Source organism: Lycium barbarum, chromosome 6 (assembly GCF_019175385.1).
Source record: "Lycium barbarum isolate Lr01 chromosome 6, ASM1917538v2, whole genome shotgun sequence".
Taxonomy (NCBI): Eukaryota; Viridiplantae; Streptophyta; class Magnoliopsida; order Solanales; family Solanaceae; genus Lycium; species Lycium barbarum.
The window spans coordinates 106,549,219-106,618,632 of record NC_083342.1 but is presented as its reverse complement, the minus strand read 5'-3'; the positions used below and the strand labels follow the sequence as shown (position 1 = coordinate 106,618,632).

Below are 69,414 nucleotides of genomic sequence, written 5' to 3'. Positions count from 1 at the left end.
TTAAAGATTAATATTAAGGCCCCGTTTATCCATAAAAAAAAATCACTTTTTTTTTTTTGAATTTTAGAGTTAGAGTTGAAGTTGTGTTTGGTCATAGTTTTTGAAATTGTAGTTTTTAGTGAAATGTAATTGTAAAAAGGTGAAAAAAGTGATTTTTTTTTTAAAAACAAGTTTTTTGAGTTTTGGGTATTTCAGAATACAACTTCAAGTTGTATTCGAAATTTTCATGGCGAAACACTGATCCCGGAAAAAAGTGAAAAAAATTCCGAAATAAAATGAATAATTTTTATGGCCAAACGGGGGCTAAAATTAAAGAGGAAAAAAAAGTTTTTGGAGCCTGTTTGGAGTGGCTTATTTTAGGTGTTTTTAAGCCACTAGCTATAAGTACTTTTTTAGTATTTGTATAAGATAAAAAAAAAGTGTTTTTATTAACAAAAATAGGTTGAAAGTTGTAAGTTAGGATTTTTAACTTCTGACTTTTGGCTTATAAACCATAAGTTCTAAGCCCATCCAAATAGGCTCTTGGGATACATTGTCAATATATTGTAAACAGTCTTCTACTTGTACCTTGTCGAGAGGGTGAAGACATGGGGTACGTTTGTTTACAAGGTACAAATTGTTTCATATTGTTAAGCAGGTCGTATATAGTTTAGAAAAAACATAAAATTATAATAAACATTAAAGAGTTTAAGTTACATTGTCAGTATAGTATTTTTACCCTATATCGGTTAAGTAAAACGAAAAGTTAATTGGTTGTTTTGTAATTATTTATAATATTTATTTATTTAAAAAAATATCAATTAAAAAGTAAAAAATTATTTAATTTATTCATAAACGTATATCTTGCAAAAGTGCTCCACAATTGAGTTAACTAAATGCAAAGCATTACTTTTCAAAAATACTTTTTAATAATTTATTTTGAGAACAATGCTTCTCAAAATAACTGAATTTTAGAAAACTAATTTAAAAGGAAATGACGTTACTACTTTGTTATCTACTGGAATACAAATTTCTTCTAAGGAATGAATTTTCGATTCTGCTATTTTATTAGACTTTATCTTTTAAATCTCCTATATATTTTTTAACTGTGACAAAATTATGTGAGATTACCCAAAGTCATTCTACAGTTTCTACCCTCCTAGTATAACTCTGATACCTATACAACCATAAGTAATAATTAGAGAAGGGAAAAAGGTTCAATATATCTCTGAATGGTCTCTTGTGTTTTGTTAAAATTTTGAGCTGAAATGGTTATGTTGAATGTTGAATGTTTATTATACCTAAATGGGTTTATGCATTTTTTGAAATTCTAATGAAATCCACCTAAATAATAGTGTATGTTGATGTTAACTTTATGCCCTTTAAAATGGTAGTGAATTCTTGGTTAAGTTAACTTTTTTCTACGTGTTTGTGAAATTTCCATCTTGTTGTGTTGGACTAAAGTGTTACTTGAATCAATAGTGTATGTTATTTTGTGTTTTCTTGAATGTACACAGTTTGCCTAGTTGAGCATTAGTTAAAAAAATGGAGTCTTTTTTTTTTTGTGTACGTGTGTGTATATCTTGACTTTTAAGAATATCGTTAGTATTAATTTATTGCATTAGACCATCTTAGATAATCTGTATTCTATAATAATTCTTACTTTGTTCATACCCAATGGGGAGAGTGGAGCTGACAAAATTGAAACAACAAAAAAAATACTTGGCTGCCCTTGGAGGTGGTAGTGGAATAGAGGATGAGATTCTAAAAACAAATCCGATTTTTGAAGCCTTTAGTTATGCTAAAACGTTAAGGAAATGACAACTCAAGTCGGATTTGTAAGTAGTTTTCTTTTAACCGGAACTGGTCTAACAACATTAATTTGACACGAACTACTTTGTTTCTAGTTTGTATATAGAAATGAAATGATAGAAGCAAATTGAACAACTACAATTACAACTGCATTCAAATTGAACAAAACTACTAACACAAACAACTACAATTTGACACGGTTTTTACAATTGCATTCAAAGCAACTACTAACACAAACATATCTTTAACGAGATTACAACTACCACGTTGAAATTGAAAAGGAAAACGATATCTAATTTGATCACCCAAGATGTGATGAATCTAACAAAACAACACCATGACATAGCTATCACAATCCACAATTTCAGCACTCTTTTCGTCAATTTTTTCATCCTATCATGACATCCGCCAAAGGCTTATTAACAACTTCATTATCGACAACAATCTCTTCATTATCGACAACAATCTCTTCATTATTGACACCAAACTCCTCACTCTTAGAGACACTAATTTCATCTCATCACCACATTATTCTTCACTATCAGATGCCAACAACTTTTCAAGATCAGTCTCCAAAGCTTTCTTTTCACGTTTAAGACTATCATTTTCCTTCTTCAAATTGTGGACGAGATCAGCAACTATAGGATGGAGCAGCTTATCAATCCATTTCCAAAAACCACGTTTAAAATCCTGCATAAAAAAATCAGCAATGGCAAAATATTAGAAATTGATGGAATTGTGTAATATAACATACATTAGGTCTAGCACACTTATAAAAGCATCTCCTAGCATTCACATGAGTGAAAGCCGTGAAAATCCTGGCTACAATAGCACAGTTACAATTCATCCTCAATTCATTAGACGCACTCGAATTCTGGCTCATTTTTTTTTTAAAACTGAATTGTGGAAAATGATAAGCACTTGAAAAGGAAATCAGTGGGGGTAATTTTGGTGGAGAGAGAAGATAAGCTTGGCACTGGAAAAGAGTTTTAAGGAATGGTGGAGTTATAAGTTTAGGGCTTCATCGATGAGTTAAAAGGGGAAGGGGTTAATAGGGGTTTACCAGATGGGTTGGGTTTTAATTGCCATGTGCAACTAAAAAATAAAAATAAAAATAAAATGATTAGATAAAATTCAGTCACACACTTAAAGTCCATGAGGGTATCTTTGTGTCAAAACTTGGACGGTAGGGCTATAGGTGAGCCAAAGTTTTAGCGAGGGGTATATCTAGACATTTTCACAAAGTTCAAGGTATATTTGACCCTTTTCGCATTAAAGAAAATAAAGGAACGAAGCGAAGAAACAAAGGAAGACCACAAGATCCAAGAGAAGACACCAAAATCGTGAGACTACAATGAATGGACTAAAATTGCAGGACTTAATAAATTGAAAAGGCAAACATCACTTTAAACATATCCAGACATTTCAAGGGTCTTACGTCGTTTAATCTGAAAAAGCGGGACTACAGTAATTCGAATGTCATACAAAGTTTAATTTTAGTTCCAAAATTCAAACACTGCAATAATTTAACAATATGTTAGCAAATATTACTTAAACATATATAGACATATTAAAATAAATGTGTGTTGTTTGTATATTTGTGGTTATCTTGTATATTTTGATTGTCTCTTTGTGTATATCTTGTTGGAATAAAGTGTCTCAACGGTTAGTTAAGCAAGAATTGTCGTGTAACGACCCGCTTGGTCATTATGCGTGCATTCATCATTCTTACCTTGCTAGTACTTTCTCGAGGTTAGGAATGAGTGCACCTAAATAAATTGGGGTGTATTTTACATTATGTTTTGTGACTTATAAGTAACTCTGTGGAGTGTTTTTTAACTTGGTTGTTTGTTGGCTTGTGTGCACAAGGCCTTAGAGTAATTTTTAAAGATTAAGTGTAAAAAGTGAAAAAAATTCGTGCTCACTGCCCAAAATCTATCGCTGCAGCGGAAGGATTTCTGCTGCCCAAAATCCACCTCTGCAGTGAGGAAAGGTCCCGCTGCAGCGAAGGGTTAGTTTTCCAAAAGGTCATTGTAGCGAAGGGGATGCTTACTTCAATGGACCTTGGTAAGTTAGAAACTCGATTTAAATACCTTATTTCGACTCCACTCCTCACATAATCCCAAAAGCAGTTCCCAAGAGCATAGAGACGACTTTCTAAGGCTGTGGCACTATTCTCCATCAAAGGTAATCCTTAATCATTAACGTTCGACGTGTAATGTTCATAGTTGATTCTTGTTTCAATTAAAAGACCTTTAATGGGAATTGAAGGGTAGAACACAAATACCAAGGAAACCCTAGAATATTAATGGGTATTGTTTATTGTTGTTTATTGATTGTTTAATCATCTAAGAGTAGATATTATCGCTTCATAGCATGAGAACTTGTTATTCAATGATGGAAATTGATTGTTGAGACCTAGGGTTCCAATAAAAATGGAAACTTTGGCTAAAAACATAACTGTAGGGTTGAAATGATTAGAGAACCCATTAATTGATTAAATATGATGCTTGAGACTAGCATTAGGATGATTATGACCCTAAGGATAATTAACCCATTTGATTAAGGGTAGAATTGGTAGGATTGTCATCCCTAATTTGTTATTGTTAAGTTGACGATCCTTTACTTACTTAGAATTGTAATTCTAGACTTTGAACGTTTCGAAGCGTAGAGGAAAGGAAAAGTTATTGCGGAGTGAGTGCATTGTTCCAGTTCGGCTTCGAGCTAGGTTACGGTTTACTTGAGTTAGGCTTTGGTTAGTTGATTGTATATGTCGTAGAATCTATGGGAGTAAGCATGTCTAGGACTTCAGACATGGAGTTTGGGTGATTGTTGTTAGTTGTATGATTAAATTGTGTGAAGTGTTTCCCCATTGTTGAGGTTGATAAAATTGAATTGTATTCTTGAGACCGTGTAAGGAAGACGTTCATATATACCATTCAAAGACTGATTGAGATAGCTTCATATTATATTATCATTGAGCAGACTATTTGTGGGTCTTATTGTGACTTGTGTTAGTTGATTATACTTCATTGATGTGGACTTGATACGTGTTATTGAGTCATTCCTTGTGATTTGATTATGAGATGTTTTTGATGATGATTGAGATGGAACATATATATCTTGTAAGGCATATTTGACACGGGTGACAATGTAGCCTAGTGTAAGCTCATGGTCCAAGGTTCGTTCCGAAATGAGTAGTACATGAACACCATGGGTCCCCTGCAGGTCGTGACTATTTAGGGAAAACATTACCATTTAGCATGTGTATACAGACATGTGACGGAGTTGGAACTTCATTGTTTATTTTATTTATGTTGGCTTGAGCATTGGTGTTTCATCGTTGATAATTGGTGACTTATTCTGAAAGTGGATTATTTGAGGAAATTATTTGTGTTACATGTTTTTTGTGTCCGTCTGCCTATTTCATTTATTTTATATATGTATGCATGATCCTAATCTTAGTCGGCCTGTGATACCTACCAGTACGTGTTGTTGTACTGAGCTACACTTGTTGTACTTTCTTTGTGAGTGCAGATTTTGAGTCGGAGACGTCTTCCAAACGTCGCATTTAGTTAAGGTTGTTCGTATCAAGATCCTAGGTGAGCTCTTATCTGTACCATGCCGCCTGAAGATCTTTTTTTTTTATTTCATATGTCTATTTTCATCCGAGACATTATGTTATTTTTATACAGTACTTCTTCTTTAGACATTGTTGGTTAGAGTCCTTGTAAGATGACTTTCAGATTTTGGGAGTAATAGCTAGACTTCACTTACTATTTAGTTTATTTTATTGTCAGACATTTTATGTTATTATTTATTAGCAGTGTTTATTAATTGGTTTAAGAAATTGACATTTGTTTGATAATGGGTTAAGGGATTGGTTCACCCACTATAGGACTAGTGTGGGTGCCACTCACGTCTGTTTGGGACGTGCCATTGTGAAACTTCAAAGTTCAACTTCGTGCCTTTTTACCAAGTGTCTAAGCAACCAATCGGTACCCCTTACTATACGGTGCGCAGGAATTGGAGATATATTCAACCATAATGTTGACATTTAACATATTCCTCGTCTACTCGCTCAAAATGCATTCACACCGCACTTGAAGTTGATCTTCGAACTCGAGGAGAAAGTTGAGGTGAAGGATTATCCAAGGAAGTTGAAAGTAGAAATGTACACTGGTTGAACAGCAAATCTAGACAAAGAGAGAATTGTGGAAGAATTGTGTGAAAATGAAGAAGAATGGAGGCGTATTTATAGTTTGGAAATAGGGCCAAAGTATAGTTTATTCATAAACTAAGGAGTTCAAATAAAATTATAATTTTTAAAATTTACAACGGCTAGCTTTTTGAATTGGACAACGACTATTTGTTAAAGATTTGACTATAGTTTATTCATAAACTAAGGAGTTCAAATAAAATTATAATTTTTAAAATTTACAACGGCTAGCTTTTTGAATTGGACAAAGACTATTTGTTAAAGATTTGACAATTTTATTATTAGATGTAAATGTTAACTTTATTATTATTAGTAAATGTAAATGTCTATTTTAGTATTAGATTTTTTTTTAAATAAAAAATAAAAACCTGATCCGGCCCAGTTAGCCCGCAATATACCCCCTATCTGGATGGGGACTGGGTCGGACACCCTTTCCCCTCCCCAAGCCCGGCCCCCAACTCGGCCCAAAACAGACCCGATATGACCCACATTTAAATGGTCGGCCCGACCCTTTTGGCAGGCTTAATAGGAGATGAAGAAAATTAAAAGAAATATTTATTAAAATTAAAAGATATAGTCTTGGAAGATCAATCCACTACAAAAGTGTGGGACTATTTGGTATGAAAAGCTTATTTGAAAATTTTGAAGTTAAAAAATTAGAAGTGACTATACAGGATTTAATGAGTATTTTTTTTAAGAGATAAGACAAATAAAACAAAAAGTCAATAGTCTAGAGCTAGAGTCCCAGCCAATAAGTTGGGGCATTTAAGTATAAGTGACCTTTAAATTTTAAAATTAAGGGGAAGTGATTCAAGTTTTAATTATTGAGTAAAGGTGATGATTTTTATTAGTGATTAAGGGATTTTGAGCTTGCACAACAGTTTTGTTTTTGATACTTTGACCCTCAACTTTATTTTTAACACTTTGCCCTCAAGTTTTATTTTTAACACTTTGTCCCTCGCCCCCACCCCCTCCCTGCTCCCACCCCCACCCCACCCCTGCCCCCCACCTACCACTAAAAAAAATGTTTTTTTGAAAAAGATTTTGAAAAGTTTTTATTTTTATTTTTTTGCACCAACCCCACCCCAGCCCCCAGCCCCCGACCATGCCCCCTCTCTCGCCCTCCACCCCCACCAAAAAAATGTTTTTTTTTTGTTTTTTTGCACCACCCCCACCCCCACCCCTGTCCCCAACCCCAACCCCCGACCACGCCCCCTCACTAGCCCCCCACCCCCACGCCCCACCAGAAAAAATATTTTTTTTAAAAACATTTTTAAAAGTTTTTCTTTTCGCACAATCCCCACCCCCTGCCCCAGCCCCCAACCACACCCCCTATGGCCCCCACCCCTACCCCCACCAATTTTTTTTTAAAAGTATTTTTTTGCACCACCCCACCCCCTGCCCCCAGCCTCCACCACGCCCCCTCCCTAGCCCCCACCACGCCCCCCTCCCTAGCCCCCACTCCCACCCGTACCAAATATTTTTTTTTTAATATTCTTAAAGTTTTTTTTTTGCACCACCCACCCCCCACCCTCCAAAAAAAAATTAATTTTATTTTTTTAAAAAAGTTTTGAAAAGTTTTGTTTTTGGTTTTTGGCACCATCCCCCTCCCCCTACCTCCCAAAAAAATTAATTTTATCTTTTAAAAAAAGTTTTGAAAAGTTTTTGTTTTTGGATTTTTTACACCACCCCCACCCCACCCAAAAAAATAATAATTGAAAAGAACTTTTTTTTTTCTGTGGTTTCTTACTCCACCACCCTACAAAAAATATTGTTCTAAAAAAAAAGTTTTGAATTTTTTTTGCACCACCCCACCAAAAAATAAAATCTTGAAAAGAAGTTTTGAATTAGAGAGAGAGATACCTCCTCCATATGTTGATCCTAGTAAACCTGTAAAAAGGTGGATAAAGAGAAGGCGTGGAATCGGGGAATCATTGCGAACGAGAAAAAACAAATGCTCCTTATGCAAAATAGTTGGCACAAAAAACAACATGTCCAAACCGAAATGCTCCATAGTTGTTAATTGCACTGTGTTGTAATAATAGTTATTTGTTGGAACTTTATGACGTTCTTTTTTAGAATGACAATTTCTGTTTTTGGTGTTTGTGAACTTGGTTTCTATGATATGTTGATCGTGTTCAAGCACAAATGTGTGTATTCTTGTTAATAAATTGATGAACAATTTCCAACAACTAATGAATCTGTTGCAACAGATGTGTAACTTGTTGTGTTTTATCCAACAAGTAATAAGACTTATTGCAGCAACTAGTATCTTGTTGGGTTTTATTCAACTGCTAAAAGATTTTTAACAAGTAAGCAATCTGTTGCAACAACAGACAGGCCTTATTGCAGCAACTAAGTTGCATTTTGGGGTTTTTCCAACAAGTGGAGTGACTTGTTTCAGAAAATGGGTAACTTGTTGTGTCTATCCAACAAGAGTAAGGACTTGTTTAACAACTATGTCACTTGCTGCAACAGATACTACAGTTGTTGCAACAGATACTACACTTGCTGCAACAGATACTACACTTGCTGCAACAGATATTACAGTAGTTGCAACAGATACTACTTGATTCACCCATATTTAGTGATCAACAAAGGGAAATCAATGATATTTAGTCATAAACAAAGGAAATCAACGATATGTAGTGATCAGTTTATAATACTTAATCAATTTGATGGTATTTTGAGTCAGGAAAGATGATCTACTAAGTCAGTATGCACTGAATCCAATGATCATTAGAGTGAATTGATATCAACTACTTGATTCACCCATATTTAGTGATAAACAAATGAAATCAATGATATTTAGTGATTAATATATAATACTTAATCAATTTAATGGTATTTTGAGTCAGGAAAAATGATCTACTAAGTCAGTATGGACTGTGAACTACTTGATTCACCCATAGTTAATGATAAACAAAGGAAATCATTGATATTTAGTCATAAACAAATGAAATCAACGATATTTAGTGATCAGTGTATATATTTAATCAAATTGATGTATTTTGAGTCAGGAAATATGATATACTAAGTCAGTATGCACTAAATTGAGTTATCATTAGAGTGAATTGATGTGAACTAATTAATTCACGCATATTTAGTGATAAACAAAGGAAATCAATGATATATAGTGACCAATGTATAATACTTGTGAAGGAATTACCAAAGTTATGCCGGACCCGACATACTTGTGTCAAGTCTGCCCATAAGACATAAATATGTCGGGTCCGACATAACTTTGGCAATTCCTTCACAATTGTATACCGGTGGGGCATAGCGAAATTTAAACTCTGCCTTATAATTTTTTTTTTTTTTAAATTTTGACTATGTAGGGTTTGAAACTGAAACGTATGAGTTTTAGCTAAAGAGCAAAATTTAAATATTTTAAATATGAGAGGCAAAATTTAAAGACTACAATTACCTGTTGAAGACAAGAATATTTGATTATATTAATTCTCCTTTGTGTTTGTTGCCCCACGCAAAACCGAAATTCTTAATAATTATAATGTTGACCAAGTCGTTCATATTATTAGTTATTTAAATAAATAATATTATCAATTCAAAACAATTTTATCTAATCAATTTATACTTAAGTGAATTGAGACACAACATTCAAAATTACCGAATATTATTTGCAAGGACTTAAACTTACATTACAAACGTTGAAAATTTAATATTTTTTTACATTTACAGTTTTACACTATGAAAGAAAAAGGTTTAGCAAATATATTTTCAAGAGTCTCTAGTGCCTTGTTAAACCCTTTCCATAACCAGTGTCTTCTTTAAACCCTTTTGTTAGTATTTTCTCAACCCCTTCTTCTTCGCCGCTTCTCTGTGCTTTTTTGGTTTTCCAGTTAGAAACGCAATAAACCTAATTCCTCTTTCACTGAGTTTTACTGTTCTGCCAATGGCTATGGATGGAGAACAGTCCCACAAATCTCATAGGTCCCGTCAATCTGGTCCTACAGCCAAGAAAAAATCAAAGTCTGATAAGAAAAAGAAAGGTCTTTCCCACGAAAACAATAAGCAGCATAATCCTAAGGTAACCCTATTTTTTTTTTTTTTTTTGTTCTTATATTGTTATGTGTCTGGTTTGTCTACTGGTTTATACTGACGCTTTGACAGATTTATGTGTTAATTTAACTGCATAGGTAGATTGGTACAAGTTCAAAAGTTTTAGTCTTGCTAAATGAACTGTAATTGCTGGTGACTTATAGTGTATGAGCCTGTTTGGACTGGCTTATTTTTAGGTGCTTTTAAGCCAAATTAGTTTTTAAACAATTTTGTAGTGTTTGGGGTTAGATAAAAAAGTGCTTTTAAGCACTTGTTTTTAAGTCCAAATAACAAAAGTAAGCCAAAAGTCATAAGCCCACCCAAACAGGCTCTAAATGCTGTAAATAAGAAACCTAATTATGAACGTTAATCAAAGGATAATTTGTCAATATTGCTCTTTTGCTTCCTCCCAATTTCTTCTTAAGACTAAAGATGGTCAATGTTGGGATTTGATTATAGTTGAAGAACTCATTAAAGACAAGGGTAATTTTGGAAAAAATTAATTGATACATCTTTGGACTTTGAAAATTTCGTTCATTTTGGACCATAGAAAAGTGTCGGAAATTCATTTATATTGGAATGGAGGGAGTAGTAATTTCGAATGACTTACTTATATACTGTGAATGTGTAGGCATTTGCATTTAATTCCACGGTGAAAGCAAAGAAATTGCAAGCACGAGCTACAGAGAAGGAGCAGAAGAGGCTTCATGTCCCGACAATTGATCGGTCTACTGGAGAACCAGCTCCATATGTAATTGTAGTGCAAGGACCTCCCAAGGTTGATATCACATGTTTTTTCATTTACAGCTTTGGTTAGACGTCATTCGTTGGGTTTTAGATTTGATGTTCTTATGGTTTATGCTATTATATTTAGGTTGGGAAGTCTCTGCTAATTAAGTCTCTTGTAAAGCACTATACAAAGCAAAATTTACCTGAAGTTCGAGGTCCCATCACTATAGTGTCAGGTATGGATTGGCTTCTGACATTGTTCCTTTTTTGATTAGCTTAGTCCAGACATGAATAATTGGAAATATTAGAAAGAAAGAATGGATGCACCTAATCACATCTGAGATACTATGTTTCTGCTGTTATAAAAAAAACTGTTTATTGCAATATTTTAGTAACTAGTGTTGTCAAAGCTGCACTTAAGCCTGGGAGCAAGGCATTTTGCAGGCTGGACGCTTTGCCTTGCTTATGTGCCGTTTCAGTGGAAGCACTAGGAGGCGATTTGAAAAAAAATCTAGGTTAAGTTGTGAGACTCATGAGTTTTGCCTAGACGTCGACTCTAAATCATAAGGTGGCTGGATCATTTTAGTGTGAACTGTTAAGGAAACTCTTACAGATGGATGTGCTAGTCATTAGGAATTGGAAATTAGATTTTTCTTATAAGAGAACTACTATTTGAATTGCGAACTCAAAACTGAACGAAATAGATTGGAACGAACTACTATGGTCTCTATCCTCCCATATGTTTAACTTAATATGTAGTGTTTTAATTACTCTATCTATGGTTAGTCTTGAATATGTCTTATTTCCATCAATTTTGCATCTTTTTTCACCAAGTGTGTATTTTAGTTGAGCCTTGTTTTTAAAGACCGTAAAACAGGTTTTGGTGTTTTTCTACGCTTTTCGGCTTGGACAATATTGGCAATCATGTTATTTTTTTCTTTTGACGTCCCAAAATAAGGTGTCAGCTTAATCAGTTAGCAGAGTATATATGCAGCACTGCCATAGCCGTAGTCTATTGTGTTTACGTGGATCTGTTGTATTGAAAAATTATTGTTAATTCATTTGTGACACTGTAGGTAAGCGGAGACGTTTGCAGTTTATAGAGTGTCCGAATGATATCAATGGAATGATTGATGTGGCAAAGTTTGCCGATTTGGCATTGCTTCTCATTGACGGTAGCTATGGCTTTGAAATGGTGCGCTTTTGTTTCTTAAGGAAAAAAAAAAAGAAGACTCGATAAGCGTAACATTGTTCTAGTAATTTCTTATTGAATATGTAGCAACTCCTCTAGTCTATGGATGGGTTATTCCTAGTGAGTTAGGTGAGATTGATTATATGCTGATACTATTTATCATTAATGTAAGTAATTGATTCCTCCGTCTTTCAAATTTATCCTCTCTGTCCCATTTTATTATCCTCTTTGTCCCATTTTATTCGACACATTTTCTCTCATGACATGCAAAAATTATTAATACTTCTAGAAAGCATAATACTTTATTACTCTAGGCATCCTTTATGAGCTTCAAGAATTTAAATCTAAACCATGATATTCTCAATACACAATGATATCTAATCACTTTCAACATCTATTTTCAATGTTATCTTCTAACACTATCACTTTAATATGCAAGTCAAGCTAATTATTTAATTGTGTGTTTGATCAAAATGTCTCACAGAATAGCAGAGGGAGTATCAGTCTGATTCCTTGCACAAACTTAATTGGTTATATTAAAATTGACATTTGTTGCATGCTTCCATCTTGGTTACCAAGGGAATGTAGTTTACGAGGGTGTTATATTCTTTCTCCAGTACCTTTCACATTTACTGATTGGTGATTGGTGCCAACTTACTGCCTCTAGGAAAAATGAGTTCTCTCAGCTGATAATTTTTTTTATAAGTAGACCTGTGATTGATTTAATTGCTTTTGCAGGAGACCTTTGAATTCCTTAATATATTGCAAAATCATGGATTCCCTAAAGTTATGGGCGTTCTTACACATCTTGACCAGTTCAAGGATGTTAAGAAGCTTAGAAAGACGAAGCAACGGTTAAAGCATAGATTTTGGACTGAGATATATGATGGAGCTAAATTATTCTATTTGTCTGGTCTTATCCATGGGAAGTAAGTCCCTGGCTTTCCATATAGCATGCAGCGGTGATTTAATGGAATATTTCTATTTAATTTCTAAATCAATAAATTTTGGTAATGAGTAGGTACTCTAAACGTGAAGTGCATAATCTTGCGCGGTTTATCTCTGTCATGAAGTTTCCTCCTTTATCCTGGCGCATGTCCCACCCTTACATTGTTGTAGATCGTTTTGAAGATGTCACTCCTCCTGAAAAAGTGCGCATGGACAACAAATGTGACAGAAATGTCATTTTGTATGGTTATCTTCGTGGATGTAATATGATGAAAGGAGCAAAGGTTTGTTTCTTTTACTTTTCGTTCATTTGTCAGTGAATAACCTTTAGTGCTACTTCATGTGAAATAAGATTGTGATTTAACTATGAACTGGCCGTTTAAAGGCATAGAAGCAAAGGTTCATGCACCCATTAAGGTCATTTGCAAGTAATATAGTTTCTGAGAGATGGCATAGCAATATGCCTAAAGTGTTATGAATGTTGGTTGGCTGTATCGGGCTACAAATATATGAACTTTAAGAGTGACAATACCGCAGAGCTGGTTCAAAGACTTGGAGGAAAATCATCAAGCTTAACGTTCAAATGCATATTATGTATCTAATGGATAATATAGAATTTTTTTGCTATAGTTTTAGAAATTTTTAGAACCATTCCAGCCTGTATGTTATCATTGTCAAGTTTTTTTTTTTTTTTTTTTAAGAACCATCCCAGCCTGTATAGTCTGGATTATATTGGAATGGAAGGGGTAGAAGGTGCTTGAAGACAAGATTACACTAGTACAGATTTTGAAGTATAGATGCTTAGGACCTTTGGCTTTTTGGTGTAAACTTGACATCATGTATAAGGAGGAAAAAATGAGAGACTCTATCAATCTTTTGTAGATTTTGTACAAGGAACCTTTTGTAGCATCCAGCACTAGCTTAGTGCTTGGCATTTCTCTTTTGAATAAGATCTGATTCACTTGTCAACAAAAAGAGTTTGTGAATTATATTGGTAGATGTACTAGTGAAAGGGAAAAAGCTATGGCCCTTTCATAACAAAGTAGAGAAGACCGGAAAAAATGGAAGCCTTTGGGATAAAAACTCAATGAGTTGTTAATGACTCATGTGAAGATAGTGACATTTTATTTATATCTAGTTATTTTAATATGTCGTTTCAGCTAGTGATTTAACAGTTTATTTCTCCCTTGTCCATATTCTAAAGCCGCTTCACAATATAGGTGCATATTGCTGGTGTTGGTGATCATAGTTTGGCTGGTATAACAGCATTACCTGATCCGTGCCCTCTACCATCTGCTGCCAAGAAGAAGGGACTAAGGGACAAGGAAAAGCTGTTTTATGCCCCCATGTCTGGATTGGGCGATCTGCTCTACGATAAGGATGCTGTGTATATAAACATAAATGATCACTTTGTCCAGTTCTCTAAGGTTGATGAAGCAGCTGCCGTTAGGGCTCGCAAAGGTACAATATGTCCACTATGTTTATAAGAATCCCAATTTTTTTAATCGAAGAATTCCAAATTTTCTTAGCTTATGGGGAATTCACATTCCCTAGTTAGTTCAGCAAGATAAGCAACATGCTACTGGCTGTCTTCTGGTATCCGGAATTTAAGTTTTACTTGTGTCTTGGTGGTTTGATTGATACCTTTGTGTATACTATATCATTTGGGAAAAGAGTTATGGTTGGCTGATTACTATTCTTTTTTAGCAGATCTCATCATGTAAGATCGTGTAAGTTGGGGTTTAAATAGAAACCCAGTTTTTAGCCTGTTTTCTTGATGAATCTTGGCTCTTCTGAACACCTATTTCGTTATAGCTTTTTTGTTGTTTGAGTAAGTTTTTATTCATAAACAGCACTGACTGATATAGCTTTTAGATTTTCTGCTATTACCAAATTAATAGGCCTTGAATGTCGTTGCCTTCCTTTGCTTGCTCTGGATTCCTTCCGTTCCAATCAGTTATCATAATTTTCGGGTGAACTCTACTCATTATTGGTCAAGCGACTCAAATAAGAAGAAATTTTGATTATAAAGTCTACTCTTGTGGTGGTGTGTCTGTGTCGTCCATTTCCTCCACGTTCTTTGTCTGTCTCTCTCATTCTCCCCTGCTCATGTGTATCATATCAGATCACACAATGGACAATGAAGAACTCTTGACTAGAGCTAAGCTGCATCACTGATCAAATGTTAACGTGCGGAGGGGTGTCCTATTTTCTTAGACGGTGTTACCGTGTTAGAAGTTGTTGAGAATTCCTATATGTAGTAAAATCCAAATACGCCTTTTTACCATTGGTTAGATATCGTTAGGACAGGAATGGTTGTTGATAACCTTATGATCCTTTCAAAAACATGCAGAAAAATGAGAAAAATGGAGTTTTTGAAAAGAAAAATACTATGCAATACGCTTGTTGCCTTGAAGAATATACGCTTGGATGATTTTAAAATATTCGGATATGTACATCCATTTTAGAAAGCTCACAAAAATCCTAATCAAGCCGAATAAGTCTTAATTATTGGCATGCACTTGGATACAGAAATCCATTTTATCATTTAGATGAAAAAATTCTCACCTGTGTCACACGTGGATTTGCGGCTAGTTTTCTTCATGATTCTGGAATAAGGAAAATATTGGATGTTGAGATCACTTTTTCCTACATGCTATATGTTTTTGTTTATCTTTTGGGTTACACCTTTTGGCAAGTCATTTTCGACTAACCAGTATTATCTCCTTGGTCAGGGAAGGGCAATGATGTTGGAGAGGCTTTAGTTAAATCACTTCAGAACACAAAATATTCAATTGATGAGAAGTTAGAAAATAGTTTTATTTCCCTTTTTGGGAAAAAACATAATCCATCCTCAGCAAATCCTGCTAAAGCTGATCAAACTTATGGTTTGGAGCCTGCGGAGCGAGAACAGTCTGGGTTAGAACTCAACAGCGATGGATCAGATAAAGACAGTGATGCTGAAGATTTGAATGAGTCGGAACCACTACAGTTAGACCGAACTCATCCTAGGGATTCAAAGAAGAACACCTCTGATGAAAGTTCTGAGGAAGAAGATACTATTGGATCAAAGAAGCACCCAGGATCTAGTAATAGTTTCAGGGAACATGTTGATTTCCATGATGGAAGGATGAGAAGAAAAGCTATCTTTGATAATGATAATGATTTTGATGAAAAGGTAAGCGTATGACATTCATGATCTTCCCTTAGTGCCTCATCTTGTCTATGAGGTGTTTCTGTATTGCGGATAAAAAACAAGTAGACAGCTATCTGTACCAGATATTAAGGAGGAAAGCTTATGCCTCCTTTTTCTGGTTTGGAGAAACCTGATAAACCTGTTTCCTTCCACCTCTTTAAGAGCCCTGAGAAGTGTGCCAGTTTTTTTGGGGAACAGAGGTTCTTTTCGTGAAGAACAGTGTTTTCTAAAACTCGTTAATTACCCTTTCCCATCATTGATATAAACCTTAGGAGCATATTATTGTTCACGTGTTAATTCAGATTAATTTTTTTAAGTTGGTATGTCTTCACTTGTTGATATGCTCTGAACTTAATTTTTGAAGCAAGTTACTCTCTCGTATACCTGGTTCACCGTGTGGTGGAAATGGAGTTTGAAATGCGTAATATGGTGTATTTATACTATATCATTTGATCCAGGATTATAGTGAAGAAGATGGCGAAGAGGATGCACAGGATGAGGAAGCACAAGATGCTGATTTTGAGGACACTGATGAGGAAAATGATTTCGATGCAGATGGTAGGTTTTTTATCTTTATTAGTACAGGCATCATCCTCTGGGTACTTTGATCTCCATTTAGTATTTCATCATCCTCTTGGCGTTGGAGTAAACGAAGTTCCTAACTTGCTGTAAAGTAGCTTGCTTTCTTTCCAACCCCTTTCTAGTTACTCCAAATCTTTCATTTCTTACTGGATCCTTTTTGTTATTCTTTTAGTAGGAGAGGATACGGGCAATGCTTCAAGATGGAAAGAGTTCCTGTTAGAAAGGACACGTGAGCGCCAAAATGTTAATCTTATGCAGCTTGTATACGGGGAATCTGAATCCAAGTCAACTACTAAAGCTGACTTGCAGCAGCATGGCACTGAAAACGATGAAAGTGATACCGAGTTCTTTGTGCCAAAAGGGGAAGGAACTAAGGTTTGTCCTTATACAGCTCATCAAAAAATAACCCTTTTGATGGTTTGCTTTTGGCCCATGTGATATCCAGCTAAGCACATTGCGTGTCCATTTATATGTGTTATGGGAATCATTGTCTATAATAATTAGTATTACGATTTCAGAGTATCCATCAGCGACAGTCTAAAAGATAAGGAGAGGGATTACTCAATCACGTGGCTACCATGTCTTTCATCCAGTATTTTGAGGGTAGCTTGATTTAGAAAATGCTGTAATATCTTTAAATTTTGTCATTCCTACTTTGTAACCCTAAAGTGTATGCATTAGAAGTATCAAAATGACTTAATTGTAGAAGAAGATGTGGTAGTCATGTGGAGGGACCAAACTAAGCATATCAAAAGGTTGAAAGTTGTTATTTGAATAGAATAAAGCTATATTTATCAATAGTTGAGGGCCAAACAAGATGCAATCTTCTCAATGCAATTAAATATAGCTCTTCTGCTGCTGTAGTCATTTTTTATTTTATCACTACCATTTTGGTAGGAGTTGAAATGACTTGTCTAATTATTGCATTTCTTTATGCAGAAACCAGAAGAGCGGATGGATGATGATAATATTGATGCCGAGGACTGCTCCAAATTTGTAAATTTTGCTAGTCAAATTGACTGGAAGAATCAAGAATCAATTGAAAGTATCCGTATCCGTTTTGTCAGCAAAGGCTGGTCCAAAGCGGCTCGTGGAGGTGGCTCAAGAGATGTCGATGGCAATGATGATGTTGGGGAGGAGGGCGAAGATCTGTTTGGTGATTTTGAAGACTTGGAATCAGGTCAGAAATATGAGAGCCATGAGATAGGTGATGCTGGAACTGATGATATGATCCGCAAGGATGATGAATCAGCAGCTGAGGAGCGGAGGCTAAGGAAATTGGCACTTCGAGCAAAATTTGATTCTCAATATCCTTTTATTACCTCATTTTTCTTTCCTCTTCCTTCCACTCCACCCTTCATCTTTCATTCATTTATCAAATAACTTCTGCTCTCTAACTATGATCTGTTTTAGGAACAGTTGTGATCTGTGATTTTCTGCTTTGTCCTTGCAATTTGTTTATGACCTTAACTTCTATGTACATATGGTGGGTCTGATTCCTCCAATGAGGATGAGGCTATCAAACCAGACACAAAGTCTCATCGGGGTCAAGCTGATGGAAGTGGGTACTATGATAAGGTGAGCTTTTGGTCAATTACAGCCAACCACAAAGTGGGGATGCATTTACTTTAAAGCTAATCATGCCTTATTTCACAGTTGAAGGAAGAGGTAGAGCTTCAGAAACAAGTTAATTTAGCAGCACTAAATGAACTTGATGAGGACACTCGGATAGAGATAGAAGGTTTCAGAACAGGAACTTATGTTAGACTAGAAGTTCATGGCGTCCCTTCTGAAATGGTTGAATATTTTGATCCTTGCCATCCGATTCTTGTTGGAGGTCTAGCACTTGGAGAAGAAAATGTTGGATACATGCAGGTAAAAGCTCCTCTTTGGTTATGTCCATTCGTTTCTTTTTTCCTCTTAGCGTTTATTTACCCCATAAAATGGCTATTCAATCTCATCCAATTGTTGTTTCTCTGAACAGATGAAAGAACTAGTATTCACCTCTTTAGAAGTTTGTATCTCCTCAACAATATAGCTATGAGTAAAACTTGAACATTTTATTGTAAGCTTTCAGTTATGAACAGGTTTTATGGATGGATTATTAATATCCAGTCAGAGTGGCCATTACATAGTTATGGCATTATGAACGCTAAAAGACACAACAGACTGCTCAGATAGGGTCATAAGAGAGAAGTTTAACCTGAATTTTTTTTTTGAGAGCCTATCATCTTTGTCTACAGAAAGGAAGATATCAGTTTGCCCCAGAAAGAACTAGCATGTCCATTAGGTTTGTTTGATTAACAAGATATCTTTGCTGAAAATAACATATTTACTCTTTTTGTCAAAATTCTGTTTTATTGAGTTTAAGCTAGGTATAAAGCTTTCCTTGTTTAAGCGAATTTCCCATTAACTAGCAAAGTTCTGAACATGTGACAGTAGTAGGTTTATAATACCCTGACTGGTAGTCCCTGTTACTCAACAGCTAACTGCAAGTACAAGAGGCAGTACTGAAGAAAAGCAGTGAGAGGTTCTGCCCTGTCATGCATTTATGCAGTACGCTTGAATGACTTATGAATAGAAAAAGAAAAGATGTTTCTCTTGCATAAATGACATGATTGTGAAAGTTAATGCATCGTGGTGGAATTTATTTTTATCAATGCTAAGGCTTAATTATGATATGTAATTGTACAAAGTTAAATTTAGTGAATGAAAAATCTTAATTACGATCTTTTGAATGAGTGTGTAGTTGCATCCTAATTACTACTGGACGAAACCGTCTTTTTTTCAGGTTCGGTTGAAGCGGCACAGGTGGCACAAGAAAGTGCTGAAGACTAGGGATCCAATTATTGTTTCTATTGGTTGGAGGCGCTACCAAACTGTACCTATTTATGCTATTGAGGATCAAAATGGTCGTCATCGTATGCTCAAGTACACTCCTGAACACATGCATTGTCTGGCAATGTTTTGGGGTCCCCTTGTGCCTCCACACACGGGAATGATCGCTGTCCAGAACTTGTCAAACAATCAGGTAAGGTGTCACTTATAGTTCCCTATGATTTATTTTAAGTACTTGTGAAACAATTAGGTAAGGTGTCATATTTAGGTGCCTTGGCCTCGTTAATGGAAAGTTGGCTGGAACCATTTCCCATTCTTGCCTTGATGGAAGTTTTAACTTTACCAGTTTAGCAATGCAAGCGCCCCTAGGGCTTTGGTTTAGTGGTAAGAGCACAACACGTGATGTGTGAGTTAGGCGCACGTCACGGGTTCGAACCTTTGCTGTAGACAAAAGCCTGGTATTTAAGTTGAGAAGGGTAGAGGGAGCGGGCCCGTTATTCACCGATTTTCGATCCTTGCGCTATTGGCTCGGGGATTTCTTGTTTATAAAAAAAAGTTTCATAATTAATGACTGAGAGACGCTTTATCAGTAAACAGTCTTATGTCAAAGAACAAATTCCTTTTCTTTCCTTTTTAACTTTTGCTTACTTTTTGTTGGATGGGGAGCAGAGTGAGGGTGTGGGAGATCTGCAGTCAATATTTTTATGCAAATACAGGTTGATCCTTCCTCTGTACTGATTGTTTTACCTTTGTCTGTCTTTATATCTTTTCAGGCATCCTTTAGAATCACTGCCACTGCAACTGTGCTAGAGTTCAACCATGCAGCCCGAATAGTCAAAAAGATCAAGTTAGTTGGTCACCCATGTAAGATATTCAAGAAGACAGCACTTATCAAGGACATGTTCACTTCAGATCTTGAAATAGCTAGGTTTGAAGGTGCAGCTGTTCGAACTGTTAGTGGAATTCGCGGGCAAGTGAAAAAGGTAGTTTACCACTTTGGATATCATCTGAGTGCTGTCTCACTTTGTTTCCTGGTTTTCTAGCTATGGATACTTGTGCTTGACTGTTAAGTGACAGGACTTATTTAGACAATATAATCAAGTCGGAATGAATCCCATCCCCTAGCGAGTGAAGTGCTTACGCCCCTTTAGAGATAGGGGCGAGCAAAAGAGCTCGTTCTTCCATTTTGAGATCTTTAGAAGATATTTTCTTGTCACTTTGTCTAGATACCAACTTCTCATTTTCACTCCCACCATCAAAATATTAAACCACCATCAAGCAATCCAAGATTAAAAAATTATACGTACTAATTTTTTGGGATCAACAAATTTAAATAAATTGTATCCTGATGGTATTCCACAACGTTTGATCAGAGGAATAAACAATATGAGATGTTACTTTTGGAGATTCTGACTACCCCTGATTGAAAGAATAGAATAAATACACGTCGATTTGTTGAGGCATAAGATATTTAGTATTTTAATGTTCTAACAAAGCATGGACTTACACACACCACAAAGATGAATTCTTTGAAAAGAAAAAGCTGCACATGGACCGGGGGGTGGGGACTTCATCCGTGGTTGCCTGTTTTTGCTTGTTATTCGAGGTTTCTTGTGGACTCTCCTCTCTCCATACCCATGGGCTCTCCATGGAGCATTAGTTTGTGGTTCTTGTAAGTTCTAGCATAGACTTGGCATTTTCTTAATAGTATTTGTCATGTTGTTTCGAGGATGATGATTTAGGGTGCCATCTCAAAAGTTGCACATGTTGCAAAGTTATCCACCACAGAAAGTTGTGAAGATGTAGTTGAAGCAGTTCTACATGTTTTAGGGATGGTTTTTACTCCTGTTTTTGATTCATTTCCCTACTTGTGTTGTTGGTGTTAATCTTAGGCTGCTAAAGAAGAGATCGGTAACCTTCCCAAGAAGAAGGGTGGGAGTGCCAAAGAAGGCATTGCTAGATGCACGTTTGAGGATAAGATCCTTATGAGTGACATTGTTTTCTTGCGTGCTTGGACTCAAGTTGAAGTTCCCAGCTTCTACAATCCGTTGACAACAGCATTACAGCCACGTGACAAAACTTGGCAAGGAATGAAAACAGTTGCTGAATTAAGAAGAGAACATAATCTGCCAGTGCCCGTCAACAAGGATTCATTATATAAGGTGAAATAAATTATTTCACACATTTGTTAATAACTTTCATATTTACATTCTCAGTTTCTGTGTGCGTTTTTTCCCCTGCTGACACACGCCTCTCTGCTTGCTATGTTGTTTGATGACGCAGCCAATTGAACGAAAGCTGAAAAAGTTCAACCCCTTGGTAATTCCCAAGCAACTACAGAAAGGTCTCCCCTTCAAATCTAAGCCCAAGGATACTCCAGCTCGAAAGCGACCACTTCTGGAAGATAAGAGGGCTGTGGTGATGGAACCTCATGAGCGTAAAGTGCTTGCTAATATTCAACATCTTAGACTTATTCAGCATGAGAAGGTATGGTTTCTCCAACTGAAGCAGTTAAGACTCGGTTTTACTACTAGTATAGTACTTTCGTGGCTGTAGCTTCTGGTCCCTTGTCCATTAGGACCTGTTAACTGCGAGCTCTTAAAGAGTTATTTGGACAATTCACCCTTAAGTGACACAGTTCTCTTAGCCTCTCTGCTATGTCAGTTTTACTGATTGTCGAAGCTTACATCTGTTTGGATATGAATTTTACGTTCCCCATCGTATGCATTTTGCAGATCAAAAAGCGCAAGCTCAAAGATGACGAGAAGAAGAAAGCACTTGAAGCAGAAAGGACCAAGGAAGAGCAACTCTCAAAGAAGCGACAGAGAGAAGAGAGACGAGAAAGGTACCGCGTGCAGGATAAAATGAAGAAGAAAATCCGCAGGGAATAACTGGGTCTTAGTTCTTCATAGGCAATGCCTGAAACAGTTTGTCCACCCAGATAATCGGGTCAATCTTGCTGGAAGAGCTGAAAGCTTGGTTGACTGCCAAACTTGGCTCCATATCATATAAATCTGCAGCATCAGAGACGAAGTGTTGTCATCAGCTAGCAACAAAGTGAGACTTTAACGTGTTTGGCAACCACTGGATCTTTTGTTAGCCTTGGACCTCAGCCTCGCGGTGTGCCATGGTAGATACATTCTGAAAATGGAAATATTGGCCAAATTTTTGTAGTTTAGGGAAGTGATAATATATCATTGTAATTCTATACAAGATGTAATAGTGGCATGAATATGCAATGCAGTGCTTACTTATTCTGTTGTTTCTATTCTCTCATCTTCAATGTTTGTGTAGTGGCAGTTTAGTGCTTTTGTTTATTGGCTTCTCCTTATGTAGATGGAGAACTGTTTGCTATTCTACAATATTAAAAAAGGAATTCTAAATGTACACGTCTCATTTGAAACTAAAGATGAATGTTTCACATATAACTAAAATAGTGCAAGTCTATGTATGTTGCTAATATTACTCGAACTCATTGGCACGGCTGGACACCTAGAATTCAAATATTCAGTTCCATTGGATTAATGTGATACTTCGTATTTGTTACTTCATCTACTCCATGTCATTTTCTCCCTTTTCGGCTTTTTCTATTTGAAGTCTTTTTAGTTTTGTACTTTTCATTGACCCTTAATGACAAGTTCTTATAGTTATAAAAATCTCATGACATGTCTAAAATTAGATGTCCTAAAAGTGCAAATGATATACATCACGAATCAATCTTTCTTAATTTTTCATGCAATCATACTTAAAATAAAACCAAGGGAGTATCAGTTTTAACTGAAACCTAAATGAACCTCGAATGAACTGACCTGTGATGAAAACAGACAACCATACTGATAGGAGTAAATACTTACCGCATTGTGTTTTATACATAGTTTGTCATGGTTAAGTGATTAGATAAAGTATCATCACAGACAACCATAGTACCATACTGGTAGAAGTAAATACTCACCGCATTGTCTGTTGTACACAGTTTGTCATGGTGAAATGATCAAATAAGTAATACTTCATCCGTCCCAATTAAAGTGTTAGGACTGCAAGATTCAAAAATCTTTTTTTATTTCTTAAATTTTGTGCCCGTATCTCAATTAATCATGATTAAGTGATGAAAGTGAAATGTATACGTCATGCATTTATTAATTTGGTGCAATTTTTTTATCCGGATAAGTTCTTACCCTGATGTAGAGCTGCTTGTTATAAATAAAAAAGCTCTTAGCACTTTCGTTAAAGAAGGAAAGAGAAGAAGAAATCATCTTTGTTTTTTCCAAAAAAAATTAGCTACTCCCTTCGTCGCATTTTATATGAGGGTGTTTAACTAGACACGAAATTAAGTTAAAGGAATATGAATCAATGAAATACCTATAATTTGATACATAATAAATTGTCCCGTTTTTTTTTTTTTTTTTTTTACAGACAACCGAATAAGTTCTATAATCAATATCCCCTTTTCATTAATTGTGGAAGAGTTAAATTCGCCTAAATCAGCATTATTTTCAAACTTATTTCTCCCCTTTGAATTGATGATATACTGATTTTGGTTGGATTTATCACACGAAGTAGGAGATAATATATCTTGATATTCTCGATCATGAATCGTTCCATCTCAATTGAAAAAGCAAATAACATTTCAAGAAATTTTTGAAACTTGTGATCTAAAACAAGGGAATTTTACACTGTATGTCAATTATGGAAAAATATTTACCTGTTTTAGCCCATCTTTTTTTAATTACCAGCCATAGCCATTTTGTCCTCTTCAGTTTTTTACTAGTCCTATACATTATTATACACTTTTATACAAGATTTATACATTGTCTACAATAGATGTATAAAGTTATATATTGTTGTATAATATTGTATACTAGTCTTATACATTATTATACACTTTTATACAAGGTGTATACATTGTCTACGGTAGGTGTATAAAGTTGTATACTGTTGTATAAAGGTGAATATTCAAGTTGGGCCATGAAGTGTTGGGCTGTAAGTTTGTAATTTAAAATATGGGCTATGAATATGTAATTTTGACCCATAAATTATTTATAAGTGAAATTTTTCCTTAAAACAAACCATAGAAATTTATGTGTTACAAATCACTTCATTAAAAATAAATATTACTACTAAATAGAGAAAAATATGATTCTTTTTGGTAAAAGGAAATCAACAAATTTAGATGGAGGGAGTAAATAAATAAGCGATAATATGGGAAGGATAGAAGGAAGAAAGCCGTTATAGATAATGATAACACTCTCTCTTCCCTCTCCCGCCAAACTCACATCCCTTAGAAGAAATCCCGATTTCGAAGCTCTAAAGGATCGTTTAATTCGACAAGCCAATGTTGGAAATCTTAAGCAAGCAATCTCAACCCTTGATCACATTTCCCAAATGGGTCTTACCCCTGACCTCACTTCCTATACTGTTCTCCTCAAATCTTGCATCAGAACTCGAAATTTCCAATTTGGGAAACTTCTACACTCTAAAATCAACGAATCGCCACTCGAACCGGACACCATTGTTCTTAACTCGTTGATAAGTTTGTATGCTAAAATGGGTAGTTGGGAAACTGCTAAAAAGATATTTGAGGGTATGGGTGAGAAAAGGGATTTGGTTTCTTGGAGTGCAATGATTTCTTGTTTTGCACATTGTGGTATGGAGTTAGAAGCTGTGTTTACTTTCTTTGAAATGGTTGAGTTTGGAGAATACCCGAATCAGTTTTGTTTTTCTGCGGTGATTCAAGCGTGTTGTAGTGGAGAATTGGGGTGGATTGGGTTGGTGATTTATGGGTTTGTGATTAAAACTGGGTATTTTGAGAGTGATATTTGTGTTGGGTGTGCATTGATTGATTTGTTTGCGAAAGGGTTTAGTGATTTGAGGTCAGCTAAGAAGGTGTTTGATAGAATGCCTGAGAGAAATCTTGTTACGTGGACTTTGATGATTACTAGGTTTTCGCAGCTTGGTGGTGGAAGGGGTGCTGTTGGATTGTTTTTGGAAATGGTTTCTGAAGGATTTGTTCCTGATAGGTTTACGTTTAGTGGTGTTTTATCGGCTTGTGCTGAGCCGGGGTTGTCTTTGCTTGGGAGGCAGTTGCATGGTTGGGTGATTAAGTCTAGGTTGTCTTCAGATGTTTGTGTTGGGTGTAGTTTGGTGGATATGTATGCAAAAAGTACGATGGACGGATCTATGGATGATTCAAGAAAGGTTTTTGATCGGATGGGTGATCATAATGTCATGTCTTGGACTGCTATTATAACAGGATACGTGCAAAGGGGAGGCTATGATATGGAAGCTGTTAAGTTGTATTGTAGGATGATAGATGGTCCAGTTAAACCAAACCATTTTACATTTTCTGGTCTTTTAAAGGCATGCGGAAATCTTTCGAATCCTGCTATAGGTGAACAGATTTATAATCATGCAGTGAAATTAGGTCTTGCATCTGTGAACTGTGTAGTCAATGCTGTAATTAGCATGTATGGCAGGTCTGGTAGGATGGAAGAAGCCCGGAAAGCTTTTGAACTTCTGTTTGAGAAGAATTTGGTTTCTTACAACATAATGGTTGATGGATATTCAACGAATTTGGATTCTGCAGAAGCTTTTGAACTTTTCAGCCAGATAGACTCTGAAGTTGGGATTGATGCTTTTACGTTTGCTAGTTTGTTGAGTGGAGCTGCAAGTGTGGGTGCAGTTGGAAAGGGAGAGCAGATTCATGCTCGGGTCTTGAAAGCAGGGATCCAGTCCAACCAATCTGTCTCGAATGCTTTGATATCTATGTATTCCAGATGCGGTAATATAGAGGCTGCTTTTCAAGTTTTTGAAGGAATGGAAGATAGAAATGTAATATCTTGGACCTCAATTATAACAGGTTTTGCAAAACATGGATTTGCCCACAGAGCTGTAGAGTTGTTCAATCAAATGCTTGGGGCTGGTATAAAACCAAACGAAGTCACCTACATTGCTGTTTTATCAGCTTGTAGCCATGTTGGTTTAGTTGACGACGGATGGAAGTATTTTGACTCAATGTCCAAAGATCACGGGATAACTCCTAGAATGGAACATTATGCATGCATGGTTGATTTGTTAGGCCGATCAGGCTCTCTTGAAAAGGCTGTTCAGTTTATCAAATCACTGCCCTTGAATGTTGATGCTCTTGTTTGGCGCACCTTGCTCGGGGCCTGCAGGGTACATGGTAATTTACAACTGGGGAAGTACGCTGCAGAAATGATTCTTGAACAGGAGCCAAACGATCCAGCAGCACACGTCTTATTATCTAACTTGTATGCTTCGAGGGGTCAATGGGAGGACGTAGCAAAGATCAGAAAAGACATGAAAGAGAGGAGATTGGTGAAGGAAGCTGGATGTAGTTGGATAGAAGCTGAAAATAGTGTTCACAAGTTTTATGTAGGCGACACAAAGCATCCCAAAGCAAAGGAGATATATGAAAAGTTAGATACAGTAGCACTTAAAATAAAGGAGATTGGCTATGTTCCTAACACTGACTTAGTGCTTCACGAGGTGGAGGATGAGCAAAAGGAGCAATATCTTTTCCAGCACAGTGAGAAAATTGCTGTGGCCTTCGGTCTTATTAGCACATCCAAACAAAAGCCCATCAGAATATTCAAAAATCTTAGAGTATGTGGAGATTGCCATAACGCTATGAAGTTTATATCAGTAGCGGAGGGAAGAGAGATAATCATTAGAGATTCTAATCGTTTTCACCATATTAAAGATGGACTCTGTTCCTGCAATGACTATTGGTGAAAATCTTATTGTCAACTATGGTCTTATTGGCAAGTCCAGACCAAAGTAGCAAACATGACTAGAAGAATACTACAGATCATTCTAGTATGTTGCATGGGCTAATGCTATAAAGCATGAATCTGTAATCATGTAGAGAAGTACAGAACGAAACCATATGATTTGCACATTCATTTTTCTGTTGTATATTTTTACCCCAGCTTGTATTATGTAATGAGAAAATCCAATTTTTGGAAATTTCAGCAATCAGGGAATTGGAGGATGATCATAGGGAGCACCATTGAAGAACTTCTGAAAAGAACACTGTCTACTTCATGTACCATAAGTTTGTCTGATGAATGTGATTTTTCAGCTAGATGTTTGGCATTGCACTATGTTCTACTTCTTCTATCTGGTTTATAACTAGTTGAGTGAGAGAGGAGAGTTACAGCCTCATTTGTTAATTTTAAACACATCTGATCAAGAAATGTGAAAATTTTATACTAGTCAGAAGCAAAAAAGATCAAGCTTGTTGGTTACCCAAATAAATTCTTCAATCGAAGTCACTCAAACCTTACCAATTCACAGTAAAATAAGTCAGTATCTATTTAGGTTGGAAGTTTTGTTCGTCCTTTTGTTTAATTTCCTAAGATCTCTTGTATTCAAAGTGACATATTATTTAACTAAGTTTCTTTGGTACTAATTTAGAAAAAAATGATCTGAAACTGAACCAAATTGACAATATGCATAGCATTTCTCAATTTTTAACAAATAGAACATTTATTACATTAACATTTTGTAAAAATTTACAAAATTTCTGTGTTTTCTGGTGGCTTTCACATGACCTTAGATAGGCTTTGTTTGTATAGGAGCCCAACTCCCATTGCTGATAGCCGTTGCATTTTTGTTCGTCTTTTGCTTTTCTTTGGAGATAGGGGCAATGTCGAACTCTAGGTCATAAGTCAACTTACAGAAAATGCCCCCATTTCTTTATCTACTTTGTGGTATCCTCTTTGTTTCTATTTTTAGTATTTTTTTTTGAATTATTACTATTTGTCACCAGATAATGCCTCTCACTTAGTACTGATCAGGTCTTTATTTGGACTTTGCTCTCAGCTTAGTGGCCAACTAGCTATTACATTTAATCTCCAGTGGGATGTCACATTCCTGTATAAAAACTAGAGCTCTCTATTCAACTATGCAACACAAGTCTTAGTTCTATCTTTTCCTTCTCTAACAAGTCTTAGATCTATCTTTTCCTTCTCTAAGTATAGCGTTTCCAAATTAAAATGAAAAGCTTAGGGAAGTTGGGCCAATGGCCCTTTTTAACAGCTGCTTTGGCAATTTGCTTATTAGCCAGCACTGTTGTTGCTGATTACTCTTATTCGTATACTTCTCCCTCACCTTCTCACAACTCTAAGAAGTACTACAAATCACCATCTCCATCCAAGTATCATGTATCTACTCCTTATTACAAGAAACCTTCTCCATCACACTACTATTACAAATCACCAGCTTCTTCAAAGCATGCCTATTACAAGTCGCCATCACCAGTAAAATATTACAAGTCGCCTGCTCCTTCATAGCACTACTATAAGTCGTCCATTGTGATGGAGTATGACAAGTCACCTGTTCCTTCAAAGCATTACTACAAGTCTCCATCTCCTTCAAAGCACAACTATAAGTCACAGGTCGCAACAAAGTATTACAAGCCGCCTACTCCTTCAAAGCATTATTACAAGTCACCTGCTCCTTCAAACCATTATTACAAGTCCCCAACTCCTTCAAAGAACTACTACAATTCCCATCGCCAGCAAAGTACTACAAGTCCCCATCACCAGCAAAGTACTACAAGTCCCCATCACCGACAAAGTATAACAAGTTCCCATCTCCCGCAAAGTACTACAAGTCCCCATCCCCAGCAAAGTACTACAAGTCGTCTACTCCATCAACACATTACTACAAATCACCATCCCCAACAAAATATTACAAATCACCCGCTCCATCTAAATATTACAAATCGCCTCCACCAACAAAATATTATAAGTCACCAGTTTACTACAAGTCTCCACCACCACCAACTTATTATGAGAAATCACCTTCCTATTACAAGTCACCTCCTCCTCCACCAAAATACTATGAGCAATCATCTAAGTACTACAAGTCACCTCCACCCCCACCAAAATACTATGAACAATCACCATCATCTTATACATCTCCACCACTTCCACCAAAGCACTACGAGCAATCACCAGCTTATTACAAGTCTCCACCTCCACCATACTACCAAGAATCTACACCTTTCTATAAATCTCTTCCACCTCCTCCAAAGACCTATGAACAATCACCATCATACTACTCACCTCCTCCACCACCGTACGTCAAGCAAACACCCACCTATGCCTCACCGCCACCACCTGAGAAGTACGAGCAATCTGCTACCCATGCTTCATGCCACGTCCCAAAATACCCGCTAGACGTGATTGGCACCCAGCAAACACCACCTGCCAGGCGAACCATATATCATACTCTTAATCATTTACAAAAGCACTAAAAGAAAATAAGTGCAGGTCCAACAACATTATTAATGATAAAAATGCGAAATAGTCGCCAACCAAATCCATAATCGATTTATGAAAACCAATCAACGCTAAGATAAAAAGAATCTCTAGCCCACATCCCACGCTAAGACCATGGAGCATCTAACAGAGTTACATGAGTTTGAGTGTCGGGCATGTAAACCCAAAATAAAAGAAATAACTAGAAATAAACTAGATAAAGCTGAAATAGCTGCCTCCACGAACAATGCGGTGGCTCACCTCAGCAACAGAATCCACTCACGAAGTCTTCAATTACCAGTCTCGTTCTCAATGACAGTATCTGCATGGACATGCAGGTAAGGAGTGAGTTATACATAAATATAACCCAGTAAGATTCTCGACCCGCCACTTCGAATACCCCTGGAACAAGTGTTAGAAAATACTAACACACAACAAGCATAAAAGTATTATGCACATGAATATATCATTATATAATAGCAACCAAGGTCCAAACCACTGTTTACCAAATATATTATATATCTCAACACAATTTACACTACGAACCGTCATAAGTGGCAGTTAAAGAATTAGTCAACACTATGAATCCACGACAACATACACATTGTGCCAAATATGTCAGGAAGCATACACAATGCTAAGGGAAGCATACACAATGCCCCAATATCATCAAGAAGCATACACAATGCTAAGGGAAGCATACACCATGCCCCAATATAATCAAGAAGCATACACAATGCTAAGGGAAGCATACACAATGCCCCAATATCATGGCTCACAGCTATATCACATCACAAAACAATTTATAAAAAGAGTTTTGGATTATTTGAAAATAAAGTATATGCGGCTGGCCTGAAGGACCACCGATTTTGCCAAGCACAAGCTCGTCCCAACACATGGACCAGACAGACAAAAGATATTTTTAAAATGAGTTTTGAAAAGCAAGTGCCCAAAGCTTAAAGTCTCACTTACCTCAAATTCACAATTCAAGCACACTTCCCAATAAATAAAAATCGCGTTCTCGAGTCTCCGTATTGCCTCAAACTACACAAAAACGGATTTAGAATGGTCAAAACCCTTAGGGTAAATCACTTCTATATTTTTAGAGGCTTAAACGGTTAAAGTCAAATTTTAAAGGACGAAAACACCCTTTGGTCAACGTGTTCAAAACCCGACAAGACATATGTTTTCGGGAAGGCTTTAACGAGAGGATTCCAATGATATAGAAGTCTAAAATTCGATACTATTTGCCCTTTCAAATCAATGATTTTGATTGAATAACCCTAGAGCTAAACTTTCTCAATTCCTCAAAATATCCCCATGTTTTCACCATAAAGATTCACCCATAATTATGTAATAAACTTAAATAAAAGATTAGAGTCATTGCCTTGATGATTTGGTTGAAAAATTCCTATTTTTCTCCTCTTTTCCTCTTTTTTTCTCCCCTTCTTTTCTTTTTCTCTTTCTCTTTTGTGTTTATTTCTTCTTCTTTTTCATGTGTTCTGGTCTTCTACTTGCTTCATGAAATTTCACGTCTGATGGCTTCCCATCTTACTTAATCTTTTTTTTTATATTCCTTTTTGGGCTGGGCCCACCTTTCTTTTAAAACTTTTACATTTTTTTAGGTCAAATTACTTAATAACCCCTTATTACATTTTGGGTTATAACATTCTCTCCCACTTAAAATAACGTTCGTCCCCGAATGTGGCCAGTTTTTTTTCTTTTTTCGAAGTGTCAGAAGATGAACACTTCTTACTATGCATGTCTCGCTTGTTCTCTCAAGTAGCCTTTCATAGCAGATACTGCTACTGTAATATCTTGACCGTAGAACGCTTCTTTGTCCTTAGCTAACAAAGTCATATATTCAAATATGCAATAATGATTTACTCAAAAGCGCGATTCTCATTTACCTACCTTATCTCAGTCTCAATAACATTGGTCGGATCATAAATGTATTCTCGGAACGTATTCGCATAATGTAATATGTACCTCTGGTACCATAACAAGTCTCTTGAATCATAATCGAACTACCGAACAGCTATACAAACTCCCCATAAATATATCCACAACGATCTCATGTCAACTCTATACACATAATACCTCTGAAACACTTTAACCGCAGACAACTCACTCAACCTTAGCTTGCAAGCTTGAATTCCCATCATTGATCCCCAGAATTCGCTTAAGGATCTTATTCTGTTCATATGCACTGTCCCACTATGTATAATCTTCATCAAGTCATAAACATTATTTTGAACGTAATCACTAGATAAATCACATACCTTCATAACTATAACAACCTCTTAACCGCAACAACAAAATATTGTCAAACATGTACAGGCAAAGACGCCTCATTCTTAACTAATCTTTCTACTAAGTCTTCATGATATTGCTAATGGTAAGAGAAGCCTCTAGAAGTACATAACTACCTGCCATAATTCTATGTTATGGACTTCTCTAGTATGAAAAGAGCCTTTACTTGCCTGGAGTTGTTTTTTTTATGTTGATTCTCGAACACTCAGGTTTAATCATATGAATAGTTCAAACACTGAAGAACAACGTTTGAAATATTTCATATCACTATTTGCCAACGTTAGCTCTCTTTCGCTGTTCCCAATACATATTTGTGAATCTCGAAAGTATTGAATATCATAAACGTTACATCTCTTCAAGTACAAATCTCCTTAATTCAACCACAAATCTCCTTAATTCAACCACAACAGGTGTACACATATTCAATTCTTTAGCTATAATGTTCCCTTTTTGCTCACTATCACATAGGCTCTCCTCTAAAAACTGTCATAACCCCCAGTAATGCCAGGACTCTCGTATTGATCAACTTCGCTTACTTAAACTATCACAATTCTAATGTCACACATGCTAGTGCGTTAGTGTGCATAATACCATCAATTTATCACCCTTTTACTGGTCAACACAAGGCTTAATGCAGCATGGTATAAAAATCAAAACTCACACTTATGGCCTCCGGTATTTAATCAGCATTATCTCAACGGTCATAAGATCATCTCTATCGCTAGATATTCTTCTTTCTGCAATAAGAGTATTTCCATATGTCATTAATAAACATATTAGCAAAAGTCTAAGGGACGTTTTGAATATTCTAATCACTAATGCATGGAAATTACTAATGCCCTAGGCTATCAAAAAGTTATCACGTAAAATTCATACTAACCATTATAAGTCTTGGTACATGTCTTCAGATTAACCAACCCTTTCTCCTTCTACTCATGGTGTCTCGATCACAAGTCTGTCTTAGAATAACAGGTAACACGCTGAAGGCACAAATCGTGTAATTTTGGAAAAGAAGATAAAAAAAATACTTGCCTTCCTAGCGCCCTAAGCCTTTGTCTATCATCAATAAACATTTGCATAGATTCACCGTGCTTCTCACCAAATAGAAATTAAGCACCTCAAGGCGTTTTACTTTGTATATTTATTTCTTAGTCACGATAGTTTTGTAACTTGATATTTTAGTTTCTTTGACTCCACAAAGCTATTTTATAATATCAAATAAAAATAGACTAAGTTTCTAGTTGTATATCGGTATCCAAGTCTATCCCCCCTATCAAGTGGTACACTTGGTAAGTTCTCTGAAGTTACATTCGAAAAACCATTAACCACTAAGATTAGCTCAATAGTCAGTTACTCAACTTTGGTGCCCCCATATATAGTAAGATATGACATATACCCTTCAATTATTGTATCTAAAACTTTTACTGACAAGGTAGATTGCCTGTACACATACTAAGTGAATACTAAATTTCCAGTGCTAGGTTCAACCAAAATAGAAAATCTGACATCCTTTCATGGCAAGCAAACATAAGGCGACACAAAATCATCCCATTCAAGCCCAAGATAATGTCAAGATAAACTGTGTCAAGTTATAATGGTCTGTAGGTATATCATGACATTGATCTATGTTTACACTTGTTCAATAGACCGGTCAATAGTCATAGACTCTTCCACTTAAGTCGAAACCACAAATGGAACATTCAAGTACTCAAGTTCTCTCTTTATCTTCATCTAATCATCTCATTAATATGCTGATCATCTTCCTCAAGCTTGTGCTTTATCGAACACAACATATGCTAACAAAATTGTGTGAACTCGTTATTTTCTCTATGGCAAGTCGTGCCATTTTTCATTTATTCAAAATTCTTTCTGATCCCCCTTTTTTGGTGCGCGATAGTCTTAATATTCCACATCTTTCCCTTCAACAACAAATCGAGTCCATATATGCTGAGTTTCATACTCAACCTCTTACCATGCTCATTCATAATTTCTTATACTTAAGTCTATTCTCGCTCACAACCTAGAATTCACCCGCAGACCTACTCCACAAATATGTTGTAATCTCTTAGCGCCACCATCATGCTCATACTCAAAACGCTCACGTTATGTATTTCCATGCCACAGTCACATTGATGACATCACCGTCACAACATTACTAATAATAGTGAATCGCTTCTAAGAGGCACTAAGCTTAGAACCATATAAGCATTATCCTCAAAATGTCTGTCACCACAAAGCCCAATAACTTAGACATGTGTAACCTATTACACTTCTTACATTCATGCTACACTTCTTTCCTTTACTGATTAGATTCATTATAGAGAGTTATACACAACCTCGAATTTCAATAAGTCACTCTTACACAAAACCATATCTTTTGGATGCTTTTCCATTCACATGAATTCTTCACATTAAAACATTTCTCTAACCCCTGAACTTCTTACATTTATATATTTTTTTTTGCTAGAGGTTTCTATGTAAATAGAGCTATCAAAAAATTTACAACATGTTCAATCTCAACTACAACCGCTGCATACAATATTTCGTGTATTAAATGTCACTCTCAACTGCATATATATTATTGAAAAGCTCCAAATCAACTGTCTAATCTAGCCGAGGAGGATATTCGTGTCCTAGCCGTCTGCGAAAGGGACATTCCAAGTTTAAACTCGGTTCGGCTTAACGCATGAATAATGAGTGAAAGAAGGGACAACATCCTAGATGTTCAATAGTCTCAAGTTCATAAGTATGGGCGCCTACATACCGATGAACAAGACTCTACTAAACACTGCTCCATGACCCCGGACTTAAAACCTGGCTTTGATACCAACTTTGTCACGTCCCAAAATACCCGCTAGACGTGATTGGCACCCAGCAAACACCACCTGCCAGGCGACCCATATATCATACTCTTAATCATTTACAAAAGCACTAAAAGAAAATAAGTGCAGGTCCAACAACATTATTAATGATAAAAATGCGAAATAGTCGCCAACCAAATCCATAATCGATTTATGAAAACCAATCAACGCTAAGATAAAAAGAATCTCTAGCCCACATCCCACGCTAAGACCATGGAGCATCTAACAGAGTTACATGAGTTTGAGTGTCGGGCATGTAAACCCAAAATAAAAGAAATAACTAGAAATAAACTAGATAAAGCTGAAATAGCTGCCTCCACGAACAATGCGGTGGCTCACCTCAGCAACAGAATCCACTCACGAAGTCTTCAATTACCAGTCTCGTTCTCAACGACAGTATCTGCATGGACATGTAGGTAAGGAGTGAGTTATACATAAATATAACCCAGTAAGATCCTCGACCCGCCACTTCGAATACCTTTGGAACAAGTGTTAGAAAATACAAACTCATAACAAGCACAAAAATATTATGCACATGAATATATCATTATATAATAGCAACCAAGGTCCAAACCACTGTTTATCAAATATATTATATATCTCAACACAATTTACACTACGAACCGTCATAAGTGGTAGTTAAAGAATTAGTCAACACTATGAATCCACGACAATATACACAATATGCCAAATATGTCAGGAAGCATACACAATGCTAAGGGAAGCATACACAATGCCCCAATATCATCAAGAAGCATACACAATGCCCCAATATCATGGCTCACAGCTATATCACATCACAAAATAATTTATAAAGAGAGTTTTGGATTATTTGAAAATAAAGTATATGCGCCTGGCCTGAAGGACCACCGATTCTGCCAAGCACATGCTCGTCCCAACACATGGACTAGGTAGACAAAAGATATTTTTGAAACGGGTTTTGAAAAGCAAGTACCCAAAGCTTAAAGTCTCACTTACCTCAAATTCACAATTCAAGCACACTTCCCAATAAATCAAAACTGCATTCTCGAGTTTCCGTATTGCCTCAAACTACACAAAAACGGATTTAGAATGGTCAAAACCCTTAGGGTAAACCACTTCTATATTTTTAGAGGCTTAAACAGTAAAGTCAAATTTTAAAGGACGAAAACGCCCTTTGGTCAACGTGTTCAAAACCCGACAAGACATATGTTTTTAGAAAGGCTTTAACGAGAGGATTCCAACGATATATAGAAGTCTAAAATCCGATACTATTTTCCCCTTCAAATCAATGATTTTGATTGAATAACCCTAGAGCTAAACTTTCTCAATTCCTCAAAATATCCCCATGTTTTTTCACCATAAAGATTCACCCATAATTATGTAATAAACTTAAATAAAAGATTAGAGTCATTACCTTGATGATTTGGTTGAAAAATTCCTATTTTTCTCTTCTCTTTTCCTCTCTTTTTCTCCCCTTTCTTTTCTTTTTCTCTTTTGTGTTTATTTATTCTTTTTTTTCATGTGTTCTGGTCTTCTACTTGCTTCATGAAATTTCACGTCTGATGGCTTCCCATCTTACTTAATCCTTTTTTTTTTATATTCCTTTTTGGGATGGGCCCACCTTTCTTTTAAAACCTTTACATTTTTTTTTGATCAAATTACTTAATAACCCTTCATTACATTTTGGGTTATAACACTTCACCTCCACCCCCGTCAGCATCTCCCCTACCAACCTACTACTAATATTCAAATCCATTCTCTTCAATCACTTTCCACCATCTGAATGACTTATTAACCTGCTTTTCATCCTCCCTTGGAGTATTTCCATTTCCTTTGCCAATACACGTATGTTCCCCAAAATAACTGGCTTTGCATGCTGTGTGTTCTGTTGTTTTAATAATTCGAAATATTTATCATTGGAGATTTAAGTAAGATCCTTGAGATCTCCATCAGTTTGGCTTATTGTATCAAGATTCTTTTCTGGTGTAATTTATCAAGAATTCTATTTTGCTCAATATGCTAAATTCTTTTATTGTTCCGTAAGTACCTCTCCTGGACATATTTCTGAGAGGCCATCTTAGTGTATCTTCTCAATTATGGTTTATAACCTATCTAATAAAGAAAATTAACAAGAAAAAAAAAGGAATGTGTTTACCCCGAATTTGGATAATCAATTAAATTTTTGAGTGAGGTATAGGATATGTGGTTGTGCCTTAAATCTATTTGACAGAAAAGGGAAATATATAAATATGCTATGGAGAAGCAACTGATAATCAGAGTTTGCTATAGATTTATATGTCTACTAATATGAGTATCACTTGATTGAATAAATTTAAGAGATGAACACAATGAATTTGGACCGAAAATCAGATATTTGGGAGAGTCGGTTCTCAAATAATTATGGGACACGCGGCCTTCCCCGGTTGGCTGGGCTCTTGTAACCGCCCGATCCCATGCCTATAAAACGTCCCTTACCTCTTCACTTCAACATTTTTACATCTTCACCTCTTCACCTCTCTATTTCAAGTGTTTTGCCTCTTACCCATTTCATCTCTTTACTCATAATCATCTGAAAACTCACATTTCTTGTTGATCTGCTGTTTGCACTACGTGAAAAAGAAACGACACTGCCAATTTCTCTACTTGTCGTTCTTGCGTGTTGCTGCTTCCTCCTTTCGTTCTTTGCCATTTTTGAATTCTTCTACTGTCACCTTCACTTTTTATCTTCTCTTTCGAATCTTGCCTAATCTTTCTTCGTAACCTCCAAATGTCTGCTAACACTGAATCCACTTCCCATGATATTCCCTCGGTTTCATCTCAAGGAACCGACCCAACTTCTCCACCTAAGGCAAAAACCACCTTCGAGCCCACTTCCTCGGACATTATACCGGCTAAACCGAACTTCAACAAAGATTTCGAGGTTGAAAAGCCTTCTCCGGTATCCGATAGAGGGCTTGATGTGAGACGATATCCCTCATCAATTACCGAGGGAATACTCGACTTAGTCCAGGCTGATTGCGGGTGGGACACCCGTTCAGTTCAAGTTTTTTCCCCCGGGCCAAGCGAATCAGTTACCGACCATCGGGAAGGTTTCTTATACGTTTATACTTACCCTTTCACTCTCAATCTCGACTCCCCGGTTGATCCGGTCATCTTAGACATGTGCCGGACCTATAACGTAACCTTGGCACAAATTGGCTCGATCATTTGGAGGGTCGTGGCTTGCCTCCGACTGTTGGCCAACAATGCTGGGAAGGAGCTCACGTTGGCCCACTTGATATGCTTATATTCCCCGAGGTTGTTCCGGGGTGGCGTAATAAAACTCGCTAAGCGTAGCCGAAATCCATTTTTCTCAAAAATGGACGAAGATAGAGACAGGGGCTGGTTGGAACGATATGTCCGGGTGCGGATCTCGGACATTGTCCCGGACGACTACATGCCTTTTCCGGAAAGGTGGAACAACAAGCGTAAGTCTAAATTCTTTTAATAATTGCTTTTGTACGCTTTGCCGAACTTCAGTTCCACTTTCTCATCACTTAGTCTTCTTATTCCCATTAGCCGTGGGTTGGATTCCTCCGATCGTCCGGAATCTCAACGAATGGGTTACTGCTCTCCTCAGCCAACATGTTCACGACGATCGGAGGAGGGGTCATCTGTCCCGTGGCCGATGGATCGCCCAGAACCACGGTAATACCTCGCTTCTATTCGTACCTATTGCATCTTCTTCCTTTTTGTAACCCCTTCGATTTTCAGGCTTACCTAAGGGCTCAGTGGATCCAAAGCCGAAGTCAGCAGCAGAACCAGCAACGTCAGCACTCGAGTTAGACTCGGCGGGTGCCTCTCGTATCCTTGCTGCCGCTGCCAAGAGAAAAAGGCCCTCCGACAAAGGGCAGAAGTCGAAGAAAAGGGCGAGGAGCGTTACTCGGACCTTACGGGACGAAATAGAGCCCGATATTATTATTCGGAGAGTCGGTGCTGTCCCCTCCGTGGCTTCGATCCCGGAGGAGGCTGTCACCGTTTCACCTCCTCCATCCACCGGGGAAGCGCCTTCAGCTCCGGCGTTATACACAGGTTTGGAAGAAATTCATTGCCCGCTTCCTATAAGGTCGGTTGAATTCATCAATATTTCAGGTGATGCCTCGCCCGAAGAAACCCCTTTGCAAAGGATGAGGAGATCCGAGAGGGCTCCTGCTGAGGCCGATCAAAGGACTGAGCCGGTCCCCGAGACGGAAGTCCCCAGGGATGTTGGTCCGCTACCGGACCATGAGACTGCCACAACTTCGGAGATCCCTGCTTTTGCCGAAGCTGCTGAAGTCCATCCGGATTCCCCAATTCAGCCCCCAAGGTCGGATGAATTCGAAGATTTGTTCTCGAACACTCCTCCTGTAACCGGTGAAGCTGCAGGTTTCGGACATCTTCCGATCCCTCGAGCCACGAGGGCGGCTAGTAGAACCACCGAGTCCGGTGCCAGAGACTGCCTGGTGCGCACCTTTCCAGCCCCAAGTGTGGAACCGAGAAGGACGAGGTCGGCTATGATCACCGTTCCCGAGGATTGCAGCTTTCTTTCTCGACCGGTGGGTGTGGCAAGCTACCTAAGGCCCCTGGTCTCGGACTCGGACAAGCGAAAGATGAACGGGGTCCCTTGGCAGTGCCTCATTAACGAGGGTATGCACGCGGGCAATCGGGTAAACCTGTCAGCCATCTTTGCATAATTTCATTGAGAATTTTAGTCTCATTTGTTCAAGCTTTTAACTTGCTTCATTTGCAGAGTGTGGTGCTCGTCAACGAGGCTTTCGTTCGTGCCCAGTTAGAGGTGGACGATCTCAAGGGCCAGTTGGGCGCTCAAAGCCGAGAGACGGAGAAATATCAGCACCTTCTGCGGGTGAAGGAGGACGAGCTGAACCAAACAGTTATTCTTTCCAACCTCCGACCCGAGCTCGATGCAACAAAGGCCGAGAATCGTCAATTGAAGGGTGAGCTGGCCGAGATGGTTGAATATAACCGGCGTCTCGAAGTGGACAAGATCGGCCTTAGCCGAGACAGCACTGATTTATCCTCAAGGCTCGGTGAGCTCGAAACCACCGTCACTCAACTCCGGGAGGAGCCGGACTCTGTCAAGTTCGATGCTACGAGCATGGCCGAGAGGTATCGACTGCTCGAATCTGAAAGTGCTCGGTATAAAAAGCATATGAGGGTGTTTGAGGAGAAACCGGAGAAGAGGGCCCAAATATGCGCTGATCTAAGGGCTGAACTCGAAGAGACAGCTGATGCTAATGACACTCTTAAGGCCGAGCTCGAGTCGGCCACCCAAATGCAAAATGTCCTCGGAGAGGCTCGGGATGTTCTGGCGGCAAAGTTAGCCCAGGCCGAGGCCGATTTGGAAGAGGCTTTGAAGAGCATGGAGGCCGCCGAGGCTCATGCTACTATTGCTGCTGAATATGAGAAATGGAAGTCTCGGAGGATCACCCTCGAGCAAGCCGAGCACGGCTTTACTGATCTTCCGACCCTATTTCTCGAGGCTAAAAGAGTCGAGGAAGAGGCTAAGGGTGCCCTCGGGGATGACTCCGATGACTCTGAGCGGACAGTGTCCGAACACTCCGGATGCAGCCATACCGGATAGACTAGGGCCTGTACTTCGCTTTTTTATTTTTTGCCTTTGTAGGAGTTTTCGATGTAAAATCCATTGTATAAACAGAACATGTATTTTCCTTGATTCTTTGCTTGAATGTTTGTTATGACTTCCGCCCGAATTGCCGGTCCCTTTTAAGGGGTCATTATTTCTGACTGTGCCTGAATGTCGGCTTTTCTCTTCGTCCGGTACGTTTTGTCCGGGAATTTTATGGAGCTTTTTCCCATGGGACTTATCTTATGTTTTGTGAATTCGGATGTCTCTGAATCATGACGGGCATTTTTAGGGCCATTATTTTTCGGCTACCTGAATCTAAGCCTTAGCTGAATTTTGATGAAAAAGTCCCCGTTCGTGGGATTAATGATTTTGGATCGGATCACTATGACCTTGCTGCCTTTGTCGAATTTCGACCGTAATGCCCGGTATCGGGTATATGAATGATTTAGTGCCGAATCGTGGCGGTAATCATCGGGGTAAAGAGCTTTAACAGGAAGACATCCGAGATATCGTTATCCAAACTTTTAATAATTTTTGCATTACAAGTGTTTGTATACATGAGAATGAACTTTTCCCTCCTGCCTTTTCCGTAGCAAATACTAAATGGACACGATTCATTCTGATCGTTTTGTCCTTACATCGGAACCTAATGCAGAAGGTCCGGTTCTTAGTTTTGCCGTAGCAAATGTTATACCCCATTTTAACCAGGGTTAATTTAGGAGTACAACATATTGGAGATTCCTATTGGTTTTATTTAAGGAGTCGCCACCTAATTAATTTAACGGTGAATTAGGACACCCAAATTTTAACTAAGGTAAAGTTAAAACTAAACCCCTGTTAATAGTCTGCTTAACTAATGTGATTCTAGGTAAGGGCTCAATATTATCCTAAAGGGAAGGGGTTAGGCATCCTTTAGAATCCGCTAACTACGGTTATCCGGCCAAACTTAGGTTAACTAATGAAGGTGAGAATTTGTATAAAAGAGGACTTTGAATGCCATTTTAAATAAAACTTGTAAATATTACTAAGGCTTTAGATAAAGTGTTGTTTAGAAATAAAACTTATAAAAGATAGTTTGAATAAAAGAGAATTTTAAATGCTATTTAAATAGAGCTTAAAATGTTGCTAAGACCTTATATGAAATATAGTAAATGCTATTTAAGATAAAACTTGTAGGAAATATAATGATTTGCCCGTAAATAATAGCTTTTGAGAAGAGATTTAGCAATTTTGAACTTTGAATAAATTATGTTATATGAATATAGCAATGTAGAAAAATCTAGACTTATGAATATGATTCAAGAGGAAGTGAGTTTTCTTTTTCCTTTTTATTATTTCTTATTAACTACGTTTAGCTAAAATATGCGTGATTGATTTAAACTTGAGGAACCATTTATAAAATATAATTGAAATTATATTTACATATTTGTAATGTTTTGAAATTTCTAGGATAGTAAGAATAAAATATGATTCTCTTAACTCGAAATATATAATCATGCTATTTGCAAATCAACTATTCCAAATAAAATAAAACATGGAAAGGAGAGAATAAAGCTTATGGAATTAGTTGTTAGTCTTCCCTGAACTAACTACCCATTATTAAAACTAAACCTACTAATTAATTAGGATTTATATAAACTAATAAAATAAAAACAAACAAAGAGTTAGTTGCATAATATAAATTAAATGCACAAAATAAATAAAGGAGGAGATAATTTAAAATGGGCTCAGCCCATTTTTTAAGAAGGGCTGCTGTTAAATGGATCTGGCCCATTTGGGCCACTGTTGCAATCCTTTTCTGCCTCTGGGCTTTGGCCCAGAAACTTTTAACACAGCCTCAAATGGACTGCAGTTCTGTTTTTGCTATATGGGCCTCGGCCCAGAATTCTTATTTGCTGCGGATGGATTGAATGAGGGATGACTCGAGAAGATTATCTCGTTGGGCTTTAACCCAACACCAAATGCGGAGGGAGACGAGTCCTTTGGACTCGTGCGCGATAGTCATGCACAAAACAGAAGAAAAGGATTAGTGTATAATCAATACATAAGGCCATATATAATGTAAAATTCAAAACAAGCGAATCAACGTCTTGTGTACATACTATGTATATTTGAATAAACACCATGTATACGTAATCACACAAATTTCAGCTCACGTTTTGAAGTATTTTAAAAGAGTACACTAAACGTCCGTGATCCTCTACTGGATTTTCATTTCATTACCCGACTCTCAAATGTTTAACAACCAATAATCTTAAGAAAAGTGGACAGCAATGGCACAGACTGAGCATGATCAAATACATGTAATGACCAGGGCAATATCTTATCGATCTCTGCTTCTTTCCAAATTAATAAAGGCCTGTCCGTCGTTTGGTTATGCCTTAATGTCTTAAAGAACTTCCCCAAACTTCAACAGACAAGAGAGAAAAATAAAATAAAATATACACTTCAAACAGACAAGCGAAAAACACAAGACTCAAACTTAGTTAAACAATCACCAACTTCCCAAATTTCATCAATCTTGTGCAATGACAAATCTTACCTAAATCGAAACATGTAAGGTCATACAAAGAATTTGAATCAACATTCCTAGAAATAGTATACCTCGGTATACCTTAAATATACAAGTCCCATTATACCGAAGGGCACCACAAGACTGTATACTTCAGGTATATCTGAGTATATCATTCTATAATTAGACATAAAGCACTAAAAGAACAATACAAACAAGTAAACCTCAAATTCAATTATCATACTGTACTCTTATCTCTCAAAGCAATGCAAGCTACCTTTCGTAAGAGGAATATGATATTTCAGGGGAGGAGACGAGTAAGGACATGCACTATGAGACTCATTCTAGACCACATGGCAGTTTCGCAGGTTTAACGACAAAAGGTTCAGGCTTTAAGCGAAAGATAAACAAAGAGACCGACACAACATGGGACATACAGGCACCTCTGACACAGATGGGACAAGGACCTCATACAACGACATTTGAAACAGAAGCAAACAACATGTCGAGCAAGTCTGATGATATCCTGAAAACTTAGCTAGGCATACTTCACTTTAGTAGCCCAACACAACATTTTCATGGCTGGGCTTAGACCAGCAGATCAAGGAGAATAGCAGTTTGGTAAACAAACAACATGGGTATAGGAATAAACAGGAGCAAACACAAGATCCTCTTTGTACGTTAAAACAACCTGACAAAACATTTACTAGTTAACTTACTAATGTCGAATTCCTAAGGTCATGTTTTGCAACCACAACAAAACTAAAATGGTCCTAGCAGTTCAAACTGGTACATAAACTCAACTAAGGGTATAAACAAAATGCAGTGCCTGTATTTAGGCTCAAATATTCACAATCTCATTCAGACACATTAAAGTAGAGAAGGTGAAACTCATCTGTAAGCAGCTGATGAACTCATATAACAGCTAAACGAAACAGAGGACCAAAAGACTGTTTCCATATTTCATACCCACACCATAGCCAATGTAAAGCTTAAATATCTATGAAATTTAATTAACCGATCCCATACTAATTTAAACATTCAACTAGGTATATTGATGTGGTTGTTGTCGTGTTTGTTGATACTAATTTTGAACAAACAGAAACAGGAGCTGAAAACTACGCACCAAACATTAAAACATAATGAAACCATAGCTAGCTCATTTGATCACATATATCAATTAAACGCGAGTGAGGATCAAACAGCAGGAAAATCAGCTGCAGAAAAAAAAAAGACTGAAATGAAACTAAATCACGTCAAGACATAAGCATACAGACATTGTTAACTACTAAGCAAGATTAAGACATAGGCATTTTATCCAATCCGACCAGCATATAACATTCTTCGCAAACCCTAAACTGAATTAACCTAATAATGTGCTAAATCATGAAGCCGATAAACTAATGCTGAGACATAACAACTAAGAAGCCAAAAAGTGCAAAAGATGAAAATAAACAGAAGAGGATTAACGCACCTTCTTCGGGTGCAGCGAAGTGGGTATGAAGCCTTCGATATACACTCGAAACACTTCAAATTCGAGGTTGCGAAACTCGGATTCACAACAACCACAGAACAGACGAAAAAAATTGTTTGAGTATTTTTTTGATTCGATATTTTATGATATTGTGACAGCTAAAAAAAATACTTTGCAGGGGATTTCTTGGGGGTTCAAGAACTCGTTTTCTTTCTTGTAAGGGGATTCTTTCCTTGGTCCCCTTTTTGTTTTTAACCGATTCAAGATCGGATTATTTATAGGGTGGATTAGGGTTTTCGTTCGAAAGGAGGAGAGAGAGGAGTGGGGGGACAAGGTCGAAGTGAGGGTGACAGTGCTGTGGGGAACAGGAAGGTGTGGGGGCGGCAGTGGCAACGTGGAGGAAGACGAGGGAGAGAGAGAGAGAGGCGATGGGGGGTGGCGGCGTGGCTGAGGAGAAAATGAAGGAAACCCCAATGGGTTTCCTTTGTTAAGTGAAAGGGGCGGTCGGGTCGGGTAGTGTATTGGGTTGGACTGGTCCGTTTTGAAATATTGGGCTGGTATTTGAAATGTGGATTGGGAATTAAAATGGGTTGGGGTGAATTAAAATGGGCTGGTAAATTAAAATGTGGACTGGTTTTGTGAATTGGTCCGAAAATAGTATGAGTTGATTGGGCTACTACATTTAAATAAAAGACCTATTAAAATAACTTGTGTTAAAATATTACTCAATATAAAATATGCAATCATTAGTGCTCAGATAATAAAAATGGCGTTGTAATAGCTGTGCGATAAACACTATTATTTAATTATGCAAAGATAAATGCGATGCGTGTGCGTAAGCTGGTAAAATGCCGAAATGATAAAAAATTGTGAATTATAATAATAATAATAATAATAATAATAATAATAATAATAATAATAATAATAATAATAATAATAATGATGATGATGATGCTGATGATAATGATGGCTAGTAACTGTAATAGAATAATGAAACGCCGGTATTGATAAGAGGCTAATAATTATAGTAAAAAATATAAATATATATTTTTAAATTTTCAAAAAATATTAGAAGCGTAAATAGGTATTTCGGAGGAGAGGCGGGACAAAATTGGGTGTCAACAACAAATATTGCGTGGACACGATTCATTCTGATCGTTTGGTCCTTACATCGGAACCTGATATTTTAGGTCCGGTTTTGTTTTGTTAAGCTCCTCCAATTTTCGCTAACCGGGGTAAACTCTGAAGTGGGTATTATAGTCCCCTAGCGCTTATCCAAGCTGCAAGATCGGGTGAGTGCTATTAAGTCCCCACTCGTAGGGTGTGACCCCGAGTATCCGGACATTTGTCCTTTATCTTCGTCGGGTAACACGCTGTACTTGTTGCCTCATTAAAAACCTTGTCGGAAAACCCATTTTGGGACAAAATCGTACTAAGGAAAGAGTGCAACACGTGTTTTCAGATCTAGATTCTTTTCTTTACCCGGTACACGACTTCCTGCAAAAAGGAGAGGTCAAAATAGAAAAACACGAGGAGTCCATACCTTAGCAGTAGTATCTCTTCAGATGAGCCACATTCCAGTTATTGCGCAACCGTTGCCCTTCCATGGATTCCAACTGGTACGATCCTTTACCCGTTACCTTGATTATCTTGTACGGTCGGACCCAGTTTTCCTTCGTTGGGATTCTTGGTGTTCAAGGCAACTTTTCGAAGCACCAAGTCCCCAATTTGGAAATGACGAAAATTGGCTCTCCGATTGTAGTACCTTTCCACTATCTGTTTCTGGGCTGCAATACGGACCAACGCGTTTTCGCGAAGCTCATCTGTGAGGTCGTGTTTTACGGCCATGGCCTCCTCGTTTGACTCCTCGGTCGTATATCTGAATCGGAGGGTCGGTTCGCCAACTTCTACGGGGATAAGGGCTTCAGCCCCGTAGACCAACGAGAAAGGAGTTTCTCCCGTGCTCGATTTCGATATGGTTCTGTAAGCCCACAACACCTCCAGTAATATTTCCCTCCAGTGATGTTTTGACGCTTCAAGTCTTTTCCTTAGATTTGGATTATTGTCTTGTTCGTGGATTCCGCCTGTCCGTTCGCGCACGGGTGATACGAAGTTGATACAATTTTCTTGATCTTCAACCCTTCGAGAAAATCGTTGACTTTGCCGCCCACGAACTGAGGACCATTATCACAAGTTATCTCGGCAGGGATGCCGAAACGACAGATGATGTGATCCCATATGAAGTCAATGACTTCCTTTTCTCTGATTTTTTCAAAGGCTCGCGCTTCAACCCATTTGGAGAAATAGTCAGTCATAAATAAAATAAAACGGGCTTTACCTGGTGCCCATGGTAATGGACCGACAATGTCCATTCCCCACTTCATGAAAGGCCAAGGTGACACCACCGAATGCAGCAACTCGCCGGGCTGATGAATCATCGGAGCATGTCTCTGGCACCTGTCACATTTTCGGACAAAATTCTTTGAGTCTTCCTCCATCCGGTTCCAATAATAGCCAACCTTGATAATCTTTCGGACCAGAGCATTAGCACCGGAGTGATTGCCGCAGGTTCCTTCGTGCACCTCTCTCATCACATACTCCGTTTCTCCGGGACCCAAACACTTGGCCAGGGGTCCGAGGAAAGACCGTCGATACAATTGGCCGTCTACGAAGCAGAAACGCGCAGCTTTGGTCCTTAATGACCGTGATTCTTTTGGGTCATTCGGGAGCTTTCCATCACGCAAGTAGTCGATGTACTTTTGCGCCAATCCCAATTTAAACCCATTGTGTTTATTTTGGCACGTCCTGCCATGTTCAATAAGTGCACCATAGTCTCGGGGTTGATTTCTTCCCCTTCGACCGAAGTTCCCAAATTCGCCAATGCATCGGCTTCGCTGTTCTGCTCCCTCGGTATATGCTGTACGGTCTATTCTTTAAACCGTGTAGTATCACTTGGATTTTTTCCAGATACCTCTGCATCCGTTCGTCTTTGACCTCGAAGACGCCGTTCACCTGGTTTACGTCCAAGAGTGAATCGCACTTTGCCTCGATTATTTCGGCACCCATACTCCGGGCTAACTCCAAACCTGAAATCATAGCCTCATACTCGGCTTCATTGTTAGTCAATTTAACAGTTCTAAGGTTCTAAGGACGATTCCTAGCCCGGAACCTTTAAGGTTCGTGGCCCCGTCCGTATGTAGCGGCCAAATACCCGGGGCTTTTCCCGAGGTTGGCAGAAGTTCTTTCTCGACCTCGAGGACCATAGCTGGGGTGAAATCTGCTACAAAATCGGCCAAGATCTGGGACTTGATGGCCGTTCGAGGTTTGTATTCGATATCATATCCGCTAACTTCTACGGCCCATTTAGTTAGTCTACCCGATAATTCTGGTTTATGCATGATGTTTTTAGGGGGTAAGTAGTTACTACACATATCGGATGGCATTGAAAGTAAGGCTTGAGCTTTCTAGAAGCACTTACAAACGCCAATGCCAATTTTTCCAAGTGGGGATAGCGGGTCTCCGCATCCCCCAAAGTTCTGTTTACATAATAGATAGGAAATTGCGTACCTGATTCTTCTCGGACCAAAACGCCGCTCACCGCTATCTCGAAAACAGCAAGGTAGAGAAAAAGCTGCTCGTCCGCCTTTGGTGTGTGCAACAGCGGTGGGCTGGACAAGTATCTCTTTAATTCTTGTAAAGCTCTTTGGCACTCTGGTGTCCAAATGAAGTCGTTCTTCTTCCTCAGTAAGGAGAAGAAACGATCACTCTTGTCCGAGGACCTCGATATGAAGCGATTTAACGCCGCTATCCTTCCGGTGAGCCTCTGTACTCCTTCAACGTTATTCACCACCTCGATATCCTCGATGGCCTTGATCTTGTCCGGGTTGATTTCGATCCCCCGGTTCGACACCATGAAACCCAAAAATTTGCCGGACCGGACCCCGAAGGCACATTTTTCCGGGTTGAGCTTCATGTTATACTTACGGAGCACGTCGAAGGTTTCCTGCAAATGTTTTAAATGGTCCTTTGTTTCCAGGGACATGACCACCATGTCGTTAATGTAAACTTATATTATTTTCCCTATTTATTCTTCGAACATTCCATTAACTAGGCGTTGGTAAGTTGCACCGGCATTTTTTAATCCAAAAGGCATGACATTATAACAGTAAGTCCCATATCGGGTAATGAATGATGTTTTCTCTTGATTCTCCGGGTGCATCCGAATTTGTTTATACGCGGAGTAGGCATCGAGAAAACTTAACATCTCATGCCCGGCCGTCGCATCGATCATTCTATCGATGTGAGGCAACGGAAATGAATCCTTCGGGCATACTTTGTTTAAATCCTTGTAATCAACACACATTCGAAATTTATTACCTTTCTTAGGAACCACCACCACGTTAGCTAGCCAGTCCGGGTACTTTACCTCCCGGATAGAGCCTATTTTCAAAAGCTTAGTTACCTCGTCTTTTACGAAGGCGTGTTTTGCTTCCGCCATGGGCCTTCTCTTCTGCTTCATCGGGGGAAACTTCCCGTCTAAGCTGAGCTTGTGAGTTGTTACTTCCGGTGGTATACCTGTCATATCTATATGGAACTATGCGAAGCAATCTGCATTAGCTCGAAGAAATTCAATTAACTTGTTCCTGAGCTCCGAGGTTGACCCCGTGCCCAGGTATACCTTTCTGTCCGGTAGGTATTCGAACAAGATGATCTGCTCCAGCTCCTCTACTGTTGACTTGGTCGTATCCGAGTCATCTGGCATGACGAACGACCTAGGTACATCGAAATCATCCTCTTCATCCCCCGGATCCAACCTCGTGTGCTTTGATTGCTATTTGGCGTCCGGTCCCCCGGTTGGATCTTCTTCCTTGTGATCTGATTTTTTGGGCTGAGGTATCGCCTCCTCGACTGCGAACATCTCCCTTGCGGCGGGTTGTTCACCTCGGATGGTTTTTATCCCTTCCGGGGTTGGGAATTTCAGCAGCTGATGTAATGTTGAGGGCACGGCCCTCATGCTATGTATCCAAGGTCTACCCAGCAGTGCATTATACTTCATGTCCCCATCGATCACATAGAACACCGTTTGCTGGATAGTGCCATCGATGTTCACCGACAATGAGATCTCCCCCTTTGTGGTTTCGCTCGCCATGTTGAACCCACCAAGTACCCGGGCTACCGATACGATCTGTTCGAGCAGTTCTAGCTGTTCGACCATTCTCCACCGGATGATGTTGGCCGAGCTACCTGGGTCAATCAAAATACGTTTAACCTGAGTTTTAAAGATAAGTACAGAAATTACCAATGCATCATTATGCGGTTGAATGATGCCTTCTGCATCCTCATTGCTAAAAGAGATAGAACCCTCGGGTAAATAATCCCGGCTGCGTTTTTCGTGAACAACAAAAACCTTAGCCCGTTTCATCACCGGCTCTCGAGGGGCATCGGTACCCCCAACTATCATGTTGATTATATGCTAGGGTTCTACTGGCTCGGCCCTTTTATGAGTATCCCTTTCCTTGTAATGAATTTTGGCTCGTTCACTCAGAAACTCTCGGAGATGACTATTCTTCAGTAACCGGGCTACCTCCTCTCTTAGCTGGCGATAATCCTCGGTTCTGTGACCATGGGTTCCATGGTATTCACACACCATGTTCGGGTCCCGTTGGCCCGGATCCGACCTTAGAGGTCTTCGCCATCTTACATCCGGGACACGGCCAATAGCCGAGACGAGGCCCGAGGTGCTGACGTTGAAGTTGTACTCCGATATCTTCGGCAAATCCTTATTGCCGGCAGGGCTTCCGGCATCGCTCCTGAATGAGAGACCCCGACTGTTCGACGAGCGCTCGACCCGTTTATCACCCCGACCGGAGAAATGGCTCGGGCTAACCCTGGATTTCTCCGACCTAAAGCTTGGCTTCTCCGAATGGGAGTATGGCCGATACCTTTCTCTCGACGGGCCGGCCTTCGTTTCGTAACCTTTCCTTGGTCTCTCAAAACTTTTGTTCACACTTATAGGCCTCGGCGGAAGCTCGAGTTGATCATCCTCCACCCGAATCTTCAACTCGTATCGGTTATGGACATCAGCCCAGGTCACAGCCTCGTACTCCAGCAAGCTTTCCTTTAATTTGAACGAAGCCGTTGAGCTCTGAACGTTGAGCCCCTTTGTGAAAGCTTGCGCAGCCCATTCCTCTGGAACCGGGGATAGCTCCATTCGTTCCCTTTGGAATCGGTTGACAAATTCACGCAGTAATTCATCGTCTCTCTGGGTTATACGGAAAATATCTACCTTACGGGCCTGCACCTTCTTGGCACTGGCGTGAGCTTTTATGAAGGCATCGGCGAGCATTTCGAAAGAAGTGATTGAATGCTCGGGCAGATGGTCGTACCATGTCAATACTCCTTTTGACAAGGTTTCCCCGAACGTTTTCAGCAATACCGATTCAATTTCGTCTCCCTCCATATCATTGCCTTTTATAACGCAGGTGTATGAGGTCACGTGTTCGTGTGGGTTCGTTGTGCCATCATATTTCTGGATATCCGGCATTTTGAACCTCTTCGGGATTAGTTTCGGAGCTGCACTCGGAGGAAAAGGCCTTTGGATGTACCTCTTCGAATCCGGCCCTTTTAGTAAAGGCGGAGCCCCCGGGATTTGGTCCACCCGAGAGTTGTATGTTTCCACCCTCTTCTCGGTTGAGTCTACCCGCTTTGCCAAAGTTTCGAGCATTCTCAGAACCTCAGTGGAAGAACCAGCTCCGGACCCATCGCTCTCAACCATCCGTGCCTCATCTCTTCTGGGTTCAGCAACACCCTTCGCCTCCTCCGAGGTCGTTTTATCCCTTCCGTTCTGCAACCGGGCTATTGCGATTCCCTGTTCGGCAATCGCCGCTCTCTGTTCCTGCAACATTTCAAAAATTAAACGTAAGTCAATATTATCATTCGGGGTATCCGGTTCTTTCTGGCCCTGAGTCCGGGACAAAGTAATCAAATTGTGTGTATTTAAAGGGTAAGTGGCCGGCTGGGCGGCATTCTCCTGGTCCACGGTGTTTTGACGGTTGAGGCCCTCCTTCAAATTAACGGGGTTAGGGTCAGCGGGGTTTGGTAATCCCCGTGGCCCGCTGCCTTCATTTTCGGCCACGATCTCGTTGTTGTTGACGTGACCAGATTGCCCACTGTCAGCCATTTGGTCAATTTTTTCAGAGACGAATAGAGGATATTTTTGGTTTTATGGGCAAGATAGGGATCAAAATCAAAGACCACTATTATCCTAGCCCCACGGTGGGCGCCAAACTGTTTATCCCGAATTTGGATAATCAATTAAATTTGTGAGTGAGGTATAGGATATGTGGTTGTGCCTTAAATCTATTTGATAGAAAAGGGAAATATATAAATATGGTAGGAGAAGCAACTGATAATCAGAGGTTTGCTATAGATTTATATGTCTACTAATATGAGTATCACTTGATTGAATAAATTTAAGAGATGAACACAATGAATTTGGACCGAAAATCAGATATTTGGGAGAGAGAGAGAGAGTTTATATATTTTTTGCTATTACAAGAGTTTTTGATATCAAGGAGCCAACCCCTCAAAAGTGGGCAATGACCCTTATTTATAGTGTTGCCTCATGGGCTTCATACAATATGAGAAAACTAAAAAATAAAGAAAAACTCTGCAGTGGATTAGGTTGGGTTAGGTTGGCCGTACGGTCTGACACCCGTACGATTGACAGTTGAACATGGCAGGACCTTATCGACGCGTGGCAGCCGCGCAACGGATCTCCCGGACCAACGGCCACGATCAAACGGACTAACGGCCTTGATCAAACGGACTAACGGCCTTGATCAAACAGAGGAACGGCCACGATCAACTCGGCTATGGGAAAACCCGGACCAAATAATGTCCTTCCCTTTCTTCCTTCGGTCTCTGGTCTTACCGTTTTAACACATATCCGGTTTTTACCGTATACAGAATGAGGGAAGGTGAAAGATATGGTCATGGATCGATGCATCAACGAGATTTCTTCGACTTACTGGCAGCTGCTGTATTTTTAGGATTGTAATTGTACTTATCAACTTTTAAGAAATAAATTATAGTATAAAATAAACAGAACAACAAAAAAATTAGAACTTTAGTTTAGGCGTATGCATCTTTTTTTTCCAATTGTTTTTCTTAAAAGAATTATCAGTGGGAGATAAATCAAAAGATATAATGTATTAATGTTGTTGATCTTATTGCGAGTGTAGATGATATTGGACATCTGCAACCAAAACAATATAGATGCATGCAAGCAGGGTCATTAAGATGAAAATGGAGAAGAAATAAGCATGCTCTGCACCTTCTTTTACCGACATTTATTCTACCCGCTATTTATGTATACAACCAATCCATAACAAAAACTTTTCGTACAGATTACAACATGACCTGAGCTTATTTTGACGAACAACATATAATTATTTTTATATCAACCCTGAATTTCATATAATAAGTTAATCAGAATTCTAAAGGTAATTCATCTAAAGAAATTATATCACTCATATATTTGCAAATCACTGAACATTCTAGTATGTGGCGATGGGCATAGTGCTATAAAACATGTATCCGTAATCATGTAGAGAAGTACAAAACGAAACCATATGATTTGCCCATTCATTTTGCTGTTGTATTTTGTATACCCCAGCTTGTATTATGTAGTGAGAAAAACCACCACCAACAACAACATAAATCCCACAAGTGAGGTCTGAGGAGGGTAGAGTGTACGCAGACCTTACCCCTATCTTGGGAGGTAGGGAGGCTGTTTCCGAAAGACCATCGGTTCAAGATAAGGCATGACAAAAAGGTTAGACAAGGATTGAAGAAAGTAATGAGAAAAACCAAATTTTGGAAATCACAGCAACTAGGGAATTGGAGGAGGATCATAGGGAGCACCATTGAAGAAGTTCTGTAAAGAACACCGTCTACTTCATGTACCATATGTTGTCTAATGACTGATTTTTCAGGAAGATGTTTGGCGTTGCCCTATGCGGCTATGCTCTACTTCTCATGTACCATATGTTACTGCCTCATTCGTTAATTTTAAATACATCTGAGCAAGAAATGGTAAAATTTTATACAGAGTCAGAATCGGAAAAAATAAAGCTTGTTGGTTACCCAAATAAGTTCTGCAATCAAAGTCACTCAAACCTTATCAGATAACAGTAAAATAAGTCGGTATCTATTTTGGTCGAAGTTTTTTTCCTGCTTTTTTAATCTACTGAGATCTCTTGTACAGTTGTACTCAACGTGGCACATTATCCAACTACGTTTCTTGGTGTTAATCAAAAAAAGAAAAAAAAAATTGGTCTGAAACCAAACCAAACTGACAATATATATAGCAATTCTTAAATTTTAACACAGAGAACATTCATAACAAAACATTTTGTTTAAAAGTTTTGAAATTTCTGTGTTTTCAGGTGGCTTTGACTTAATAATAGGCTTTGTTTGTATAGGAGGGAGGAACCCATTGCTGATAGCCGTTGCATTTTTGTTCTTCTTTTGCATTTCTTTGGAGATAGGGGTAATGTCAAACTCTAGATCATAAGTTACTGATTCTGGCATTAAGAAACAAAGAAAATGCCCCCATTTCTATGTTCTGTTTATTGTCAAGATATAGTCAATCTTTAACTACTTTTGATATATATATCCTCTTTGTTTTTAGTTTTAATAATTTTACTTCAATTATCATCTGTTAACCAGATAATGCCTCCCACTTAGTGTACTGATCAGGTCTTTATTAGGACCTTGCTCTCAGCTTAGTGGGCAAGTGGGCAACTAAGAAGCTATTACATTAATTTTGAGAAGGCTCTATAAAAACCAGAGCTCCCTAATCAACTATGGAACACAAGTCTTAGTTCTATCTTTTCCTTCTCTAAGTGTTACCAAATCCAAATGAAAAGCTCAGGGAAGTTGGGTCAATGGCCCTTACTAACAGCTGCTTTGGCAATTTGCTTAATAGCTAGCACTGTTGTTGCTGATTACTCTTATGGGTATAATTCTCCCTCACCTTCTCTCAGCTCTAAGAATTACTACAAATCACCATCTCCATCTAAGTATCATGTGCCCACTCCTTATTACAAGAAACCTTCTCCATCACACTACTATTACAAATCACCAGCTCCTTCAAAGCATGCCTATTACAAGTCGCCATCACCAGCAAAATATTACAAGTCGCCTGCTCCTTCAAAGCATTACAACAAGTCACCCGTTGTAACGAAGTATCATAAGTCGCATGTTCCTTCAAAACATTACTACAAAGCGCCTGTTCTTTCAAAGAATTACTACAAGTCGCCGTCTCCTTCAAAACACTCCTATAAGTCACCGGTTGCAACAAAGTATTACAAGTCACCTAGTCCCTCAAAGCATTACTATAAGTCACTAGTTGCAACAAAGTATTACAAGTCACCTTCTCCCTCAAAGCATTATTACAAGTCACCTACTCCTTCAAAGAAATACTACAAGTCTCCATCGCCAACAAAGTACTACAGGTCACCATCCCTAACAAAATATTACAAATCACCCGCTCCATCTAAATACTACAATTCGCCTTCGCCAACAAAATATTACAAATCACCCGCTCCATCTAAGTACTACAAGTCGCCTTCGCCAACAAAATATTACAAATCAACCCCTCCTTCTAAATACTACAAGTCGCCTACACCAATAAAATATTACAAATCACCCGCTCCATCAAAGTACTACAAGTCGCCTTCACCAACAAAATATTACAAATCACCCGCTCCATCTAAATACTACAAGTCGCCTGCACCAACAAAATATCACAAGTCACCAGTTTACTACAAGTCTCCACCACCACCACCTTATTATAAGAAATCACAAACGTACTACAATTCACCTCCAGCCCCTCCAAAATATTATGTGAAATCACCTTCATACTACAAGTCACCACCACCTCCACCAAAATACTATGAGCAATCACCATCTTCTTACAAATCTCCTCCACCTCCTCCAAAATACTATGAGCAGTCTCCTTCTTATTACGAGTCATCTCTACCTCCACCAAAATACTATGAGCAATCACCATCTTCTTACAAATCTCCACCACCACCACCATCCAAATACTACGAGCAATCACCAACAAATTATAAGTTGCCACCTCCACCATACTACCAAGAATCTACACCGTCCTATAAATCTCCTCCACCTCCTCCAAAATCCTATGAGCAATCACCTATAACCTACAAATCACCACCACCTCCTCCAAAGACCTATGAACAATCACCATCATACTACTCACCTCCACCACCACCGTACTATAAGCAAACACCCACCTATGCCTCACCTCCACCGCCTAAGAAGTATCAGCAATCTACCACCTATGCTTCACCTCCACCCCCGTCAGCATCTCCTCCACCACCTGCGAAGTATGAGCAATCTGCCACCTATGCTTCACCTCCACCCCCGTCAGCGTCTCCTCCACCACCTGCAAAGTATGAGCAATCTGCCACCTATGCTTCACCTCCACCCCCGTCAGCATCTCCTCCACCACCTTCAAAGTATGTGCAATCTTCCACCTATGCTTCACCTCCACCCCCGTTAGCATCTCCTCCACCACCTGCAAAGTATGAGCAATCTGTCACCTATGCTTCACCTCCACCCCCGTCACCATCTTCTCCACCACCTACTAAGTATGAGCAATCTGCCACCAATGCTTCACCTCCACCCCCGTCACCATCCCCCCCACCAACCTACTATTAATATCCAAATCCTTCTCTTCAATCATTTCCCTCCATCTCCACAACTTATTAACTCCTTTTTATCCTACTTTGGAGTATTTCCATTACCTTTGCAAAATTTTTATGTATGCTTCCCAAAATGATCGGCTTTGATTGCTGTGTTTTCTTTTGTTTTAATAATTCTTAATATTTATCTTTGGAGATTTAAGTAAGATCCTTGAGATTCCATCAGTTTGGCTTATTGTATCAAGATTCTTTTTGGGTGTAATTTATCAAGAATTCTACTTTGCTCAATACTATATTATATTCTCTGTCTAATATTGTTTGTTCCAATCAGCTTAATACTTTTATTGGTCTATAAAAACACCTCCTAGACATAATTAGGAGAGGCCATCTCACTATCTCAGAGTATTCTATCTAGAGCATTTTCATCTCATCAATTATGGTTTATAACCTATCTACTACAAAATTTTAACAAGAAAAGGAAAAAAAAAAAAAAAACGAATGAGTAAAGCTGCATGATATGGTCATGGATCGATGCACCAACAAAATATCTTCTTTGACTTACTGGCTACTTATGTATTTTGGATTGTATTTGTACTTATCAGCTTTTGAGATTTTTTTTTTCAAAAAATAAACAGAACCATAAAGAAATAACAAGAATTTTAATTTAGGCGTATGCATCTTTTTTTCCGATTATTTTTCTGAAAAGAATTATCAGTGGGAAATAAATCAAAAGATATTATATCGTTGATCTTGTTAAGTGTAAATGATATTGGGCATCTGCAACCAAAACAATAGATGCATGCAAGCAGGGTCATCATCGATATATTCAGATGAAAATGGAGAAGAAATAAGCATGCGCTGCACTTCTTTTTTACAAAACACATTTATTCTAACCGCTCTTCACTTATACAACTATTCTTACAAAAACTTTTCTAACAGATTATAACATGATTTGAGATTGTTTTGACCAACAACATATAATTTTTTTTGTATCAATCCTGATGAATCTCATATAAAAAGTTAATCAGAATTTTAAAGGTATTCATCTAAAAAAAATCATCTCAAAAAAAGAATTTTAAAGGTAATTTTGTTAGATGCTCCATAAAGAGAGCAATAACTAACCTAGTGGACAAAACTTAGATGTTGCAATGAGTCCAGTCCTTGGCTTGGCATTGTGACTGTTATCTTTATGGCTGGAACCTGAAGCAACTGCTAGGGCCTTATAAAGTTATGCGGAAGTAAAACAAATTAGCTTGTTCTGCAATTCTCGGACTGAGAACTTTGTAAACAATTATCCTAATCAAATGAAAATTCCATGAGTTTGGCTGAGAATACAAAAGGAGATCAAAGATTTCAGAGGACATTGGATACATATTATAAATTTTGTTTTATATGTTGCAAATGAGTAGACTCATACTATCGAACTGGTAAATGTGAGCACCTGTCAGAGCCAGAGTCAGGATTCGAAACTTGTGAGTTCGGGGTTCTAATTCTTTAAAGTTATTGGGTTCTTAATTAATAATTTGTACATATTTGACAAAAATTTTAATACAAATATATGATTCGGACAAAAGCTACTGAGTTCAGCCGAATCCACATCCGAAGGGCTGGCTCCGCCCCTGGCACCTGTTTACACTAATTAATTAAGTACAACTTATTATGGTTAAGTGTAAGTCAATACAACTTATCATGGTAAATGTAAGCACCTGTTTACTCCCCTGTGACATGGCCGGCTGAACCATAAAGCAACTCAAACAAGTGCTTTAGGCCCCAAAATTTTGAGGGCCCCAATTTTTTTCTAATAAAATATATAGTCTTGTTAATATCGTCATAATTTAAATTTGGTACTTCCTGACATGATTAGTTCTTGTGTGAATGTTATATAAATTTTTGGAGTGATACAACGCATATATTCGCTGTTTTTTTCTTCTAATAAGTAGTAGAAGGTTTTAAAAGATAGTGTACTCAACCTAATTTTTAAATTATTATCACAAATACATTGGAAAAGTTATATTGAAAGCATAAAAGCAATAATATTTCAAGCTCCACAAATAAAAAATGCTTTATTGTTATTAATAGAAGTTAGTGATAATCAAAAAACTAAAAGTGAAGCTACTTATTTCACAACATATATATGAGTTTGATAATTTTGAGTTTTTATTGGGTATGACTATTTGGCATGATATTTCATTAACTTTGATGTGTAAAAACATAATGGCCACTGATATTGATTGTTTAGATTTATTTTCGACGGATAAAGTGTTAAGAGAAGTAGTACAAGTAGAGATTATACTCTACTTGATATACTCAATCAGATAAAAATCTTGATTCTTTTTCAAATATGTACCTATATAGTTTATTGAATAATGTTAGCAAATCCTATGACAATTGTCTCAACAAAAAGAAGTTTTCAAAATTAAAATTGATAATTTCTTACCTGAGATTAACAATGTCTCAAGAGACATATTTAAATGGATTAATTAAGTTATCAATTGAAAAAGAACTATAAGCTAGAAAAGTAGACTTTAAATAAAAATTATAATGATTATATTTATTTAAAAAATCATATAAGACCTCATATAGAAGTTTACTTTAGGTCCCCGATCTTATTGAGCTGCCCTTCATTTTTCCATCTTCATGATTGATAAATACTACTACCCGTGTCTTTTTCCCTTCTCTGCATGTTCACTTATCCTCACAAGTTGTCTTGCTGTGAAATTCTTTTTGTTACGCTAAACTTCCATTCCTAAGAAAAAAAAAAGTTAAAGGCACCCGTTAATTTTAGAGTTCTTTTCTACTGTTAAAACCAAACGGCTACACTCTATTAAAAATATCTCATTATTTAATATGTGGCTTCATGCACTTGATCGGCTTTATTTTAGATTACCTCTCCTACACTCAACAGCACCCACCCAACTCCCTTTGGCCCACTTTTCCTCTATCTACCACTTTGGAGGGTGTTTGAATTGATTTTTTTTTTATTTTTTTTATTTTATAGGGGAAAGCAGAAGGAAAAATGGGAGGGGATTATAATGAGAGAATTTGAACTCCTCACCAATAAGATGGAAATTTAGGTAGTCAACTAACTGAGCTACTAGATTCCTATTTTGAATTGACTTATTTTAAGTGTTTATTGGCTTTTAGACCATTTTTTTTTATGATGTTTCGAATAAAAAGTCCAACACTTATTTTTAGGTAAAAAAAATACTATTAAAATAAGTTAAAAATTAATATTCCAACTTATGGCTGTTAACTGTTAGCTTTTAGCATGTAAGCTACCTTCACCCTCTTCCAAGAAACAGCCTCATTTCTGCTCACTCGAGAAATAATAACACCACCACCAGTTTCCCAGGGAACTAAAAATAATAATATTTTCTTTTGTAAATTAAATTTGCTGTCAATAACCCAATATTCTTGTTCATTCTTATTTTTTGGGGTTCTCTTTTTAATCTTTTCTTAATTAGGACATTAGGGGCTCAATCTTGGAATGAATTTACATGTTCATATCTTTTTACTTTGTATTATTATCACTTGGGGCGGGGCCGGGGGCTGGTATAGGAGGAAAAAAAAGGTTATTTTCATTGTTTTATTCTGATTTTGGATTTTGGATATGCACACGAAAAGCAAATGCAGTGTACATAGTTGCTTCATCAAATAAATCTTCTGTTGAATTAATTGTCTATATGTGAATGTGGTAGTCATTTTCTTTTTGTTCTGCTCTTTCGTAATTAGTTGAACTAAAAAAGTTAAGGTTTAAAATGATCGGCAAGATCCAGGAAGAAGAAAAGTAGAAGAATTAAAGTCTTAATCAAATCATCTTCTGTTGAATTAATTGTCTCAGAGACTGTAGAATATAACCAGACGTATCAGATCCTTTTCATCCGGAGCTATCAATATCATCGACTGTCTCTTTCATGGCCAATCAATTATCTTAGCTCAAGCAATAATTAGTTCATGAATGGTACAACCGTACAAGATGATTCTTTTTTGAACTGCACGAAGGGGTTATGGTAAAAATTTGTTGTACAGAATCAGTAATAAGTGGCATTCACTTTATATAACATTTTTATGACCCTTTATCTTTTCTTTTATGCACCATTAAGTATATCAATCAAGAATGGCCATTGAGATACAATTTGCATTGAAAAATGAATATGGTTCATATCATTTTATTAATTATAACTCTTCAAGTTCTTCATGTTTTGGGGATAACGGAAGTAAAGTGGTTTACAAAGTGATATTTAGTTCCCAAAAGGTATATTTATCTATCACCATTATATATAAGGGAATTGAAGCAAGAAGATGAATCCCAAAGAGAAGAAATTGTATGTGAGATATCTCACTTTGTGATTCAATAATCTGATCAATCCAGTAGCTTACAAGTGTATATATACACACAATATACAGCTGGATATACACAGACTGTTATAACTTCTTTTCTAACTAACTTGACTGTTAATTAACTAACTACTTGGGAATTTACATAAATGCCCTTCTGGGCTTATACTTAGCTACTTAACCCCCCCCCCCCCCCCCTCAAGCTAGGTGGAGGGAAAATGTTTAACAATCCTAGCTTGAACAGTAGGTACTCGTGTTACACCTTGCTTAACCCTTTTGTAAGAACATTTGCAGGCTGTTCTTTAGTCGAAATGTAGATAGTTGAGATGATCCCCTGCTGTAGTTCTTCTCTAACGAAGTGACAGTCGATCTCTATGTGTTTGGTCCTCTTATGGTAAACTGGATTGGCTGCAATTTGTAATGTTGCATTGCTGTCACTGTAAATGTTAATAGGCGGCTTAACTTCGGCATTTAGCTCTTTAAGTAATCCAATCAACCAAGTTAGTTCTAAAACAATTGTGGCTAGGCGTCTATACTCAACTTCTGCTGATCTTCTTGACACAGTAGATTCCTTCTTTGCCTTCCATGAAATAAGAGAATTTCCCATCTAGATGATAAATCCTGTTACTGATTTTCTGGTGAGTGGGCAGGCAGGCAACCCAGTCAGCATCATAACATGCTTTGAGAGTAATGTATGAATCACTAGATAATAAGATTCCTTGTCCAGGCTGGTTCTTTATGTACCTTACAATTCTGAGTGCTACAGTCATGTGTGATTCCTTAGGCTATTGCAAGAACCGACTTAGTGTTTGAACACCAAATGAAATATCTGGTCTTGTCATAGTGAGATAGAGAAGTTTCCCTATCAATCTCTGATAACTAGCATGATCACCAGGTGGATCTTTTGTAATTAGTTCAGTTTTACTCAACACCTCCACACTGCATAGAAGTAAGTTTGACACTGACATCAACTGGTGTTATTGCTGGTTTAGCTGCTGCAATTCCTGCTTTTGATATTAGTTCAAGGTAATATTTTCTCCGATGCATCATAATTTCATCCTTTGATCTTGCAAACTCTATTCCTAAGAAGTACTTTAGTTCCCCTAGATCCTTTATCTCGAAACCCTTTTGCAATGTCTTCTTAGTCTCTTCAATCAATTTTAGTGAACTTCTAGTAATCAGCATGTCATCTACATACACGAGTACTGTAACGATTCCCTTAGAAGTTTTTCTAGTAAACAAAGAATAATCATGCTGACTTTGAGTAAACAGCATTAGAAGCAGTGCTTCAGTGAGCTTGGCATTCCACTCTATAGGAGCTTGTTTAAGGCCATAGAGGGACGTGACAAGTCTGCATAGTTTTGTCATGCCCCGAACCATTGCCTGGGAGTAACACGACACTCAGTGCCTGACTGCATGTGACTGAGCGAACTACATGGCTCACTGAATCAACATGGGGCATGAACTGAATGCCGAATATAACTTTAAAACATAGATAGTCTAAATAACATGAGTTATCATAATACTAATGAAAATACTGTTTAAACATGATGCGGAAATAATCTGAAATATAATAAATGCTGAGCCAATACTGGCTATATGACTCTGAACATCTGACATTACATAACTGATTAGTCTATGAAACCTCTGACATGAGTTTGACTGCTAAATTATTTACCAGGATAAGCCCCCCCGCATACCTTAACTGCAGAACTAACATGAAATATAAATACTGACTACACCTCGAATGAGATGGGACTCACCAAAAATTTGATACGAGCAGTGTCCTAACGAGCTGATCCGTCGTACTGTAAATTTGCATCGTGAAATGCAGGCCCTCAGGCAAATAAAAGGGGACGTTAGTTCATTCGAATTGTTTTGGTATGTAAAACAACTGAATGAAATAAGCATGACACATGAAAATAATAGAACTGAAACTGAAACTGAAACTGTATCTGTATAACCGACAACATGAATCACCACATGGGTACGTGGAGTTTGGTACCTGGCCCGACCAGCAGAGCAATCTCATACTTGCCAGGAGTATGACACATAAACATGACAGGAAAGGATCCAATTAATAAACATGAAGGAATCATCCTAACTGAGTGGAGCAATCCTTATCCTACAGTGGCAACCGTAGTTTCAGGCTATCTGAGCCTTTTCGGTAGTCTGTGCAACTCCCAAAAATATGAACATAAAAATAGGCGGCATCTGCGCCCATGGTTTTCGTAAACACAATTTGTAGACATGAATTCTAAGAATAATATAACATGAATATATATTACATAATATACTTGTATGAAAACATGGAGACATGTAGGATTTTCATGAAAATAAGCATAATAGTTCATAATTTGCATGTAAGAGCCCATGGAATGCAAAGTATGGGTTTTCATGGATTACAGACAGATTCTCAATAACCAAAATGAAATATCAAGAATACAAACATGGTATATCTTGGTATATGAGCTTAGGGTTATCATAAACATGTCTAGAACCCTAGTTTTGGTGAAATTTCGTATAATCATGGAAGAACATGGCGTGGGAAAGAACAATGATGTTCCCACGTGTGGATAGAAATCCTACATACCTTAATCGCTCAAAAAACTTGAGAAAATTCTGAATCTTTGAAGAAGAATTCCAAAATCTTGAATCTTGAACCTTGAGATGGGTTTTCTTGAAAACTCTAGGTTGTTAACATAGGATTTTGCTTAGAATTCATGTATAGTCATTAAAATTCACTTGGGAATACATGGGAGGGACTTACCTTAATGTATGAGGATGAGGATAAGAGATAAAATTCGTTCTAAGGTTTGAAGAAGTGAAGAATGGAATGAAAAATCAGGAAAAACGCACTTAAAAAGGTTGTAGGGATCACACGTCAAGAAGGATGTTTTGCGTGCCGAGCAGCGTGTGCTACCTGCGCGCGTAAGCAATGGATCTCGCTTTACTACCCGCTGCGTGAGACATGTCCTTGGGACGTAAGTCTGCACGCGTTGCATGCCCATGGACGAGCACCACTGATAGCTCTTTAGTAAAACGTGCAAAACTTTTTGTACATAGCTCTGATTAATCTGATCCTTATATGGATGGAAAGGTATTTCAAAACACTTCCTACACCTCCTATCTTGGTTTCGACTTTACTTTGCCCAAGGGCAGTTCTTATGGCTTGATTGGGTTTCAAACACCCTTTTTACACTACTCATATTGGGTTCATTCTACCGTTTTACGAGTCAAATCTTAATCCGAATACACGAGGTGTTACAAATTTATCCCCCTGACTGGAAAATCCCTAAGGTAATCTCATATAAATCTCATCATGAAGATCCCCTTTTAAAAAGCATTAAAAACATCCATTTGATGAATGAACTAATTCTTTGAATCAGCTAGTGAAACTTCATTAGGTCCTGTAATATAGGCCTAGTGCGTTTCCCCCTAAGATGCCCGAGGCAACGCGCCCGGTCAGTTATGCCTGAAACAATCTTTTTTCCAATTTTGTATATACCTAACTCCAAAAAAAATTTCCCACTTCATTCTAAACCGTATTTTTGGGGAGAAAGCACCCTAGGGCTTCCAAAAAATATCCAAGGTGAGTTTCTATTTAAACCCCATTGATTAATACATCAATCTAACAATGATTAACTCTAGAATCCTCATCTATTCCATAGATTATTGATTGAATCTTCGTCTTGGACAAAAGAACCCTGCAATCCGAATTCAAGAGGATTGAACTTCAAAAAGGTAATACTTCTACTCTCTAATCACTTATAGTTGTGAAGTGATGAGTTCTTGGGAGAATATTAATTGGGTTTGATAGAGAGTGTCATATGAACTATGCTAGGGTTTTGGATTATTAACTTAGAATTGTTGTAATCATATGGGTGATGAAGAATGATGTTATTTTCATCAAATTGAGATTGTTGAATCACCTAGAAGTAATAAAATGGGAATTGGGTGAAGAAAACATCATTAATGAAGGTTGTGGAGCTTTATGCCCACCAAGTGTTTGATAAAATGCTTAGGTGACCAAAGTATGGATATTATTCCTAATATGGAACCCTTTTGACTTGTGTTTCTATAGATTAAAGTTGAAAGGTTTGTTGTATTACGCTCAAAGGCCGGAATTAAGGTATGTGAGGCTAACTCTCTACGTTTGGGAGTGTTAATGATTCTCCCTACGCCACTGTTACACCTCAGAAAATTTCCCGTTAACGTACAGTGAATAGACTAATGAAGGACATGAAGTATATGATGTCTTGGTAAGTAAGAAATAACATTTGATGATTCTAAATGTGATTTCAAAGACATTCGAGGTAGGAGACGGAAGTTGTTAAGGAAAGCAAGGTATATGTTGTGTGTCGGGCAAGATTTACGAGTATCGAATTAATGATGGCTTAATGATGTTTTGGAGAAGAGTTATAATGTCCCTTAGATTGGTAATGAGGTGTTAGATAAGTGTCAAGAAGGTTCCATAAGGATTGGAGGTCAAGCAAAATTCTGATGAGGATACTTATTATGCCTCGAAGCGTCGTAGTAAGTTTTAAAACGATCCAAGGAGCCCTCATATGATGTGGAAGATATTCAATCAGAAGATTTTGGTGGTAATGTTGGCATTGGGACTTCTAGGGGTCGTGCCGCACCAAGTAGGGGCCCATCAGCGCCGATAGAGCATGTGGAACTGCAACAATGTGTGGATAAGATGGAGGAGTCTCTGAATGTTCTTTTCGTTTATGTGGAGGCAGAAAAATTTAGAAGGAGCGAGAAGGCGAAGAAGAAGAATCAGGAGAGTGTCAAAGAGAAAGGTGAACATTTTAATTTTTTTTGTTGTAATTGTGTTGTATACGATTTGCATTCTTTTTAATTATATCCAAAAAATACAGCATAAGCACCTGTGGAACCATCTGCTATCAACAAGTTGAATGTAGGTGCTGAGCCAACTGCTCAAATCCCTAAACCAACTGCTCATGAGAAGGTTGAAGTCCCTAGAACTGCTTCTGAAGTTGAGAAACTTGAGAGGGTTGAGGTCGAGAAGGTTGAGCTCCCTATGCTAGTTGCTCAAGCTGAGAAGGCAGCGGATGTTTCTGTGCCAACTGCCCAGGTTAATGAGAAAAATGCTAGTGCTGATCTTGAGAAGGTTGAGGTCCCTAGACTAGCTTCTGAAGTTGAGAAACTTGAGAAGGTTGAGGTCGAGAAGGTTGAGCTCCCTATGCCAGCTGCTCAAGCTGAGAAGGCAACAGATGTCCCTATTAAGGTTAATGAGAAGAATGTTAGTAAGGCGAGTCAAGCCGATGTTGAGTTTGACTCTCAAAAAGTTGTGTCGGGGGTCCTCGCCCAGATTAATGGTTCTCCAGACAAATAATTAGGTTATTTGGGTAGTAACAAACAATTAAGTTTTTGTTGAATGTGTGGTGGATGATGACAAACAATCAGTACTAATGTCTGACAGTTTTAACAAACAATTAATTTTGACTGTTTTGGATTAATTTATGCGCAGGTTGGATCATTGAAACCTTTGTATATAAGTGTGTTGTTTCATTGTGAACTTGGATGTCTCCAAATATTACTGTTTTTACAAGTAGTGGTCACTTCTTAATATAATTATCTATCAGTGACATAAAACCTTATTATCAACTACGATGATTGTTGATCGTCAACGATGAGTTTATATATACTATTATAGACTATGAATAACGTTTATACACAAACTCAATAGAGACATTATAACGCTTGAGGACAAACACATATATTTTTCATATAAATAAAACCCGCTTCATATTGTCCAAAATTCTTCATACGCCAAAATGAAATACCCAGTCCCACTACAGCCCTATTACATATTGCCATATAGCAAACACCACTAATAAACCATACAAAAGCATCGTTAGTCTATTCTTTTTCTCTTCAGCCACCATCAACCTTTGTTTTACTTCATCTCTCTCAATTTCGGCTTCTCCCAACATAACTTTCAAGTGATTCTTCTTTTCTTCAGATTCTCTACACAACGACTGAAGTAATTCCTCGTTCTCTAAAGATTCTCCGAGCCTATTTTGCAGTTCAGATTTGGTTAAGCCTTTTGATGTTGGTGTCTCAGGTCCACCTGGGCTCCTGGTAGGTCCTGGGCTCCTGCTAGGTCTTGTGCTCATTTGAGATTTTTTTGGTGTTTTGTTGGGGTGTAGATCAGTAAACCTGAAATAGTCGCAGCCACCATAATCCTGAAACAAACAACAATTAATTAGAGCTTTTTGTCTTGAAACCATATCGAAAACGCATACATTTTGAATTAGAAACTTACAGTTCCAATTGCACAATTAAAGAATCTATGACCTGGGTTCTTTGGGGTGCGTGATGTCTTCAAGAAAATGTATTCATCGCAGAAACAAATGTTGGGATCTTGTGGTTGAGATGTTTCGGATAGCTGAGACATTTTGGGTATTTTGATCAAGAAACAAGATAATGGTGGAGTTTGATTAAGAAAAGAGACTATGGAGGTGTTTGATCAACAAAAGAGACAATGGAAGTGTTTAAATTTTGAGTCGGTTTTATATAGGGAAGGGTGTATTGTTGTCGTTGTAAATTTAAGAATATTTTATTTTATTACCGTTGTAATAAATACGTATTTTAACCGTCGAAATAAAGCTAAGTGTGTTGTGTCTATTAATAAACATAACTATAATAAACGACTATGATCTATAATTACTCATTGAGACGGTCTATGATGGACCTTCAAGGTTTATTATAAACCACGGGAATAAAGGTTTTTATTGGAATGAGAAGCCTGCTAAATTTGCACAAGTCCAACAAAGGAAAAAAAAATGAACCTGAAACCCCAGATCTAAAAAAGCCAAAACTAAATAAAATAAAATAAATAAAACGACTTGATACTATTTAAACATTATAATAACACTTTAATACATTCCCCATCCATTAGACACATGATCAAAATAGTTTTAGAACACCTAATGGTCGTTAAATCACTAATATTAGTCTAAAAGAGCAAAAAATAAATAAAAAGACTTGATACTTTTTAAACATTATAATAACACTTTAATGCATCATATGAGATTCCCCATCCATTATACACATGATCAAAATAGTTTTAGGACACCTAATGGTCCTTAAATCACTAATATTAGTCTAAAAAAGCCAAAAATAAATAAAATAAAATAAGTAAAAAGAATTGATACTATTTAAACATTATAATAACACTTTAATACATCATGTGAGAGTCCCCACCAATTAGACACATGATCAAAATAGCTTAAGCACAAGTAATGGTAATCATATCACTACTATCCAATTAGTCTGACAATAAGTTTTTGTTCTCAAAGCACAACTTTGTTCTAAGGATAACATTACTTGTGCTTCAGGTCTTTTGATCATGTGTCTAATTGGTGGGAAATCTCATATGATGTATTAAAGTGTTATTATAATGTTTAAATAGTATCAATTCTTTTTATTTATTTTATTTTATTTATTTTTGGCTTTTTTAGAGTAATATTAGTGATTTAAGGACCATTGGGTGTCCTAAAACTATTTTGATCATGTGTATAATGGATGGGGACTCTCATATGATGTATTAAAGTGTTATTATAATGTTTAAAAAATATCAAGTCTTTTTATTTATTTTATTTTATTTTATTTATTTTTGGCCTTTTTAGACTAATATTAGTGATTTAAGGACCATTAGGTGTCCTAAAACTATTTTGATTATGTGTCTAATGGATGGGGAATCTCATATGATGTATTAAAGTGTTATTATAATATTTAAATAGTATCAAGTCATTTTATTTATTTTTGGCTTTTTTAGATTTAGGGTTTGGGGTTTCATTTTTTTTTTTTGGGTGTATTGGACTTGTGCAAATTTAGCATGCTTTTAGTTCCAATAAAAACCTTTATTCCCGTGGTTTACAATCAATCCTGAAGGTCCATCATAGACCGTCTCAATGAGTAATTATAGATTATAGTCGTTTACTATAGTTATATTTATTAATAGACCCAACACACTTAGCTTTATTTCGACGGTTAGAAAACAAATGCAACAAACAGAAAAGGACATAAATAAAACACAACACAAGAAATATGAACATTAACCATATAATTCATTTAATTGAAACCCCCAACCATAACAACAAAAACATCTGAAAGCTTTCATACATGAAAGCCCAAAAGTTGCTTCCATCTACAACTTTCACCAATGAAAGCTTTGCAAAAAACTTACAACAAAATGAAAATATACATAAAAACTAAAACTACATAACTAAACTAGTCTAGGGATTTGCGGGGGGTGGGGGGGTGGGGGGGTTATGAGGGCATCTGGGTCGATATCCTTCTCCCGCAAGAGGACCACAGAAATCGCTCAATCCTGCGAAGAGACCTTGTCAATCTCTCCCTGTCATCTCCCAGCCCCCTAAAGAGCCGTTCGAAGTCATTTATAGTAGAAGAACGTCTGGTGATGGAGTTTGTAGCCTTGGGTGCCTAGGAAGGCGGAGTCTTCTGGGCATTTTGGAGATGAATGATTTGAAATTTCTATGGGCTTGAGTTTATTTGAAATGGAGGAAATAAGGAATGGGGAAGATATAAAGACTGTTTGCATTGGTTAAGTGAACCGTCACCCAATGGCTAAGAAACACGTGGCTATGGGCATGGAGGTGTCATTTAAATTTGTATTTTATCATTGTGATTAGATATTAAACACCAATATTCTGAAAATGTAATAATTACACTACTCAG

At 37.7% G+C, this 69,414-nt stretch overlaps 3 protein-coding genes and 1 pseudogene across 4 annotated transcripts; all 4 read left to right on the top strand.

Moving 5' to 3' along the window:
- Positions 1–9,766: 9,766 nt before the first annotated feature.
- On the top strand, positions 9,767–22,822 carry LOC132645265 (uncharacterized). Of its 2 annotated transcripts, none has more exons than XM_060362164.1 (18): positions 9,767–10,058; positions 10,701–10,847; positions 10,944–11,034; positions 11,875–11,993; positions 12,729–12,919; positions 13,012–13,222; positions 14,159–14,399; positions 15,674–16,116; positions 16,593–16,692; positions 16,892–17,091; positions 17,656–18,027; positions 18,202–18,294; positions 18,373–18,591; positions 19,508–19,747; positions 20,328–20,537; positions 21,447–21,716; positions 21,838–22,041; positions 22,290–22,822. In XM_060362164.1, exons 1-18 carry the CDS (start codon positions 9,924–9,926, stop codon positions 22,443–22,445), a joined length of 3,642 nt encoding a protein of 1,213 aa, XP_060218147.1. In that variant the 5' UTR covers positions 9,767–9,923; the 3' UTR covers positions 22,446–22,822. The 2 variants fall into 2 exon arrangements, with proteins under 2 accessions (XP_060218147.1, XP_060218146.1); XM_060362163.1 differs by having other exon boundaries at positions 16,889–17,091.
- A 1,937-nt stretch (positions 22,823–24,759) lies between these two features.
- LOC132645264 (pentatricopeptide repeat-containing protein At3g49170, chloroplastic) lies at positions 24,760–27,660 on the top strand. Its single transcript, XM_060362162.1, has one exon. The coding sequence runs from the start codon at positions 24,790–24,792 to the stop codon at positions 27,304–27,306; it is 2,517 nt and encodes an 838-aa protein (XP_060218145.1). The 5' UTR covers positions 24,760–24,789; the 3' UTR covers positions 27,307–27,660.
- A 911-nt stretch (positions 27,661–28,571) lies between these two features.
- LOC132644338 (extensin-like) lies at positions 28,572–43,672 on the top strand (annotated as a pseudogene).
- Positions 43,673–52,659: 8,987 nt separating this feature from the next.
- LOC132599932 (extensin-2-like) lies at positions 52,660–56,968 on the top strand. Its single transcript, XM_060313091.1, has one exon. It carries the CDS (start codon positions 54,533–54,535, stop codon positions 56,357–56,359), a length of 1,827 nt encoding a protein of 608 aa, XP_060169074.1. The 5' UTR covers positions 52,660–54,532; the 3' UTR covers positions 56,360–56,968.
- Positions 56,969–69,414: the final 12,446 nt, after the last annotated feature.

Coding starts and splice junctions, on each gene's coding strand:
- LOC132645265 (XM_060362163.1), top strand. CDS start 9,924: ATGGCTATGGATGGAGAACAGTCCCACAAATCTCATAGGTCCCGTCAA. Junction 18,028..18,201: donor CAAAATTTGATTCTCAATAT/CCTTTTATTACC, acceptor CTATGTACATAT/GGTGGGTCTGATTCCTCCAA. Junction 20,538..21,446: donor TTCGCGGGCAAGTGAAAAAG/GTAGTTTACCAC, acceptor TGTTAATCTTAG/GCTGCTAAAGAAGAGATCGG.
- LOC132645264 (XM_060362162.1), top strand. CDS start 24,790: ATGATAACACTCTCTCTTCCCTCTCCCGCCAAACTCACATCCCTTAGA.
- LOC132599932 (XM_060313091.1), top strand. CDS start 54,533: ATGAAAAGCTCAGGGAAGTTGGGTCAATGGCCCTTACTAACAGCTGCT.